Here is a 72,089-nt window from a genome sequence, read left to right as displayed (position 1 = left end):
TAGTTAATTGGTAGTTTAATTAGCCATTAATAGATTAATTAGGTAATAAATCTATTAATTAGATAATTAACATAATTTAAAAGGAATGTTTTGGGGGTTACCTCTTGCGGAGAAGATGGATGAAATAGGTCTTGAATAAATACCTATTTTGGGCACTTTTGACTTGATTGTGGGATGATTTTCCACTACTCGCGCGTGGGAATTCCAATGCTCCTCAAGGGTAATTTTGTCTTTTTTGCCCAAAAATCTATGTGTCGTCTCTTGATTATTTTTGGCTCCACAAGAACCTAATTTCTCTTTTTTTTTCTTTTTTTTTTAACAAAAAAAACATGTTAAAACATTTTTCGACACAATCAAAAGGTGAGTACTCACTAGTGAGTATCCAGTATTATCCTTTAATTAATTTGTAACGTCGATTATAATTTTTGTTGCCATAAGTCACCTATGGATGCAAAATAAATTTGTATTAAGCCTGTTTGAATGATATCGTTGCAGTCTTTTGAAGGATAGCGTTGGAAGCAAATTCAATATTTTTAGACGAACTTAAATTATTGGACAAAGCTAGTCTCTAAGTCGCACATTGTGGGAAAAAAGAAGGTAATAAATGAACTCAATTTTTATTTCAAGTGGAAAAATACAATAAAATGTGTAATACGAGCGGTATTTGTCTAATTTTCTTATTTATAAATTTTTTGTCCTTGGAGATTATAGAAAACTTAGACACTTATTTAAATGAGAGTGTGTGGGACAAATCTTGCCATAAAAATACAAAAAAAATGCTTAAATTATTTACGTGAATGATGCGATCCAAGTGCTATCTGTCCTCCTCATATACGAACCTTACTTTCAATTCTCAGCAGTTGACTTCACCTTTATATTTTGGTCTGCATGTGTTTTGGTTTAGTCGCGTTTTGACTTTATTTGTCGACACTCGACAGCTCAAATATACCAAAGTAGCAGTTATCTATTATGTGGTATATATGGCAAGCTCATGTTGAATATGCATTGGATTTTATTAGAAAATATATTCTCGAGCAAACTTTATGATGTGCAATAATTCTCAATATTTTATCACAAAAGCAAGCTTTCCACGTAGATAATTAAGGTGAAATTGTTCAGACTCGAGCTTTTTTTGCGAACCCTTTGGGTTGATTTTTTTTTATATAGACTTTTACTTTTCTTTGGGCTCCCTTTGTAACAAAAAATAGAAATAAACTTTAATAAAGATTAATTACAGAAATATATGGAAACTGTTAGCATGTATAGGGGAAGGAAGAATTTGGAAGATATAAATTAAACATTTCATGAAGTTACAGAGAAGACAATACTTGGCTGACCTCCTTAACCACATGGGGTTAAGTAAGAAAAGGAAGTTCATGATGCGATAGCGTCAAAAATTGACAACTTTTGTCAGAAGAAATTTCATTTTAAATACAAAACTTATTGGTTGGTCGGAAAGGTTGCTACCTAGCTAGCTAGTTGCTGTATATTCAACAATTTGACTAATTTTTTGCAATTTGCTTAATTTCTGTTATTTGAAAAGGCAGAAATATATTTTTATATAACAGCAGTACAGCACTAGATGCAAAGAACAAAATGATTAACGCCGCTGATGAGCTTGCAAAGTGGATAACTTTTTTTCTCATTTCATCACGTGGTTGTTTTGTTTATTACAAAGTTGGGTTGCACTTTTTAGAAAGAATAGATAAAGACCCGCCCAAATAATGGATATGCTTGGTAACACATGGATCCTTGCGTAGATCACTCGCCTCAGAGAGAATGAAATACAAAGGCCACCACTCTATATTTTTTTTTATTTTTACATAATTAAGGACAACTAATTGTATATACTTTAAAGATTAAGTTCAATTATTATGTAATTGACAAAAATGAAAATATTTTAACCAAGACTTGGAAACTTGCAAGAGCCTTCTTCCTAGTTACTAGTACAAATATAGCACGCGTGTCCATTCATTCGCTCCATCTTCTTGTCTAGTATTCGCTGAGCGAGTGAGAGTGATAGGGAACATTTGTTCAAACTCCCCATAACAAGGATATGGGTTACCCCTACTACTCTCCACCACCACCTTCACCTCCTCTACCATGCGCTCCACCACCACCACCACCACCTCCTCCTCTGCCATGTAACCCCGTAAGCTCACCACCACCACCATCCCCCCATCACCACCACCACCACCACCATCCAAAAGCACCACCGAAACATAACCAAGTCTATCCTCCGCCACCACCGTCACCAACACCACCACCGCCTCACCAACACCATGACTATCCGAAGCCACCACCTCAGTCACCTCCTCCCCCACCCCATCATCACCATGTTTACCCTAAGCCACCACCACCATCACCGTCTCCACCACCACCACATCACCATGACTATCCAAAACCTCCACCACCTGAGCACCACCATGACCATCCTAAACTACCATCTCCTTCTCCACCACCACCACACCACCATGACTATCCTAAGCCACCATCTCCTTCTCCTCCACCACCACATCGCCATGACTACCCTAAACCACCATCTCCCTCTCCTCCACCACCACACCACCATGACAATCCAAAGCCTCCACCACCTGAGCACCACCATGACTATCCTAAACCACCATCTCCTTCTCCACCACCACCACACCACCATGATTATCCTAAACCACCATGTTCTTCTCCTCCACCACCACACCACCATGACTACCCTAAACCACCATCTCCCTCTCCTCCACCACCACACCACCATGACTATCCTAAACCTCCAACTTATTCACCACCTCATCCACTACCACCTTCAGTTCCAGCACAGCCCCCAACGAAGCATGAGGCACCACCACCTCACTCACATGTCTATCCACCAAAGCCTTCTTGTGGTGCTCCACCACCTGAACATGTACATCCACCAAAGCCCAGCCAACCTCCAGTACTCCCTCCGAAGCCATACCCACCAAAAGCATCACCACCAAAGCCGTACCCGCCAAAAGCATCGCCGCCAAAGCCTTCTTATGGTGCTTCACCACCTGAACATGTACATCCACCAAAGCCTTCTTATGGTGCTCCACCACCTGAACACGTACACCCACCAAAGCCCAGCCAACCTCCAGTACACCCTCCGAAGCCATACCCACCAAAAGCATCACCACCAAAACCGCACCCGCCAAAAGCATCGCCACCAAAGCCCGGCCAACCTCCAGTACACCCTCCGATGCCATACCCACCAAAGGCATCACCACCAAAGCCATACCCGCCAAAAGCATCGCCACCAAAGCCCAGCCAACCTCCAGTACACCCTCCGAAGCCATACCCACCAAAAGCATCACCACCAAAGCCCTACCCGCCAAAAGCATCACCACCAAAGACTAGTCAGCCTCCTGTAGTACAACCCCCAAAGCCATACCCACCAAAAGCATCTCCACCAAAGCCATACCCTCCCAAATCGTCACCACCAAAAGGCAGTCACCCACCAAAGGCGGCACCACCAAAACCTCCAAAGGGCGCGACACCACCTGCATTCCCTCCCGGTTATTACACTCCACCTACTTATTACGGCAACCCTCCTCCTCCTAACGCTGTACCACCCTCATTCGAAATCGTTGCACCGCCTCCTGGGAAAAACCACACCACCGTTATCGCCGTGTGCGTTTCCCTGGGTGGTGCATTCTTCCTTGCGTTCCTCTTGGTCGGTCTCTTTTGTTTTGCCAAGAAGAAGAAGAAGAAAGTGATGGTTCCTGCACCTATTCCTTGTGTTGAGGAAGAAGAAGAACGTGTCCAAGTAGCAGCAGTTGGAGGAGGAGGATATGGTGCTGAGCCAACACCAGTTGCAGTTCCCGTAGAGCAACATGAATACGGTGGTGGTGGTGCAGCTGAGATCGGGCCTTCTTATGCTCCTCCTAGTCATCGTCCAAGTTACTAATAAAGCCACGTCATTTTCGGTTGCATTCTTCTACGTTGGTGTGACTGCATTATCCTTTAGGGTTTGTATAATAAACTTTGATCAAGTTCAAGATTTTAATTTCTTCATTATTTTTTGGATTTTATTCATTCGTGTTGTGTGCCTGTACGTGTGTACGTGAAGCATCAAAGAAGAGAAATACACAGTGGCCAGCTAATAAAGAGCTCGGGTTGTACTATGAAGGGAAAGCCCAAATGTGTTCGTGATGTAAAGTACTTTTGTGAACCGTAATAAGAATGTTCATCAATTATCACGGCGAGTCAGTGACAGACAATAACTGCATGATCTATATATTGCTTTCACAAATAATACTTTTACTATTTATTTGTACTCTATATTTTAAAAATGTTATTCATATTATATATTTGCACTATTTTTCTAATAAAGATAGGACCCAGATGCATTTTGCGGATCCTACCTCTATTAAGAGATAATAAAATTAAATGATAAGCGTAGCATTTATTAATTGAATATGTTATATTTGCTCACAATTAACTTCGCACTATTCATATATAGAGCATTACACCTTCAATTACTTTCAACTACTAGGATGCCATTGGAACATCTCAAGTGAATCAAGCACTTTCACGTGCGAGTAGCACTATCATGTGCAAATAGTGGATTAGCTTTTCATTTCAACTCACAGTGTTCTGAATTCAATTTTCTTTTTCTTTTTTTTTCTGGATTCAAACTTTAATGTATCTTACAATATAGGAATATATTTTGCAATAATCAAGCACTTTTTTTTGTGTTTTACATACCTTTTTCACATAGCACTTCTTAATTAGTTTAATGCATCATCATATATTGACATTCCAAATATAAAAGTTTTTGTTTTTAGTATACTTTATATCTTTTTCTTTCTTTTTTTAACAAATGTATCGTATCTACAATAAGGGGATGTGGGAGTAGACTAAGCCTCACACTATATCAGCCATAATAATGTGATTCAATTTCGCCTTCAATGAGAATCAAACCTACTTTATTATATATCACATTTTTTTTGTTTAACAAACGATAGTATCCACATTAAGGAGATTGGGACAGTGGACTAAGCCTCATACTGTGCAAGCCATAATAATAAAGTACAACTTTGTCTTTGACAAAAATCAAATCTCAAACCTCTTACTTATATCACATTTAGGGTGTGTTTGCTAATGCCCGAAATATTTCTAGAGAACTGCAATTTTACTGCATTCAGCAAAGCCCGAAGTATAACCGCTTTTTGAGAAAAAATTGAGCGGTGGATGTTTCCATGGAAACCCTTTCAATTGATCGTAAGAACTAAAGAAGTGTGCTTTAGTTTTTTTTTATATATTTGTCATTTTTCTTTAATAAAAAAAAAATAAATAAAAAACTTTAGTTTAACAAAATACTTCTAACGAATACTTCCTAGTTGGCCTATAAGAATAGCATAAAATAAGATTGTGAGTAACCTCAGAGAACAAGTAACCTCATAGAACAAGACTATAAACAATAAATTAATTACTTTGAATGTATTGTGCTTCATGTAATTTTAGTCAAAGACGAGCACTTCGCTCGTACTGATTAATATCAAGACAAGAGATTGACATCATAATTGACGTAGAATTTTTGTGGTAGATTATCCTGCAATTCGGTTGAAGGTCCTTTTCTTTTGAAAAAACAATTGCGTCAAAGGTTTATATACACACACAATGATATACTAGTTTAACTTGCGGAAGAGGAAAATGCCAACACATTGTCCTGATCGGCTAAATCAACCTACTGCCACTTAAATTCAAAGGTTGCAAGCAGGATACTGAAAATGAGTAAAATATGGAAAAAGAAAAAATAACAAAAAGGATAATGCCTGCACGGATAGATAACTAAATGTCCGTCAGAATCTGGCAAAAGATCATGTGTAGAAAGTCTAAGGCTCTTTTTATAATATATTGTTTACCATCAATAATCATCAGGGAGATAATTTTTCAGAATTTGGATCCCATCCGAATCCAATTGTGGGGATCACTAGTTAGAAAAAACAACTTGAGCAACGAACAATAATTCGTCGCACAAGACACACTTGCGCGACAGAAAACAACATTCGTTGCGCAAAATAGAAAGGATACTTAGCGTGAAGAATACTTAGCACGACAGATAATAGTTGTCGTTGCTTAAAGTTAGCAAGAAAACGCGGAGTAATTTTATTTGGTGCGAAATACTTGAGTGATGAAAATGGGCATTTGCGCGACCAATGGTTCGTCACGCAAATTCCAGTCAATTTTGACCATTTAATGCAGGTGAATAAGAGGAATTATCACCACATTTAATACAGATGTTTGCGCGACAAAACATTCGTCATGCAAAGATCCTAACTTTGCTATAAATAGGCGCTTCTGCTGTCCTTATTCTTCACAATTTTGTTCGTGCTGAGATGGTGGATAAAAACAACGATGAGAGTGTGCGTGATGCCAACCCACATGATTTGAGGGAGCATTTTGAGTTTGCTCATGTGATTGATGTAGCTATGGGAAATAATTGTCCCACTACTGAGTGGGGTTCTTAGAAAGATGTGCCCAGGAATGTGAAGAAGGCTATGATGGATGAACTATTAGTAAGTATATTGTTAATGGATCAATAATTAAGGTTGTGAGATTTTTAGTTATATGTTGGAATTAATTATTTGCATATATGTGTAACAGTGTAAGTATGTTTGTGATGATGAGCTGAAAGAACAATTGATGAAGTTGCTAGAGGTTGTGTTGGAGGGAGGTTACAATCGGTGGCGTTATGAAGTCTTGCAGAGTGGACAAGGATCATCTAAATAGTAGTTTAAAATTTATGTTTTGTATGACAATATTTAAATTTAAGGTTTTTATTTTTATTTTTATAATTTATGTATTTGGGCTTAATTAGGTTTCAATTCTTGTTGAGTTTTTTTTATTGAGACCTAATGTAAGCACCGTAGCTATCCTCGGTTCATATGTGTTTTTTATAAATAAGATTTTGTTGACTTTATATTAAATTTAATTAATAAATTTATGTTATGTGGATTAGTATTAATATTTAAATTAATTATAATTTCTATTTGGGATAGTAAATTAGTTTTGTTAATTAATTTAATGTTTAATTAGGTTTGAGTTTTTAAATTTATAATAAAATAAAAATTTATAATACATATAAATCAAACATAAAAAATTAAAAAAAAAATTAAAAAATATGCAATGCGTGACAATACAAATTTTCGTCGCCCAATTTGTTGAAAAGAATAAATTGTAAAGTAAAGGAAATAAAAAGAATGGTAAACTTGTGTGACAAACGACTTCTTTTTGTCGCCCAAATATCATTTGCGGGACAAAAATATTGTTTGTCGCGCAATTTGTTGAAAAGAATAAATTGTAAAGTAAAGGAAATAAAATTAAAAAATGGTAAACTTGCGCGACGAATGACTCTTATTTTGTCGCACAAATAGTATTTGCATGACGAAGACTTTGTTCGTTGCGCAAAATCATTCGTCCAAAAGTGAAGTTTTTAATCTGGATTCAGCCATGTGCAAAGGCAAACTGCAAAAAAAATTGCAGATTGTGCCTCTGCACTCATCCCTTCGATTTTGAGCAATCCAGCATCCGTCATTTTCATTTTCTCTCCACTTCATCATCTAATACTCCCTCCATCTTCTTCTCTAGGTTGATCGAGCTATCTCGGTATGTCTGGTAAGTGTTTTTTGTCATTATTGTAAAAGTATTAATGTAAATTCGTACTAACACCATTAATTTCGTTGTCTATAGGGATATTGTGTGTGATTAGCGATTGGTGGCGAACAATTGAGAAGGTATTTTCTTCGTTTTATTTTTTTTAAATATAAAATTAATTAAATTATGTCGAACTTAGTTTGTTATGTTTATATTGTGTTGTGAAATTATATTTATATTATGTTGTTAAATTTGTATGTGACGTACAAATATGTGTTGTGATGTACAGAGTTAATTGAAATTAACTTCGTACTTGTTTTTAATTTTTAGTAAAACTTAGTTTCCCGTTCGAGGATTAGTTGGATTTCGCGCATGGATACGAAAGCATGACTGCAGCCCAATTAATTCTTGAATTGTCCCATTATTTGGACAGTTTGGGAATGCACATTTATGATGCGTAGTTTATGGTTGCAAGATTAGGTTTCGGTTGTGGAGATTTCGATGTCATCTCCATACATTATTTGGGCGGTACATATGTATTTTATATCTATGTCGTACACCTGAAGAATTGTATTGAGATGCTGCCGAAATTCATCCACGTCGAAATCTAATCTGATGTAGCCGTAAATTAAGTGACATGACTATGCATTCCCAAATAAGATAGGGCCTTTACTGTAGGCATAAGGTGACATTATGATTTTGTATGAAGTTGTTGTGATTATTGTATTGTGATTGTGGTTCAAGGAATTATGGACAGGAGGTGGATACGGAACCCGAATAGATGCACAAACAAATACTTGGATGGAATCGAGGATTTTATTGACTTTGCACGTACACACAACCCGAGTGCAACTAGAATCCGGTGTCCTTGTAGGAGGTGTAACAACACATTAAGGCAAACAATTGAAAATGTTTGATTTTATTTAGTAAGGAATGGAATGATTGAGACATAAAATACTTGGAACCATCATGGGGAATAATTAGATAATGCTTCGTCTTCAAACACCACAAGAGTGGACATTGTAGAACCGATTGTGGATCCTAATGAACAAGTCATGGATATTATAAATGATGATTTTCCATTTGGATCGACAAACACCAATCAGGAAGGGGAAGATGACGTGCCTACACCAATGGAAAGTGCAGAGTTTGAACAATATGAAAAACTATTAAAAAATACCAAGCAAGAGTTATACCCGGGGTGCAAGAGCTTTTCCATTCTCACGGCCACGGAAAAATAAAGTATTGTATGTCAAACCAGTGTTTCGATTACTTTGTGGGGGTTTTGAAGAAAATGCTTCTGAAGGATAATTGTTTGCCAAAAGACCATAGACACAGGCAAAAGGTGTTGAATGGTCTTGGATTGCGTTATGAAAAAATTCACGCTTGCAAAAAAAATTGTATTCTACTCTACAAAGAGTATAAAACATTAGATAAATGCCCTATATGCAATGAGTCGAGGTTCAAAATGACATCTCATAATAGAATGACTAAGATCCCACAAAAAGTCATGTGTTATCTGCCCCTGAAACCTAGGTTGCAGCGATTATATATGTCGACACATATTGCCACAGACATGAGATGGAATAAGGAAAAACGGGTAGACGGTGATGTGATGCGGCATCTTATAGATGGGGAGGCATTGAAAGAGCTTGTTCGAACGTTCCCCGAGTTTGCTGCTGATCCCTGGAATGTTAGATTGGGACTTACCACTGACGGATTTAATTCGTTCGGGGTTATAAACCAACACAACAGCATTTGGCCAATTTTCGTATTCCCATATAATTTGCTGTCTTGGAAATGCATGATGATGACTCTTTTGATAATTGAGGATCCTAGCATGTCAATCGATGTTTACTTAAGGCCGTTGGTTGATGAGCTAAAAGATTTATGGACAAACAGTGTACGCACATACGATAAGTCCACTAAGAAGATGTTCACTTTATGGGTAGCATTTATGTGGACTGTGAATGATTTTCCCGCATATGCAATGGTTTCTGGGTGGAGCACTATGGGTTATATGGCATGCCCTGTATGTAAGGATGATGTAACATCTGGTTAGCACATTGGAAAAGTTTGTTACCTTGATCATCAGGGATGGTTGCCGTGGGACCACGAGTGGTGGAAAAAGGATAAAGAGTTTGACAGGAACACAGAGCATCACCACAGACCTAGAGAATGGTTTAGTGATCAAATTTTGGAACAGCATAACCATTTGGATTTTGCTCTGTTCAGGAAAACAGTGAGTTGGAGCAGACCTTCTACACATATAAATTGCATGCACAAGCCTATGTTTTTTGAGCTCCCATATTGGTCGAAACTAAAATTGAGACACAACCTCGACATTATGCATGTTGAGAAAAATGTCTTTGACACATTGGTGGGCACGATTCTGGATATCGAGGGCAAGACAAAGGACACGATCAAAGCTCGTCTTGATTTGGAAAGAATGGGCATACATAGGGGTTTATGGATGAATAAGCAAAGTGAGAAAGCCATAAGGGATCTTGAATTTTTTTTCCATGAAACCGAATGACAAAAAAGAGTTTTTAAAGATTGTATCGTCTGTAAAGTTTCCCGATGGGTATGCCTCTAATATCGCGCGTTGTGTGAATGTTGACGGGGGTAAATTTGCTAGACTAAAGAGCCATGATTGCCATGTGTTTATGAAGTGCCTACTTCTTGTGGGTATTCGACACCTATTGTAGGAAGATGTAGTCAAGCCAATCATGTTGTTGTCCAGATTTTTTTCCCAACTGACGGTAAGAACGTTGCGAAAGACGAACATTAATTAGATGCTCCATGACATTGTCCAAGTCATATGCAAGTTTGAGATGATATTCCCTCCAACTTTTTTCACAAGCATGATCCACTTGATGGTTTACTTGCCCGAAGAGCCATTGTTTGCGGTTCCTGTCAACTATCGCTGGATGTATCAAATAGAAAGGTATATAATCCTCATCATTTGTTTATACATCATTAGCCCATACTTGCTAATTTGTATCTTATCGTTTTATTTTGGCAGACTTCTTGGGAAGCTGAAAAAAAATGTACATAATAGGGCGAAGCCCGAAGGATCAATTATAGAGGCTTGGGTTCAATATGAGTCGCTTCCTTTCTATGGAATATATTTAAAGATGTGGAGACGGCTTTCAATCATCCTCATCGCAATAATGATGAGGGTGTAAGAAAGGAGAAACTTTCTATTTTGGCCCAAAGCACACGACCCTTTGGAGATCCTATACGAGGAGAGTCGTTTTCCAGAAATAACATAGAAGTAACGCATTGGTTCGTACTAAACAATTGTGATGAGATAATGAAATATTTAGATGAGCATGAAGAGATGATGAAGCGAGAACATCCATCACATTTGTATGCCAAGAAACACCAAGAATTGTTTCCACAGTGGTTTCTCGAATATGTAAGTTATAAGTGTTTTGTATTTGACATATATATTGTAGTATTTAATTTTCTCAAACTAACATGTGAATGTTTTTGTATAATATTAGGTGAATAAATTGAAAGCATCAAATTCCCCCACTTACAGTGAAGAGTTATATAACTTGGCCTTTGGCCCAATTCACACTGAATTGTTCTCGGGTTACTATGTTAACGACGTCAAGTTTTTGGGGACTGCACGAGATGACAAGTTGTGTACGCAAAACATCGATGTCCATGTCCAGGTGGAGGCGAAAGTATGGACATTGATTTCTATTGCAAACTAACAACTGTCGTGCAATTGCTTTACAAATACCGATACCAAGTAATCATGTTTAAGTGTCAATGGTTTGATACAAACCCAAATAGGCAGGGAAGTGTTAAAATCGACCATGGCTTACTATTTGTGAACATTAACAGAACTTGGTATGATGATGACCATTACATTTTGGCAAACATGGCAAAACATATTGTGTATCTAGATGACCCTAAAGTAGGGATAAGTTAGAAAGTTGTTCAGAAGATGGATCAGAGGAACGTGTATGCTATACCAAAACAAGACCCAACTTACTATGATGTCGACAATGTCGCTTACCAACGTTTAGAATCTTCAATGGAAAATGATGCGGAAACACTTCGAGATACAAATCTTATCCAAGAACCGTTTTCAAATACAGTTCGGTGATCTTCCGCGATACAATGTTGCACTGGGCCCGAACGATGACGGTGACGTAGTTATGGAGGAAGAGGATTGGGAGATCGAAAGTGATGATAATGACGATAGCGAAAGTTATTATAGTTCAGATGATGAATAGTGCAAACTTGCCATGAAAATAATTTCATGAAAATTTGAATTTATTGTGCTACGAATATCTAATTTTCGTCGCGCAATAACCTCAGGATTAAACTGAAATCGCAAACACTTTCTCACTTATCCCTCACCTTTCCTCTCTGTAAACTCTCCCTCCGACGACCATCTCCCTTAGCTTTCCCTCGCACTGTCTCTTCCTCCTCTTGCAACCTTCTCTCTTCCTCCTCTAGCACCCTCTCTCTCTTCCTCCATCGACAACCTTCTCTCTTCTTCCTCCGACAATCCTATCTCTTCCTCCTCTGACAACGCTCTCCCTCTAAGGTAAATTTCAATTTACTTAACTCTTGTCAAATTAGGAATTAGGGTTCCACAATTAGGGTTCTAATATTTTGAATAATTGCTTTGATTTGATAATTATTTTGATTTGATGATTACTTTCAATTAGGGTTCAAGAACTAGGGTTTTAATCTGCTTTTGGGTGGTTTTTTTTTTTTTTTTGTTTTTTTGGAGAATCTCATTTGGGTTTCCTTATTTTTTTCGTTTAGTCTCTACTTTATGGTGCTTTTCTTATTTTTATTTTACCACTGTAATTTTAAAGGATTTTAGGTAATGAATTTGGTTGAGAATCTCATCTAGGCTTGTAGTTTCTTCTGGGTTGCCTAGTTTTGAGGATGACTAATCCACTTTCTAAATTTTATTTACTTTTAACTTTGATTTCTGGGAAACTAAAATCAAAATGCAGTTATGGTTGTATAGTTAGAATCGATTATGAGTGTTTGCACCACATCAATCAATTCCACTGTGTAACCAATTGAACTTAGGGTTGTTTTAACTAAAGGCTTGTATTATATTCTGTACATAACAGTTCTGAGAAGATCAGCTTAAACGCTTTCTCCTAATTATAACAGTAGAGCAATTTTTTTAGGCATTACTGTGGATACAAATTTCCGCCTCCTTCTTCTTGGACAAAATTACACCTACAAAATAATTAACACCTTAGGGTCAAGGCCAAGAGCCTCACGCGCTCACGATGATTGTGGGGGGGGGGGGGCTTTGGCTGAAGAACCTCCGATGCCAAAGTTAGAATTTAGACTGAAAAGTGTTTATAGAGTTTTTGGAGTTTTGGAAGAGTGTGGGCTTAGGTGTTTAGAGAAAAATGGGTAGTATTTATAGGGCATGGCTGGTCCCCTTTGGAGAAAAAGGTGACCGGCCTTTGGGATTAATTAGGTAATAATTAATGGATTAATTAGGTAATTAATCCATTAATTAGCCAATTAACACATTTTTGGAATATATATTTTGGAGGTTATGAAATAATTACCTTGTGGAAAATATAGGATAAGGATGGATGAAATAACTTTGAATTTGTTACCTATTTTGGGCACTTTTGACTTGATTGTGGAATGTTTGTCCACTACTCGCGCGTAGGAATTTCGGTGCTCCTCAAGGGAAATTTTGTCCTTTTTGCCCAAAAATCTACGTGTTGCCTCTTAATTATTTTTGGCTCCACAAATGCCCCCACACCTGTTGGGCTGCTCGTAGGAAAGGGCAGCAAGTGTAGAGATCTTCTTGCTTTAGGAAACGTAGGATTGTTTCCTATTTTGATGTTGATTCTCTCTTTAATAGGAAATTAGATCCTTCTAGAAAAGGGAAATAAATTTCTCTCATAGCCTATTTAAGTCCACTTTAAATGGGTTATTAAATCAACTTTGGAAAACGATTTATTCTACTCTACAAGAGAGAGAGAGAGCTTAGAGGATATTTTTCCCCCCTCCTCTAAAAATCTTCTACATCTTGCCCGTGCAAATGATCATCTTTCGTTACTTTCTTTGTCTTCTTTGCGCCGCACCGAGGTAAGAAAAAACATAATTTTCCTTGTTTTCTCCTTGGATAGTGTTATAGCGGGGCAACCGTCGGGGTAGTGTAGCACATTAGCTGGCAGGGGCCAGGAGTCGGCTTGGCATGGGCTAAGGATGTTTTGTGGCAGGGACGACTACTTGGGCTGCTCGGCTTGGCTAGAGCCAAGGGCAGCTTACGCGGCTGAGGCTGTGGATTGACGCGCTGGGGCACAATGCTAGGCGAGCCGCATAACTTATGTCCTTTGGGCTCTTGGACTTGACGGGGGCCAGACCGGCGATTGAGAGAAATGAGGAGGTCGAGGGCCTTATAGGCTGTTGGAATGCTGGGCATGCAAGCCTCCTACCTATTGGTCTGGGAGAAAAAATGAGGAAAAAACTAGTATGGGTTGAGTTCCATTGATGAGTATTGTAAATAACATTGGTTGCTTAGTTCTCTTCGTCGGGAGAAATGTAGGTTGCTCCCGAGAAAGAAGGTAAATAAGATTAAGGCGGATACTTTGGCTGGTCTGATAGCTGTCGTGCAACTTACTGTGAATGAAGGTAGAAAAAAGAGATCTTCCTCGTCTGCTCAAGAAATGCTAGTTAAGAAAAAATTGAAGACTTCTTCCCTTGCTTGTGAGGGTCCACCTGCTGTCGAGAGGCCTGTGATTGACATGATTTCTTCCAATGGGAAAAAAAAATGAGGCTGCTAGATCTGAGCCTGTGGCGCCTGCTTTGTCAAGAATGGCTAATTCAATTGCTAATAGTATTGCTCAGTGTATAGGTCTTGTCATGCCCCTAGTGTTGAAGTTTGTGCTAAGACGTTTGTTGGGAGCTAAGTTCAGTTCTTCTTCGGAAATGCTTGCTATTATGAAGAGCGATAAGGTAAACTCTGCTGCTAAAGTGGCGCTAAGGCACACTACTTCTGCTGCTGAGACTGATTTACCTGTTGGGAATGAGGGGATTGCTCGTATAGGCAGTTGTGAGAAATCCACTAAGCCTGCTTCTGGGGAGGCTGCTGAGATCTGTGTACTCTTGAAACTAGATATGCTTGAAGACATGGATGCTTATGCCAAGTTTGTTGATGGCGTTAGAAAGGTTTGTTTGCCTAAGTTCCTTTGTGAAACATACGACCCAATATAAAAGAACTGCTCTGTTTGCTATGATAAATATATAGCAAGACTGCCAAGGAGGTGGTGAAGACTATGGCAGCTAAAGCTTATTCCTCAGCCGAGGAGATCAAGAGGTTAGATTCTGAGTTCGTTTCACTGCTTATGCAAAGGATGAAGAATTGATTGCTGCTTATAATCAAGTGATCCACTTCAAGAGAATCGTCGATAGGCTTGAACCCCAAGTGTTGGAACTTTAAGCTGTACTGAAGATCAACAAAAGTCTGAAAAATGAAGTGGATGAACTGCAACGCGTCCATGTTGATCTGCTCAAGGAGAATGAGCAGCTGAAGGGTAAAACGGATGGGCTTGAGGTTTCGAGACATTTTCTATTTCTCTAGAAGACTTGTTTGCTTTTACTTTTGTGGCTTCCATTGGTGAAGTAGTTGAAGAAGTTGGTGCCCAGGCTAGGGCAGCTGGGGGTGAAGCGCTAGATGATGCTGCTACTAAGAGCGTCACAGCTGCTGAAAGTGTGGCGACCAAGTAGTTGTGGGATGTCCAAGCTGCTGAAGTGTAGTCTTGCAGGTAGCCTTTGTTTTTCCTTGTAGCTCTTGTTTTTCTTGAACTCCTTCGGCCTTTGCTAGTTGTTTATAAACATACTTCATTCACTTTTCTTCATCTTCGCTTCTTTTGTTGATGCCCTAACCTTTAAACTTTATAAACCAGTGGCAAGCATGCTACTTTTCTGTAAGCAGATAGGCCCGCGTAGCCTATGCAGTCGTAGATGTTGGAGTAGAACTTTGCAAAGTTGTTAGCTATAGGGTTGGCAGCCAGATGCCTTACTTATAGAAACAGACAAGTCCGTCTAACCATTAAGCTGTTAACCTTGGCTTTCTCCAATTTTGTAGGTTGCGTAGTAAGTATCATAACATTTTAGGACTTGTTGTAAGTTGTTCCGCGCTTGGCAAAGGTGAAGCTGATCGACTACGTAGCATGTTGGCAATAGATGAAGCTTCATATATGCAAGCTAGCTTGTTTAACCTTTCAATAAGAATGTGCAGTTGTATAAGTCTAGCGTGGCTTTACTACTTGAAGGGCAAACAGTTTTAGGGTTCTAGGGCAGCCGTTCATTGGATGTACTGCATAATGTGCCCCCTTCGTCTCTAAGGCTCAATTCTCCACGAATTAGGCCAAGAGACCCAAAATCCTTCAGTTAGCTAAGCCTTGAAAAAGACCATTGTGTCTACTTCTAGGAATCCTGGCATAAGCCATCGTGCATCTAGTTATACTAGGGCAGCCAGGCTTATCCACGTTTTGGATATTTAGAGTGTAGAGTGTATCCTCTCGTCTTGGAGTGCTGACCCATGTGGGTGTCGGGGAATTGGTTTACCCTCTAGCACTAGAGATCATAGTTGGTCCTACGAGGGGCGCAATTCCTACAATGAGTCCCTAAGAAGAGTGCGGTCTTCTTTTGAAGTGCAAGAGTTATCAGTTATTGTAAGCATATAGCCAAGCCAAGTTGTGATTACTTCTGAATTCCTCATTGAAAAATGAGTGAAACGAACAAGAACTTAGCTGTAAGGTAGGAACTGCATAACAACTAGATAGTCCCCATCGAGCTGCTTGAGTCTTCGAGCTTTGATATAATGAGAAGTCACACATGGTACTTCCTCAGATTGTAGGCACACCACTGCTTTTCGATCTTTTTGTCGTTTCATGGTGTCAAAGGTGTAATTACTCTTGCCGCCTACTTTGCTTTGTACGGACCTTCCTAAATGAGATTCATCTTTTTGGAGCTTTCTCTGTGGGCAATGATGAAGGCTTTTCTTAAGACTAGATCTTCGGGCTGGAACTGCCGGATCTTGGCCTTTTTGTTGTAGTTGGAAATGAGTTGCTGCTGGTAGGCTGCAATGTGGGTAATGGTCTACTCTCGCTTTTCCTCTTCCAAATCTAAGTTTGTGGCCATCTCCTTATTGTTCTGCTCAATGCTTTGTAGTAGAGCGGTGATACTTGACTTGATGACTTTGGGATACATGATTGCTTCTGAGCCAAATGCCAAAGAGAAAGGAGTTTCACTAGTTGTTTGTCTTTTGGTGGTGCGATATGCCCATAGACATCTGGGGAGTTCGTCTGGCCATTTTCCCTTCTTGTTGGTGAGGGATTTCTTGAGGCGGTCGAGGATCATCTTGTTAGATGCTTCGGCCCGCCTATTGCCTAAAGGATATCTCGGCGTGGACATGTGCTGCTCGATACCATACTTTTGGAAGAACTTCGCCATACCTTTGCCCAGGAATTACAGGCCATTGTCAGTGACGATGGACTGTGGGATGCCAAATCGGCAAATGATGTTTCTCCATATAAAGTGCTTTGTGTCCGTTTGAGTTGTGGTCGTCTTGGGCTCTACTTCTACCCATTTGGTAAAGTAGTCGGTTGCCACGATCATCATGCATCTGCCCCCAGTAGCAAGTGACATAAGTCCTACCAGGTTGATTGCCCATTGCATGAACGGCCAAAGACTCATATGCGGGTGTAGCTCGCTGGCAAGTAGTGCTGGTATCGGCTTGTAGTGCTGGCAACAGTCGCACTTTTGTACTAACTTCTTAGCATCTTGGTGCATGGTAGGGAGTATAGAGCAAGGGTCGGCTAGGGCCGTGTGACTCGCAGCAGGAGGTAGTGCTCAACTGCCAATACATGTTGCTCCTATGTAGAATCTTTTGGGGCGACGAGGATAAAACTTGCTTTCGAGTGTGTTCGTCTGCCCTTAGCATGTCTTTTAAGCTAAGTTGTTATGTTCGTCAGAAAACTTTGCATCCGCGAGGGTCTACGCCTTTATCGTCGCGTGTTTGGATTAGGCGGAATAATGCGTCGTGAGGATGAATGCGTACGTTTGAAGGTAAAACTTGAGCTTTCGGGTTGCAACAATTATCGCCAAAGTTAACTTTTGAATTTCTGATAGCATCGATGAGAGCTTTTGAACTGTGGAATAAAGGTAGTCGGGCCCCCAACTCTTCTCGTATGATGGTAGAGCTTATTGTTGCTTTAGATATCGTCAAACATGTGAATCAGTCTTCCTCTGCTTCCGGTTTGGATAATAGGGAGGTGATGTCGGGTACTTCTTCAAGTCCTCGAATGTGCATTGGCATGCCTCATCCCAAAGTGCATACTTCTCTATTAGAGTGAAAGAGTGCTAAAGTTAGATCTTCTTTCATGATCAATTTTTCGAATAACAGGTGGCAAATATCTTGCAGATGAGATCGTCGTTGTTTCGATAGAGGATCATTTTACTTCGGTAGTGCTTTAAGTGTATCTCCGGGTCTTCATCCCATTTGAAAAATATGAAATGTGGCATGCTGAACTCGAATAGAGGCTTTGCCTGCTCAATCTCGTCCATGAAGGGTAACCTACTTATGTTAGTCATGTTCCATCATAGTGCCCTGTCGGTGACCTCGTTGCGTTGGAAATCACACAATCGCTTGGTCAAGAATCTTTCTACTTCTTCCTAAATTTACCTTTATTGAGGTAGCAGAGCTATCGGCTGCCCCCAGTTGTGACTTGCTATTCTAGGCTGCTTTTCCATGTATTTGGCTCGTCTATGCCGCAGATGCGGTGCGTGTGGTGCGTTCCTAGTAGGCGAGCAAGTTCTTCGCAGGCTTCCGGTTGAACTTGAGCCGAATTGAGTGACTGCTTCTTTCCATCCATCATGCTGCCTACTCCGATGTGAGGTGGAAAATGCTCCTTACGGGCTTAGCCACTAATGAACACTTCGTTTGGAAAGTTGCTCATGTTAACTATCGAAGTGTGACCCTAATAGTGAATGTATACTATTCTATAGGCCTAGTCAAGAGTGCACGCTCTTCCACGTGCTAAGACGGGAGTATACGCTATCTCGGGGGCCCAATCAGGAGTGTACTCTGCCCAAACGCTTGGTTCGTGGCTGGTCAAGAGGTTGCTTGCCGGGACTCTGCTGCAAAGGTTCTTTGTCTGCCCTTGTTCTACTTCAGGGCACCTCGTTTGGGGCACGTTGCATCTATATGCGCTGCAAGAGCTGGTTCACCAAGGTCACTTGCTATGCGAGGGCGCTCGTCAACTCTATGACTTGTCGAGACAAGTGTTGTTCTCCGATGACCATCTTCCTTAACTCTCCATCGCAATATCTCTTCCTCCTCTAGCAGCCCTCTCTCTTCCTTCAGCACCCCCCCTTTGTCTTTTTCCTCCAACAACCCTATCTTTTCCTCCTCCGACAGCGCTCTCCCTTTGAGGTAAATTTCAATTTACTTAACTCTAGTCAAATTAGGAAATAGGGTTCTACAATTAGCGTTCTAATGTTATGAATAATTTCTTTGATTTGATGATTGCTTTCAATTAGGGTTCTAGAACTAGGGTTCTAATCTGCTTTTGGGTGGTTTTTTTTTTTTTTTTTTTTGAGAATCTCATTTAGGTTTCCTTATTTTTTTGTTTAGTCTCTACTTTATGGTGCTTTTCTTAGTTTTGTTTGACCACTGTAATTTTGAAGGATTTTAGGTAATGAATTTGGTTGATAATCTCATTTAGGTTTGTAGTTTCTTCTGGGTTGCCTAGTTTTGAGGATGACTAATCCACTTTCTAAATTTTATTTACTTTTAACTTTGATTTCTGGGAAACTAAAATCAAAATGCAGTTATGGTTATATAGTTAGAATCGATTATGAGTGTTTGCACCACATCAATCAATTCCACTGTGTAACCAATTGAGCTTAGGGTTAGTTTTAACTAAAAGCCTGTATTACATTCTGTAGGAGTAACAGTTCTGAGAAGATCAGCTTAAACGCTTTCTCCTAATTATAACAGTAGAGCAATTTTTTTAGGCATTACTGTGGATGCAGATTTCCGCCTCCTTCTTCTTGGACAAAATTGCACCTATAAAACAATTAACACCTTAGGGTCAAGGCCAAGAGCCTTACGCTCCCACAATGAAAGGGGATGGGCAAGTGTTTAGAATTTAGAGAGAAAAGTGTTTAGAGAGTTTTTGGAGTTTCGCAAGAGTGTGGACTTAGGATTTTAGAGAAAAATGGGTAGTATTTATAGGGCATAGCCGGTCCCCTTTGGAGAAAAGGTGGCCGGCCTTTGGGATGCATTTTATGTGCATTTTATGGTTTAATGTGTGAGTTATTTGGCAATTAATGGATTAATTAGGTAATTAATCCATTAATTAGCCAATTAACACATTTTTGGAATGGATATTTTGGAGGTTATGAAATAATTACATTGTGGAAAATATAGGATGAGGATGGATGAAATAACTATGAATTTGTTACCTATTTTGGGCACTTTTGACTTATTGTGGAATGTTTGTCCACTGCTCGTGCGTAGGAATTATGGTGCTCCTCAAGGGTAATTTTGTCCTTTTTGCCCAAAAATCTACGTGTCGCCTCTTGATTATTTTTTGCTCCACAATTACTACAAGAAGAGTTCATTTTCTCATGATTTACTTTCGCTTTTAAATGTTTCTTTATGGTGCCTATATAACTTATTTTTGGATTGTTGGAATAACATTTGAACTAGTAAATGTTGCAATTCTGCATACAGACATTGCTTTTGCTTCATTAATCAATAGTTGGTAATTATTACACTTATGGTTAACCTCTATAATTTTCACTTTCCAGTAATATGTATGTTAGTCTGCAGGAAAAGTTTTATCCATACTCGGTGTTTTTGATTGGAAACATAATATTCCTAGCATCATATATTTGTTATTAGGCCATAACTTGTTGATACTAGCTGGGGTGTTTTGACTGATATGATTGTGAAGTTTTATGCTATTCGATATTATGTTAAATAGTTATATATCACACTTTTCAAACCTCATATTTTTTTACATGTGAAAATCTGTCTCTACGGAAAAATGTTACGCAACCATCAATTGTTTGTGTGTTTGTTAACCTGTGTTTGGGGGCTTCGGCCTTGGCGACTTTGTTATACGTCTGCCTCGACAATCCTTTTCCTTTCGGGGAAAAGATTTGTTTTATTCGATCATCGAATGTGCTCTGCAACTTCTTAATATTGTTAATGAACTTTGCATCCCTCTGCCCTATGCGAGGTATGCTTCTTATGATATGAAATAATATTCAGTTGGGTTTAAATGTGTTTTCGATTTTGTATATGCTTAGTAAATTTCCATGTGAATACACACACCAACCATTTCAAAGCATGGAATTGACGTGAGAATTTTCAGGTTTGAACTTATAGTGCATAAGATGCAGGTCTTAGACTCTTGTTGGAATAATTGGATATGTTTGTGTTTATGTTTCGAGGCCTACATAAGGCAGCTGCAGCCCAAGTCAATTGGCTCTAAGTACCGTATATATTTTTGTTTTCTTGTTGTCTAATTGAATGGGGGAATGCATATAGGTAAGTGGATTGGTTTTTTGTTTCTCCTTTAATGAAATACATATAGGTAATGGATTGCTTTTTTGTTTCTCCTTGAATGAAATGCATATAGGAAAGTGGATTGGTTTTTATTCCTCGTTTAATGAAAGGCATATAGGTGTAGATGCTTTTATGGTTTAATTGTCTATTTTATGTTTAACGATATATATATGGTTCAAATGCTTGATTTAGTTATGCGTGGGGTTTGTGTGAATGACATGCCACATAATTTGGTATGTGATGGGATTCATGGTTACTGACTGAATTTTTTTTTCTTTTCTTTTCTAATTGTGCAGATGTCAAACCTTATTAGAAGTCATAAGGCGGTGACAACAGCACCTCGTTCGCCTCCCCTGGCTCATCCGTCAGCTACCACTGCTCCTGCACAAATGGACCACTTACCGGTTGGTCCCGGGGTCTTCCAGGTGCCCACGTCATCAGCCTCATCAGTGGCGCTACCTGTTAGCTCTAGGCATGGTCACCGCCGCCCCCGCACGCCCAACATACCATCAACATCCACTACTGATGTGTTGAGGTCACATCAAGGAAAACATTTCCTTGAACTCTAGCTGCTTTGGAGCAAAATGTGGGCGTAAAGTAGAACCTGCCATTCCAATTTTTGTACTAATCTTTGTTCAAATCTAATGTTTGTTCATTGAGAAAATATTTATTTGTTTGTCATATACAAATAAATAAATATTTTGTTCAAATCTAGAGTTTCTTTTTAATACAAATAGCACTGCTTTGGGTTTTGGTAAAATTTTTGTTCAATTTTTCTACTTAATTCCGAGTTTTACTAGTTTAAGTTTGTTTAAAAATTTGACCTCTAGCTGCTTTAAGTTCGATCTTTAGTTATTTAGGTAAGTGGAAAGAAAATGTGTAAAGCGGACGTATCATTGTGCTTTTCAAATGCATAAGCTTCCTTGAACTGAAAGTAATTGTTGTTCACCCAAGGACCTTGTCGCCAGCTGAAGATGGCGAAGATCACCTAAGTGAACAACAGCCGTATCAGTATCGAATACAACGAGCGACATTTGGCTGCACCAACGGCGGAGTAGCATAGTGCATTGGGCCACGACATTGGTCACGTTGTTCGGACCTATTGCCCTATGAAATGGAAGTCTTGGAAGATGATGAAAGACGAGGTGAGGACGTAGGTGCACTCACAGTTGGCGGTAAGTATCCTACCTTTTAATTGTTTTTCCTTCAAATTTTATATATTTATATTACTTAATGTATGTAATTAATTTGTCACATTGCAGACGAACTACAATTTAAAGGACATCAACGATGAGTTATTGGCGTACGTTAATCCCCACACTTAGCTTTTGCTAGTCCTCGAGCAAAACAAAACAAACAAAACAAACAAAAAAAACAACCTAAACCTTCCAACAATTGCCTTAGGAATTTCTAATGCAACATGACATGTTAAAAATCACTATTCCCATAGATTTTTAGCCATCCTTACCCTCGAGCTTATACTTAACCATAGTCATCACTCACTAGCTTGCATGTAATCAATTAAAACAACATTTTGAATGTAGTAACATGCCTTAGAGAAGTCCCTCAATTCCTCACCAGATATACTCTTTATTTTCACACAGATTTTTTGACTACACTCCCTACACTAGGTATATGTGAGAAGATTGATATAAGCATATAGACTAATACTCACGTATGTTATAACAAAGAAGGCACTTTCTGGAATTATTAACATGTATATGATCTCATGAATGGAATGCCACTACTTAGACGCGAGAACCAGGGATACCATATGCTCATACCAATTTTAAACTCCACATATTGAAACACATAACAATCAAGATCGAAGTCTAGGGTTGTAACGGGGCTAAGGTATTGGCTAACAAAGAAAGGTTAAGGATAAACAAAAGTTTTTAAAGCAATAGTAAGCAAAGTAATGAAATAAACACTTAGAATTCACTTTTGAATGCAGAAATCAACTTTGAACACCTATGAGAGATTCACGCATCACATAGGGCTAGATTAAAACTTTTGGACCCTTTCTTCAACAACCAATACTTGTGAGTTCATTCTCACTTATTTTCAACTCTTTTTCTTTCTTTTCTTCAACTTTTTCTTCTTTTTTCTTCCTTTTTCACGGTTTTTTTTTTCGTGCCCTTTTCTTTTTTCTTTGGCACACTAAACGTACATCTTCATAAGTTTCCATCGAAAATCCTTCCCCCACACTTGTTTTTCTGCAAATTGTAGATCAAAAGGGGTTCCCTCTAAGTCATGCTCTACTATTCTTTAAGAACAAGGGTATGGATAGTCCTATTCTAAGCTAGGTAAGGATAGTGTGGCTAACAAAGAAAATAGGCTAACTAAGGCTCAAAAGGGTTAAACCTACAATACATATGCAAAGGGTAAGGCTTTTAGTCTCTAGTTTAAACTAAACAACTTCATCTTGTTATATGTTATGCACTCAATTTTATGCTTTAAATGAAATGGGCATGAGTTCTAGTAATTGGAATTATAGTGATGAAACGCATTCTAAGTAGCAACCAAGCAAAGAAATAATGAGATCATGCAACGACTTTAGAAAACAAAAACTCATAGATTAATAACTCTCCAAATAAAGTTTAGGCTAAAGTCTTTCAGGGTTGTAGCGTTAGTTTGAGTTCCTTCCTTCAAGCATGTTACAAAAACTGATTTTTTTTTCCCTTTTGTGATTACAAGTGAATTCATAAATGACAACTACAACTATGCATAAACCAAAGAGCATATCAAACGTCCATCCATGTTTGTAACTTTCTTTAATAGTCATGTAATTAAAAACCAAATCCTCATCATTGTGTTGGAAGGTATCCTAAAACACAACACCCAAAAACAAAAACGACTCTAAAAACAACTCTTTTGGGGTTTTTCAAACATTATTTTTTGATTTTTTTTCAAATTATCTGATTTTTTGTTATAGGACACATTAAAACACTTCAAACACACTAAAAACACTTAAAAACAGTGAGTAACAACTTTAGAAATGATAGGTGATAAAATCACACAAATTTTCATGAAAAATGCTTTGTTTACCATCCCACACTTAAACCAAACATTGTCCTCAATGTTTCAAACAAAGACTCACACACAAACAATCAAACAATACAACTAACAAACATGACAATCATGGCAAAGTGTTTGGGCCCAAAATATTATTGCTGGGCCGAGCAGCAGGATGTGCTCGGCCCAAGGAGATGATAAATACTATGGGCCGAATAATAGGGCCCGGGCCAGCTAACAGGGTCGGCCAAATCCTATCATAAGTAGTCCAGATAAATAGAAAGGTCGAGGGAGTCCTGATGCAACTAGGATTCTCGACCAGCAAGGAATGAAGTCCCGAAAAGAAGGAAAATTCAGAATCCCAGTAGGAGTAGGTTTGTTCGAGGAAGAAGCGAAATGGGACAAGGACTCCTAATCCAAATCGGAGTCGGTTTCAAGGAATGGGGCACTATAAATACAAGAAATCATGCAAACAGAAAGGACCTCAAATCAGCATACAATTGCCCTGCGCAAAACCTCTCAACACCTTGAGATTTTTCCTGCCGACACACCTTCAGTTTGGATAAACAGCACTGTGGAAGCGCCCGGCGAGCATCTTCAGTTTGGATAAACAGCACTGCTGCCGCAGAATCAGCCGACCGAGAAGCATCTTCAGTTTGGATAAACAGCACTGCGTCGAGGTTGACCGATTATCTATCCAAGTCTCGGTCGAGAAAGGTTTTCGAACCTTTGTTGGCAGAGGTCACCTTGCTAGCCTTCTCGGCATAGTTAGGTGTTACGAGTTACATTGCTCGGCGTACTGGTCGCCGAGTGGTTTTATGATTGGATACTCACAAGTGAGTTTCAGGGTTCGGCATTCCGACGGCCGAACTACGTTTACCATCAAGACATACATCACGTTCGAGTACCTGTGCCCATACACCTTGGTCTTGATTCGACGTGCTTATACTCTCACGAATATAATCACAGTGACCGAATCGGGCTCGGACGATTTGTGAACTCCGCAGAATTAGCAGCCTTGTCTTCAGGCTGTAGAACCCAGAGACCGAGAGTGTTCCTTCCTCGGTCGCAATCGCAAGTTAAAGAAGTCAGTGACGCGCTCAAAGCTACATCAACAAATTTTACTCCTCGGCCAGGCTCGGCCGACGAGTTGGCACGCCCCGCATTCGACCGAAGGACGTAGTTAGGTTATTAGTTACTCGGCCTGCACGCCACGTAGGTTTTGTAATTTTTAGGGTCAACATTTTGGCACGCCCAGTGGGACCATTTGTGCTAAACCTTCGGAGTTCATGACCATTGAGACACGGTCTACGAAGCAGAAAATAATCATGGGAAAGTCAACAACTGACTTGCCAGTGCAAGGCCTTGGGCAGGATTTGCATTCTACAAAAAATCCGATCATAATTGCGCCGCCCGAGGCCACAAGTGTAACACGCCGAGAGAATGAAGTCTGTCTCGGCGGGCAACCTTACAACCCCACAGTCCCGAATCAAACAGCTGGAATGTTCATGGAAGGGATTGTAGAAGATTGTGATGACGATGGTGGAGAAGGTTCTGATCCACCAACTAGGACATTCCTTCGGAGACGACTGGATGAACAATATCGTCAGGTCGAGCAGTCGATTGGTCAGAAGATGAATGATTTGCTAGATGCAATACGTAGTAACAGCGATACACAGACCAGAATGCTTGAACTACTGGTCAGTAAAGCTTTCGAAGATGGCCAGGTCGGCCAACCTTGGCAGCTCCCGACGAATGTGCCTATACCAGCCGAGAGAGGGTCCGCTCGGCCGCAACCAGTCCCCTTAGAAAGAAGAGGACCAGGAAATAGAGCCGAGGGACCAAGCCAGGGAGAAGAAGTCGCCTCCATAAACGTGACCGAAGTCTAGAGAATGATTGATTCGGCCCTAAAAAAAGGGCCGAAGTTTCCAAAATTCATTCACCCATACCCGGCTTATGTGGAAAGGTTTGAATACCCACGAGGATTTAAGATCCCCGATTTCAGCCTCTTCGCCGGGGAATCATCTTTATCCTCACTAGAACATATGGCTCGGTTCACAACGCAGTGTGGGGACGTCAATAGTGATTTCTACAAACTACGGCTGTTTAACTTTTCACTGACAGGCTCAGCTTTCGCCTGGTACATTAATCTTCCACCCAACTCCGTGCAGAGTTGGGAAGAGATGGTCGAAAAGTTCCATGAACAATTCTATCGGCCAGGGATGGAGATATCCGTATCATCGTTGGCCAGGATGGCTCAAGCATCTGACGAATCTCCAATGGAATACCTAACAAGGTTTAAATCGGCCAGGAATTGGTGCCGAGTGCCACTCCCCGAAGTGGAATTCGTCAGGATCGCCCTCAACGGTTTAGACGTGGAGTACAAAAAGAAGTTCCTAGGGGCAAATATTCGAGATATGTACGAACTTGCTCAACACGTCGAACAATATGATTATCTGCTCCGAGAAGAAAAGATATCAAAGTCACCATCCCGAGGGACGTTGTATAAGAACCCCACGGTTGGCTATGCATCGGCCGAAAGTGAAGAACCTCAGTATGCTAGTGTGGATGCGGCCGAGATAGTAATAGACAAACCCTATGTTTGCAAGGCTTTGGCGCAAGTAAATACCAAAGACGCTAAAACCCGTTTGGCCGCCGAGGAAACGAGTAAGTCATCAAAAGTATACACTTTTGATATCACCAAAGCTGATGCAATTTTCGATCAATTATTGGCAGCAAAAATCATCAAGCTTCGGCCGGGACATACTATCCCTAAGGCCGATGAATTAAAAGGAAAGATATACTGCAAGTATCATAATTCTAATAAGCATGCAACCAATAATTGTGTTGTGTTCCGGGACACAATTCAAAGTTGGATCGAAAAAGGAAAGTTGAAATTTCCGGAAAAGATGGCGGTCGATGTTAATCCTTTCCCTTCAACAACGATTGGTATGGTGGATGTTCACCTTCCCCGAAACAAAGGGAAGGCCGAATATGTCCCGGTGCAGCATATCCGTCAACGGAATGGTCGAACAAGACTAAAGCTTGATATATTTTCAAATGCACCACCAACGGAACCATCGGTGCGACCCGCCGATGAGCCGATGACGAGGTCAAATTTCGACGAAATTTGTGGATCGAAGGTTTTATGTGACCATTGTAAAACACCAGTTGAGCCTGGGAAGAAATCTTCAACACCACCAACGGCCCCTACGGCGTCATCAGAGGGATTAGGTCCACGACGTCAAGTGTTCGATCGACTCGGCCCACAAGAAAAGCCGAAAGAACAGACCTCGGTCAGGCGGCGTCTTAACTTCGACGCACCATTCTATAATGAGGATTATTATTCGCGCAATACCAACAGTTCGGGCTCGCCAGCTGATCGCAAAACTTTCAAGCCACCTAGGACATCGGATCAACGCTGGTACAGTTACAACTCTCCAACTGGTTTCTATACGGCGCTATCTAAATCTCAAAAACGTCGCCGTCAACGGATAGATTGCATGGCTCGGCGACGAGAAGCGCAGGCTAGCCCGGCCAACCAATGGCAACCAAAAAAGGCCGTAGAAGATATTAGCGAACGGCCAACCCCGACTATCATGACTCAGTTAGCCGAAGGGAAGAAAGTAGTGGATGCTGATTTCGAAACCACCATTGAGGAGGCTGAGAAACGTATTAAGATCCTTCTCCGGCCTGGGGAAACGAGAGCTCGTCTAGAGTACTTTACACAAGAGGCCGAAAGGAAACTTTCTCCGTTACCACCGCGCGAGCCGTTTATCAAAATACGGCGCAACTTACACCCTCCATTCCTCGGTGCATCCATGGAATACATGCGAGAATTTCATAAGAAATACTCCGCAAATGACTTGTACGGACTCCCCAAGGCATGTCAGGAAGCCCTCGACTTAGCGCTAACTTGTCCTGATGCCGAGCAAATTATCCAGAAAACTTCTGATCCAGCCATTAAAGCTAGGTTTCAACATATACGAGAGGCTCGGGTCCTTGGTTTTGAAGTCGATCCTTATACCGATATTGACGCCGCCGAATTACCCTTTTCGCTTGAAGACCTTCAGCATTTACGCTATCATTTCGAAGTCTTCTCGGCTGTATCGCTCTTCGGCCTCACGGCCGACGAGGAAAAACGGATAGCACGATTGGATACCTATCTAGACACGAGGAACGCCCGTATTGCATATGAAGAACGAGCCCGTGTAACAAAGGACCAACGTGAATCTTCGGCAGTCCACATCGTCGAAGGAAATGGCTCACCCGCACTTGATTTGGTTCCCACGTCTCGGATACCGGCTCTTACCGAGGAACTCAAAAGTTTGATCGAGGATTTTTCGACGACTGCTACAGAGGATAGTTCTCCGGAAGACGACAACCATGACCCAATGGGCCCCTCGGTCCTCGAACATATGGAGATTAGTATGGTACACGTTCTACCAGCTGAATTCCAACCGAGTACCCACCAGTCAGGTTTCTTGGACGGGGACGTAGTTGCCGAGGAAGCCACACAAGTAGATTTCGTCGCAAACGACGACGACCGGGAAAACCAAAGCGGAGATAACCTCAAGGCAGCTTTAGCCGAGCTATTTCCCCGCTCCTCCTCGGTTAATCTCCAACACCTGAAGCCGTTGTACGTCACGGCTCACATCGAAGGATTTCCCATTTCTAAAGTATTTGTCGACTGTGGAGCCACAGTCAACATTATGCCAATATCCGTCATGAAGGCTTTACGCCGTTCTGATAATGAACTCATTCCGTTAGGGATCACTATGAGCAGCTTTGTTGGTGACAAATCTCAGACCAAAGGGGTGCTCCCGTTGGAAGTTAGCATTGCCGGTCGTCAACACATGACGGCATTCTTTGTCATTGATTCCAAGACGGATTATAACGCATTACTTGGCCGCGACTGGATCCACCAAACCAGTTGCATTCCTTCATCATTATACCAAGTCCTCATCTTTTGGGATGGCAAATCGGTCGTAGTTCACCCAGCCGATAACCAACCATTTGAAACCAACATGATTCAGGCTCGCTATTATGATGATCACGTCGGCTACATCACCCTCCAAGGCCTCAACGAGGATGGGCGGCCGACGAGAATTTCGGTACAAAAAGTGATTGAGGTCGGCGCCGAGACTGTCCAACAGGATTCGGCGAGACTTGGCTTGGCGAACTTGGTTATCAATATCGATGATTGAGCACACCACACAAGAACGCCGTCAGGCCGCGGTTTCATCTACAATGGAACGTCTGCTGGCCCATTGGTACGCCATTACCAAGCAACCACATTCTGGCATCAATTTAATCGAATTTCTGGCCGAAGCAGATAACGGCCCTGTTCTATCTTTCGATAAAGTTCAGGCTGCGCCGGCCAAACTCGAAGACCATCGACCTCAGGTCAAGGACCCGTTAGAGGAAGTTAACGTAGGCACGACCGAGGATCCTCGAACATTGTTTATTAGTGCGTTACTCCCACCGTCCATGAAGGTCGAACTCCGTAAGCTACTCCACGAATTTAAAGATTGCTTTGCATGGAGCTATCATGAAATGCCAGGCCTCGATCGAAACCTTGTCGAGCATGAGCTACGCATCAAGGAGGGGTGTAGGCCTTTTCGACAGCCTCATCGCCGATTTTCGAACGAAGTACAACTCGGCATTAAGGAAGAATTGGTTCGGCTTCTGAAAGCCGGGTTTATTAGGACCGCTCGGTATGTCGAATGGTTGGCCAATATCGTCCCCTTGTTAAAGAAAAACGGTGCCCTTCGCATTTGCATCGATTTCCGTAATCTAAATCTGGCTACTCCCAAGGACGAATATACGATGCTGATTTCAGATTTATTAATTGATGCCGCAGCCAATCATGAACTGCTATCTTTTATGAACGGTCATGCGGGTTACAACCAGATTTTCATTGCCGAAGCTGACGTCCACAAGACGGCTTTCCGTTGCCCGGGGGCACTTGGTACTTATGAATGGGTAGTCATGCCTTTCGGCCTCAAGAATGCCGGCGCCACATACCAACGCGCCATGAATATGATCTTCCACGACTTAATAGGTACAATCGTCGAAGTTTATATCGATGATGTGGTCGTAAAATCCAAGCATCGTCAAACACACCTGGACGACCTGAGGCAAGCGTTCCTTCGCATGCGCAAAAACAACCTCAAGATGAACCCGGCCAAGTGTGCTTTCGGTGTTTCGGCCAGTAATTTCCTAGGTTTTTTGGTGCACCATCGCGGCATCGAGGTCGATGAAAATAAAGCCCGCGCGATCATTAGCGCCCCACCTCCGACGACAAAGAAACAGCTCCAGTCGTTACTCGGGCAAATAAATTTCCTCCGACGTTTCATCGCCAATTCGGCCGGTAAAATGAAAGCATTCTCTACGCTCCTTAAATTGAAGGAGAATGACCGATTTGAATGGCGCGAAGAGCATCAAACTGCGTTTACGCAAATCAAGGTGGCCCTTTCCACTCCGCCCGTGCTCGTTCCACCTTGTCGCAACAAATCCCTTAAATTATACATTTCGGCAGCCGCCGAATCCATTGGTTGCCTCCTCGCGCAAGATAATAATGTCGGACGCGAACAAGCTATCTTTTACCTTAGCCGAAACTTGAATTCACCAGAACTTAATTATTCCCCTGTCGAAAAACTTTGCTTAGCGTTGTTTTTTGCCGGATCCAAGCTTCGGCATTACATGCTCCCCACAGTCACGCAGGTCATCGCCCAAACCGACGTAATTCGCTACATGCTGACTCGGCCTATGGTCAAAGGCCGAATTGGGAAATGGACACTCGCCTTATCCGAGTTCAGCCTTCAGTATGTACCACAAAAGGCCGTCAAGGGGCAAGCCCTCGCCGACTTCCTGGCACAACACCCATCCCCTTATGGTTTTGAGGGGGGCGACGTCGACATCAGTTTCGTCACCACACGTGATAACCATTGGACTATGCATTTTGATGGTTCCAGTACTTCGACCTCGGCAGGTGTCGGTATCGCAATTCAGTCGCCTGATCAATGTCGATGGTATTTTTCTCTCAAGTTAGATTTCATCTGCACCAATAATCAGGCCGAGTATGAAGCCCTCATTATCGGCCTCCATGTTTTACACGATCTGCGGGCCCCCCGCGTTCTTGTCCTTGGTGATTCCAAACTTGTGATTAACCAACTGAACGGCGTGTTTCATTGCATAAGTTGTACTTTAGCTCCCTATCACATGGTCGCCACCTACCTGGCCGAGTCGTTCAAACGAATCACATTTGAACACATTTCACGTATCCACAATACTGATGCCGACGAACTCGCCCAGATTGCCTCCGGAGCACAACTCATGGGGGGCAAACTAGGTCGAATTGTGGGAATTGCGAACACTGGTCAACGCTCGTACCCCGTTTTGATTAATCAGCAAACTCTCCAGCGCGCGCACGTAATACGTACAAGGGTAATGTCGCTTTCATCCCTAATAGAACGAGGAGATCCCATAGAAGTATGTGTCGTCGAAGTAGAACCAGATGATTGGAGAAAGACGATGTTACGGTACCTCGATAACCCCAATGGGAAACACGACCGAAGAACGAAGGTGCTCGCGACAAATTACGTGTCGTATCAAAATGAATTATATCGCAAGGGCGAGGATGGTTTACTACTGTTGTGCCTCGGCCCACACGAGGCTGCTCAAGCAATGGCCGAGGTACATGAAGGAATTTGCGGGGCACACCAATCTGGACGAAAGATGCGCTGGTTGCTCCGACGACACGGTTATTTTTGGCCCAATATATTAAAGGATTGCATCGAATATGCACGGAGATGCGTATCATGCCAGATTCATGGACCCGTGCAGAGAGCTCCGGCCGAATTACTACACTCGGTTACTAAACCATGGTCGTTCAGGGGTTGGGCAATGGATGTAATTGGCAAAATCACGCCATCATCGGGGGCAGCGAAACACGCGTGGATAATTGTAGCAACTGACTATTTCACTAAGTGGGTCGAGGCCAGGTCATACGCCGAATTAACGGCTAAAGAGGTATGCAACTTCGTAGAGGAGAATATTGTGACCAGATTCGGCGTGCCAGAAACCATCATAACTGATAATGGCACTATATTCACGGCGGATAGGTTTAGGGAATACGTGGCAAGTTTGAATATCCGACTCGAGCAATCTACGCCGTACTACCCACAGGCAAACGGACAGGCCGAGGCAAGCAACAAAGTGTTGATCGGCATCCTTGAAAAAATGGTAAAAGAGAAACCTGGTTTGTGGCATTTGAAGTTAAGTGAAGCATTATGGGCATACCGAACTTCACCCCGGTCGGCCACTGGAACCACTCCTTACGCGTTAACTTATGGACACGATGCTATGTTACCGGTCGAGTTGAGTATAAGCTCGTTACGAGTAATTGAGCAGAGTGATTTATGCAGTATTGAATACAGTCAAGCGATGCGGCAAGAGTTGGAAGACTTAGAAGAAAGTCGAATCGACGCGGGTAACTTATTGGTTGCACAAAAGAAAATTGCCGAGCGAGCGTATAACCAGCGTGTGAGACAAAAAACGTTCGGCGAAGGAGAATTGGTTTGGCAAACTGTGTTGCCTGTTGGGATTAAAGATCCCAAATTTGGTAAGTGGTCGCCAAATTGGGAAGGGCCATTCATCGTTCACAAAGTCCTCGGCAAGGGGGCATATCATCTAAGAGATCGGACGGGTTCAGTTCATAAGTTGCCGATTAATGGAAAGTTTTTAAAAAAGTATTATCCAATTACATGGGAAATGCAAGAGTAAGACCATTGTATTAATAGCAAGACAACCATTGTATTAATAGCAAAACGACCATTGTATTGATAACAAAAATCATTACAAGAGAACAAATACAATGATTAAATTCCTAAGGGGTTGAGGGGAGGAAAGTCTCAAGGGCAGCTTTCAGCTCCAGCCACTTCGCCTCGCTCAAAATTATCTCAGCCTGCCGCGTCTTCTTGTTGCACTGCAGTTGCTGGATATGCCGTGCGCCGGCAGCGAAGGCCGTCAGCCGAGCCTTGTTAGCCTCAAAATCCTTCTCAAGCTCGGAAGCAGCAGCCGACCTTTGGCGTTGAAGGTCAGAAATCTAGCGCTGGAGGTCAGAGATCTGGCGATCAAACTCGGTCAGCTTTGTTTTCTTTGCCTTGAAAGCCTCCATCTCTACTCGGCCAGCCTCATACGCGACCTTGGCCACCTTCAAATCGTCCTCGGCCTGTAGGGCACGCTCGAAGATAAGAAAGTGTTGCCGAGTCCGCTCCAGGAGGTCGGTTAGAAAAGAGATGCCCTCCAGGCTCAGGTGACCACCGCTGGCGAGGTCATTGAGACACTCTCCAACAGAGTCAAGGCCCTTGCACCGGAGATCTTGGGAGGCAGTCAGAGACAAAACTTCGTGCAGCTTCACGAAGACTTCAGCCTCGGGCACAGCGCCCGCTGGTTCGGCGGGAACAGCAGAAGAGCCGGCCTCACCGGTTGTGCTCTGAAGAAGAGCGTCGAGCTCCACTTCCCACAACGGCTGCACATAAAAAGAGAACTTTGTGAAGGAAAGTAGACATCATGATATAGTGCATAAAGAAACAGGGAATTGTTTTAGACCTGCCGAAAGGAGACTTCGGCCATGCCCTCTGGGTCATTGCTCGAACCCAGGGAACTTAATGGCCGAGCCCAGTGCCTTAGACCGCTACGCAATTCACGCGGCCGATGGAGGTCATCTACATTTGATGGCCACGACGGCGGCCAGGAAATATAGACAGAGCCCCTCGGCGCATAAAATTGCCGGTGAAATGAATGTTCGGGCACCTGACATTTAATAGCTTTAAATACCATGTAAAAAAAAAATCAACACAACAAAAAGCGAGACTTACAAAGGCCGAAAAGACTTCCTGTGGAGGAATGGGAGGATCTTCGTCCTGCGGGTGGATCGGCGTTTCAGCCATGGCCTCAGGATCGACAATAGGTCTCTTGCCACGATCCGCCGCAATAGGACGTGGTCGAGCGGTCGCCTCGACTACCGGAGGAGGATGGACGGGAGGAGAGTTGACTAGTCGACGACGGCGTTGCAGCGGGACTTCGTCACTCTCGCTCTCGACATCCTGAACAAAAAGAGAACATTTAGCGTTACAACTAGAAACCTTAAGAAACCAAGTAGAAGCAGAATTATACCTCCAAAACGATCGTTGGAGTCGAGGGTGCCTCGGCAGGCGCAGCCGACTTCCCCATTTCAGGTGCCACGACCGGCTCCGAAGCTGGAGCGGGTGCGACGATTGGATCGGCCGGGGAGACGGCTGGAGGATTCGAGGTTGGAGGTGCCGCGGCAACCGGCACAGATGGAGAGCCGGCAGGAGCAGGCGTCCCAGTAGTGTCACTGGGGACGACATGAATTTCCCGGTCGCCCTTCTTCGCCAATTTCTTGACGTGTTTAGAAGGGCGAGGGGCCTCCTCCGCAAGCTCGGCCTCTCGGTGGGGGCGCTTGGAAGGGACCATCCGCTCGGTGACAAGGGTTGTATTCTTGGGCACCAGCTTCGTCGCCTTTGCCACCGCAGCGACCACTTCGACCGTCCTTGACCCACGACCCCCTGAAGAGCAAAGTAATTAATAACAAAGATAACAGATAAAACAAAGAGGAAAAAAGCGGAAATACTACCTTGGGCCGACTCCTTAGGTTGAGTCGAGGATGCTGATCTGGGACGATCGCCGAAGATCTTCCTCACCAGATCTTCGGCCGGGGCGCCGAAGAAGTCCCCGGTATATTCCTCGCACCAGTCCCCGAAGGTGTCGGTTCCCAAAGATTCAGGAATCGTCGGCCGAAGCCGAAATTTCCTGCACTTCTCTTGGAACTCCTGGTCCGACGTCTTGCATTCCCTTTCAGAGGAACCAGTAAGACGTCCCCGACTTAGGAGAGACCGAGAGGCGAGCAGGGGGACTGGGCAGCCTTGAAGATAGCCGAGCTGCCGGGCGAGGAAGTGGGGGTGATAGACCTCCCAGCCGGCTCGGCGGGCATCGCAACCCAAAGGAAGGTCGCGGGCCAGAACAAACGACCCCCAGCACCGACGGATGTCCGCATCCTCGAACTCGGCCCATGCTGCCGTGGGAAGCCTGAGCGAGGAAGGGTATTCCTGGCGCCGGCACACCAGGAACTCATCATCCGAGAGGACGTCGAGGCTGAGGAAGTGTTTAAAGACCTCATCGGCTCGGTGAAGTGGTGCCGGTCGAGAAGCCAGTTGAAGGCCGAGGGCGGCCGTTCGTTCAAAGGCAGGAACCTCCGGTCGAAGGGTGGAGAAGTAGACCTGCAACCAGAGTTGGAACACCCAGAGGGGTCCGTTCTGGTGCGGGTCAATTTTGCCAATGGTCGCCTCAGCCAAGCAATGGTAGAGGTTGGCGAGTATGGCTGGACTGAGCGCCAGCAAGCGACCATTAGCCAGTGCCTGGGCCATCGGCATGTTCTCCACCAGGCACTTGTTTGACCTGGTACAACAGATGAACTTGTTATACCAGTAGAAGAGGAAGGCCTCGTGCTCTCCCTTCCTAAAGCCTTCCTCGCCTCGGCCGGCGAAATGGAGGATGAGCGTGTTGTAGTTAAAGAAGTTCTTGTGGAGCTTCTGAACTTCTTCCCTTGAAGGCTCCCGATCGCCCCGGCTTAGCGTCTCGACGACCCTTTCGTCGAATAGTGCCTTCAGGTCAAGAGGAGAAGGGTATCCGGAAAGGGCGGCGTCAATAGGAAGGCCGGCCGGGGAAGTCCCAAGTATGGCCGAAATGTCGAGGATAGTGGGGTCGAGGGGGCAGAAAGACAGGACCATGGTGTTGGTGCCCGAACACCATAAACTCAGGGCCGCCATGAGCAACTCCTTATCCGTGACAATCTCCATGTTTGACAGAATAATGGCATCATAGATACCGAGAGCCTTCCATTCCTTAGAGAAGAAGGTGCTCATTCGGTCGACCCAGGCAGCCCAAGCCGTAGTAGTCGAGGGCCAGGCTCCCTGAGGCCGCGCCAGAGTCCATTTCGACCAGTCGAACCCCTGCAGCAGGGGCGTTAAGCACTGCTCCTTGAGCAGGTTAGTGACAGACGACGGCACTGCGTCTCTGAAGAGGGGACCCAGAATTTGGTGGGTGGTGGCCATGTCTTCTTCAAATCGTAGCGTCTTGACGGCGCTCCGATCGATGAAATCCTTGCACTTGTTGATCTCATCAGAGAACTTTGAAATGAAGGAGGCCATTTGTGGAGAAGAGATGTTTCTGAAAAAAGAAGGTATTGCAGAAGAAAGAACTGGAAGGTTTGATTGGAACGAACAAGGATGAGGAAATTGAGATTTTAGAATTTCTGAAAGCGTAAAAGGCGAATGGCAGAAATATGGGTATTTATAGGCCTTTCAGGATGAATATCAAACGTCTGGGATTCGAAAAGCACTGGTTCAAATTGGGGGGAAATTTAACCGGGAAAGGCTCAATCATTTCGGATATTTTGGGAACCTGCGAAGAGGGGATCGAGGAGTCGAAAATCCAGGACGCACGATTGCGTGCGACGCCAGTTTTAAGGCATTAATGAAGATAAGACGTTCCAGTTAGTGCACGGTTTCGAGGCCCACGATTGAAAGTTTTAAGAGCGGTGGAGAATCGACACGTGGCCACGCTTTGGGGGCAACGAGGAAAGTGCAATCATGCCTCATAAATACGCAGGAATAACGGTCATTAAGTAAAGTTCAAAAAAGCAATAAACGTTTTCGCTTCTTCAAGGTCGAGGCCCGACCAAGAGTTAACAGTCGGCGACCTCAGAAGCGAGGGGGCAATGTTTGGGCCCAAAATATTATTGCTGGGCCGAGCAGCAGGATGTGCTCGGCCCAAGGAGATGATAAATAATATGGGCCGAATAATAGGGCCCGGGCCAGCTAACAGGATCGGCCAAATCCTATCATAAGTAGTCCAGATAAATAGAAAGGTCGAGGGAGTCCTGGTGCAACTAGGATTCTCGACCAGCAAGGAATGAAGTCCCGAAAAGAAGGAAAATTCAGAATCCCAGTAGGAGTAGGTTTGTTCGAGGAAGAAGCGAAATGGGACAAGGACTCCCAATCCAAATCGGAGTCGGTTTCAAGGAATGGGGCACTATAAATTCAAGAAATCATGCAAACAGAAAGGACCTTCAAATCAGCATACAATTGCCCTGCGCAAAACCTTTCAACACCTTGAGATTTTTTCCTTTTCTTTTCCTGCCGACACACCTTCAGTTTGGATAAACAGCACTGTGGAAGCGCCCGGCGAGCATCTTCAGTTTGGATAAACAGCACTGCTGCCGCAGAATCAGCCGACCGAGAAGCATCTTCAGTTTGGATAAACAGCACTGCGTCGAGGTCGACCGATTATCTATCCAAGTCTCGGTCGAGAAAGGTTTTCGAACCTTTGTTGGCAGAGGTCACCTTGCTAGCCTTCTCGGCATAGTTAGGTGTTACGAGTTACATTGCTCGGCGTACTGGTCGCCGAGTGGTTTTATGATTGGATACTCACAAGTGAGTTTCAGGGTTCGGCATTCCGACGGCCGAACTACGTTTACCATCAAGACATACATCACGTTCGAGTACCTGTGCCCATACACCTTGGTCTCGATTCGACGTGCTTATACTCTCACGAATATAATCACAGTGACCGAATCGGGCTCGGACGATTTGTGAACTCCGCAGAATTAGCAGCCTTGTCTTCAGGCTGTAGAACCCAGAGACCGAGAGTGTTCCTTCCTCAGTCGCAATCGCAAGTTAAAGAAGTCAGTGACGCGCTCAAAGCTACATCAACAAATTTTACTCCTCGGCCAGGCTCGGCCGACGAGTTGGCACGCCCCACATTCGACCGAAGGACGTAGTTAGCTTATTAGTTACTCGGCCTGCGCGCCACGTAGGTTTTGTAATTTTTAGGGTCAACACAAAGTAAAAGCAATAAAGAGTAGGGTTTAGGAATGCAAATCTGGTTGTGGAGTTGGAGATTCCTAGGTCTTCTTTATTTGAATGCATGGGTTGCCTCCCAAGAAGCACTTGCTTTAACGTCTTCCAGCCGGACGATACCTCATTTTAAGCTCCCTTAGGTCCCATGGCATGGAATTGATCTTTGAATGAAAGGTGATACTTGAAATGATCCGGTAATGGTTTAAATTCTAGAGTGGGTGCCTGAATCATTAACAACATATTAGTATAAAACAAAATTGAAATTCGGTGAGGTGGCTTACTTGTGTGCTCCGACATGAACTCAAGAATAAACAACCCTTCGAAATTTGTAGGACTAGAAAATTCAGCCAGATTTGGTGTTTTGAGAGTTATGACTTGTCCCGTGTCATAAAATCCAACTTCTTTGGGAATTGTTGTCTCACGTATATCCTCTTTGATGAATTCTAGACATTCCCCAGCCACTTCTTTCTCTTGAATCATTCTTCTTGTTGTACAAAGTTCTTTGGACAATTCAACACATTCTGGAACTTGATTTCTTTGCACCTTTGGAAGGGCTTCGAAAATGTCTTTTTCACTCTCTTCTTCCTTGGAAATCATGAACCTGCACGAAATAGGGACATTTGGTGGAACGGGGTTAGGAATAATTGAATTTGGAACAACCTTACCTGAATTAGATGGCGTAGAAGCCTTAGAAGGCTGCGGCAAGGGTGGTGCTACCTTTACCGTGGCTTTGGCATCCTCCTCTTCCTCGAGCAAAAACTTTTCATCCACGTTCTGGCTGTGTTTAGACGTTTTTGGGTCATCTCCAACCTCTATACTACTTCCCAAGGTGATAGCTTCAATGATTTCAAAATCTCCCATTGAATTTACAATAGTTCAGTGGGAAAGTTCACTTTGTTCTTGAATTTGCCCCATGAATTATGCGATCTGCCCCATTTGCTTCTTCAATTCGTCCACCTTTTTAGCTTGATTTTGTAAATCTTGAGTTAAAGAAGTTAGTATTGGAAGAATTTTATCATAATCCAATGATAAACCTGAATTTGGTTGAGATTGTTGAGGGGGAGGCTGTGGTAGCTGCATAGGGCTTGAATAAAAATCCTCAGATGGCTGCCAATATCCTTCATGTTGAACTTGTCGAGATTCCCACCACATAGAGTTTGAATTATCACTCTAATCTGAATTATACATGTTGAAGAACAGATTGTTTCCTGATTGATTATGATCTCGATAACCCCAGGTATTAACATTCTCCCAACCTCTTTGTGGACATTGATTTGCTTGATATTCTTGCCTATAAGAAGCACCAAATGTAGGGACACTTTGCATTGTGGACCCTTCAGCATACTGTGACAACTGAGAAGTCAGATTCGCTATTTGAGCTTGAAGATTAGCAGTTGCCATGTCTTGCTTCTCTAGTACCTGAAATCAAAGAAATAAAACTAAATCAAATATCAAAAGAAAAATAAACAAACAAACAGAGGGATTAGCAATTTTACTAATCCTCGGCAACGGCGCCAAAATTTGATGTGATATATTCTAACACACAAATTAAACCCTATAATTGTAGTATGTGTAAGTAGGGATCGTTCTAGGCCGGGGATTAGAAGGGATGCTAATCTACTCAAATTAAACTCTAAAACACTAAACTAGACTCAAAAACAGAAAACTAGACTCTAACAACTCAAAATAAGCTAAATTGACTCAAAACACACAAACTAAGTTAAATTGACTCAAAACAGGACCTAAGGAGTAATTTGGACGAATTTTAACTTAGGTTGACTCAAAACACTAAAACAAGCAAATTAAAACAGATTCTAACTAATTTGCCACAACAAAGTAAATGGGGATTGGATTTTGGATGAAATTAAGGTAAAAACAAGCAGATTGTAAGCTTAAACTAAGCTGCACAAAATTGGGGTGAATGGATAGGTGATAAGCTAGCTAGAGGGTCCTTCTCCACACATGACACATATGCAACACAAATCAATTTCCAATTATTATCCCAATAAAACATGAACCTCAACGCCCCAGATTAACCATGGACAGCACTAATTAACCCTCATATTTTCCTTAAGTCATTGAATTGGATGGAATACGCATCGGTAACCAAATAATTCTTCAATAGTTCCCTACATGAACAGCATAATAGAGATACAATCAAAGATCATTAAGCTTTGTGAAAATCATAAGCATTGACAAGGCATTCATAACTATGAAAAACATGATACTCCTGCCAAGAATTTACTTAACACGAACGTGACTAGCAAACTCCAATACTTATGAATATAAGTTCATAATGATTACATGAAACTCCCTTATATTCTAGCATCAAATTCATGCATGCAAACTAAGTAGGCCTCCTTAATCAACATACAAGAATAAGTTATCTATCAAACAGAATCAATCCATTCAAATCTGATTCCACCACCAATCTAATGCCAGCCTCTATAACATCACGTACGATAATCGTCTTCATCCCTTGTCTAACAGCCTCTGCCTTCGCCATAATTGCAGCCGCATACCATTCCTCACCCACCCCTCCCGCAATCTTCTAAATCCCAGCAAATCTTGTAACACCCATCTAATCCCCCCCCCCCACCGTCATGTCATTCCTCCAAGCAGCATCACAATTCAACTTTAACTCTCCAAAGATGGGCATCCTCCATTGGTTACCGTTCCCCACCCATTCCTACCATTGATCTACCTTTTAACCTTGAATCCTTGCTATTTCGTTGCTCTCCTTCCTCCACTACTGTAGCCACCCAAAACTCCACAACTTGCTATTGCCACAATTCAACAACAATATGTGGAAGTATTTGATTCCCTGTAAAGACAGCCTCATTGCTACACTTCCATATTCACCATAACCCAAAAGCCACATGATGCATTATCAATTCTGCATCATTCTCCTTCTCTATTCGCTCCACTAATCTCTGACATCCTTCCAAAAATTCCATTGCCCCCATATCCATCATATTAATTTGCAACGACGTCCCAAACTAGAATGCACGACCACATTCACACCCAAAAAAGAGGTGAGCCTCAGTTTGATCAGGCATACCACAAAGCTTACACTTATTCACTACCCGGATCTATTGGCGCTCCAAATTATGCCTTACCGCCAACGCTTTTCAACATGCCTTCCAAATAAAGAACCGAATTTTATTCGGCACCAAGAGAGACCACATGTTCTTCCATGTCCCTCCCAACGCTCCCGTGGAGCTCGACATTCCCCCTCATTTGCGGCCAAACTCCCCATTTTTCATCATGTTTATAGCTACATGGTATCCCGACCACACCGAATATATCTCGTTCTTTGTGTAGTGCCCTATTCTTTTATCCTTGCAACCATTTCTACTAATCGGAATAATTAAAATCAAATCCAAGTCCTCTGATAGCACCAAAGCTGCAATCTCCATTTTCTAGTGCTTCCTATCTATAGTGATTAAATCACACACCTTCACATTAGAAGCCCCTCTGCAACATCGGTTTGAACGAATGAGGCTTAGGAATCCATGGATCACTAGCGATCCTAATAGATTCACCGTTGCCTACCCTCCAACGAAGCCCATGGTTCAGGACTTATCTCCCCAATAAAATACTTTTCCACCCCCATGATGATTTATTTTGTTTATTTGCCTCCATGAGTGAAGAGTGAGGAAAATACTTATCCCTTAGCACCACACCAAGCACCAATTCTAGATTATTTAACACCCGCCAACTAATTTTAGCAAGCATAGCCAAATTAAATCTAATAAGGTCACGAAACCCCAATCCTCCCAGCTTCTTACTTGCGGTCATGTTATCCTACGCCACCCAATGACACCTTTTAGTCTTAGCTTGTCCTTTCCACCAAAATTGAGCAAGAACTCATTCTATTTCCTTACAAGTACCCACTGGCAATTTAAAACATGCCATAGCATGATTCGGGCTCGCCATGGCAACTAATATATTCAAAATTTCCTTCCCTGCCGACGAAAAAAATTGTTCGACCCAACCATTAATGTGGCTCTCAACCCCTCGAAGAACTGATTCAAACACCGCCTTCTTAGAATGCCCAAAATCAGCTTGAATCCCCCAAATATTTGCCAAATTCATCTCTAGCCTGAATGTTCATTCGCATCACAATTCGTTTTTTTTTTTTGCTTCTTCTGACAACCCTTCCTAAAGAATATAGAACTTTTCTCCAGGTTAATAATCTGGCCAGACGCCTTACCACAGTCATCCAAGATATTAACCACCTGTACTGTCTCCGTTTATTCTGCTTTACAGAAGACCACCGAATCATCTGCAAAAAAATAGGTAAGTAATAGGCGCTGCAGCCGGTGCCACCCATACCCCACTAATTCAGCCCTCCATCTCATGCTTTCGAATATATGATGAAAGAACTTCAGCATATAGGAGAAATAAGAAAGAGGACATTGGATCACCCTGCCTTAAGCCCCTCTCTGGTCGGAAGTAACTTGATGGTACACCATTCACCATAACACTATATAACACCGTAGAAATGCATTCACGAATCCAATCACAAAATTTGGGATGAAACCCCAAATTATCCATAACCTCAATCAGAAAATCCCATTCCAGACGGTCATAAGCTCTTGCCATATCCAGCTTAATCACCATCCTACCGTCCTCCCCGTCGACACCTTGCTTTAAGAATGCAAAATTTTGTGTACTACTAGAGTGTTGTCATGAATATGCCATCCCGATACAAAAGCCAACTGGTTAAGACCAATAACCTGATCCATCATCGTTTTTAATCTCATCATCAAGACCTTTGCAATGATCTTGTATACCACATTACATAAAGAAATAGGCCTCAACTCCATCATCCTTCGTGGAACCTTCACCTTAGGGATTAATACAATATGTGTATCGTTAATCTTCTGTAACAACTGCCCAGATTGATGAAAGGCTTGCAACATTCGGATGGTATCTCCATCCACCACCTCCCAATGATCTTGGAAGAAACCAACCATAAACCCATCAGGTTCAAGAGACGTAGTAGCTGGAATCTGAAACACTGTTTCACGGATTCCTCAATTGAGAACGGCCGGATAAGCTCATCATTATCCCTGATCATTCACCTTCGTCCCCACACAAGCTGCCACCTCCCTTCACTGCTGAGAAGCACTGAACTTAAATAGAGAGATAAAATAATTAACAGTAATGTCTTGCATACATATTGAATCCTTCTGCCATGCTTCGGTACTATCTTTCAGCCCCTGAATTCGATTATTCCTCCTTAATTGTACCATTTGAGCATGAAAGAATTTGGTATTTTTATCCCCTTCTTGAAGCCATGTATTCCTTGATTTCACCTTCCAGTAATACTCTTCCTCTTTAATTGCCACCGCCAACTCTTTTTCATTCGCCTTAATGTGCTCATGCCGAACATGCGGATCCAGTATCCCCTTCCTGATATCTTCCTGAAGCTCCTTTATCCTTCATTAGGAATTCAGTCTTATAGTCTTCTTCCACAACTTAAGACAGTATCGAGTCCCCTTCAATTTCTCACTTACTTTAAACGCCAAAGATCCTTCCACTGGTTCCCTCTATGCTTTCGTAATAATCTCCTGACACTCTGGATTCTTTCCCTATCTAGAATCATAGAGAAAACACCGCGGTACTTTCGAAATTGTATCATCAGAGGAAAGAATTAGCATAGAATGATCCAAACCCTCCAATACCACATGACTATTCTTCACCCGCGGAAATATGTCCATCCATCCTGATGTCGCCACCCCTATATCCAGCCTTTGTTGAATCAACCTATCATCCTATTTGTTCCTCTATGTAAAGGGGTATCCTTCAAAGCCCAAATCAAGCAGCTCGTTGTCTGCCAGGAATTCCCGAAAACCCTTCGTACTCGCCAAAGATCTGTAATTCCTTCTTCATTTTCCTCATCATCCACAATATTGTTAAAATCACCAATCACTATCTATTTCCCCTGTGAGTTACTAATCCTCTTACTAAGCTCACTCTATTGAGCTCTTCTCCTTTTCTTATCCGTACTTGCATATACTGCTAGCATCCTCCAATCCGAATGGATCGGATCGCCACCAAAGCCCAACTCAATCAAGAAGCTATTCCACACAACACTAGAGATATCCACCTCATCTTTCCAAAAAAGACATAAGCCCCTTCCAATACCTTTTGGTTCCACCGGTTGCATAAGGTCCATCCGTAACAACTTAAGTAAATACTTGTAGCGATCATTTTTATTCTATGTCTCCAATAAGATCACTACCTTGGGGTTATGAAGCCGCACTTGCTCCACCAAGGCATCAATTGTCAAGGAACCCCCAATTCCTTGATAGTCTCAGCATAATGTTTTCATGGCGATCGTGAAGACCCCTCACGGCTAGTCTCATCCACCACAGAAAAAATAGGAGCTCACTCATGCCGGATACTACTATCATCCTCCTCCGTCCCCTCCACTTCCTTTTCTACCTCCTCTATCCTTATATTTTGTCTCTTGCTCTCCCCACACACGGCAGCAATAATAAGACCCAACTCAAAAGGGTTCGAGCCTTGGGTCCCACTAGGAACAGCTCATGCCAAGCCTCTAATAACCTCTTCCCTTACTTGCTACACCCTAATATAATCTCTCATTGATTTCCCTCAACCACCTGTCCATCTTCTTCCATACTTATTAGATCATTCAAGTCCACCTACAAGCCCCTCTGACTCCTTGCTGCACCTTTAGCCATACCCCCACCAGTTCAACAAAGTCAACCAATACAACAATCACGGCTCCCGACGCTATTACCTCTCCACGTCCAATAAGCCCCGCATCAAAAGCTTTTTCCCTTGCCTTTCGAGCCGCCTCTTCCTCTATTTGTCGTTGAGCCATGAAAACCATTCTCCTCCCTCTTTCCTATCCACCGTTACTGCCATTTTTATTTTGTTTTTCCGATGATGAGGCAGTATCGTCCAAGTCCCCTCCAAACATATGCCTTGTTCGTCTACCCTTCTGCCCAACGCAATCCCTTGCAATCCGTGTCCCCACCACCTCATGCATCCCCTATCGGTTCACGTCACCACCTCGCCGTGACTCTATTGCTCTCCCACTTCCTTCCCCCATATTATGGCTTTTGGATCTTTGTGATGGTGATCTAATCTCATTACCCTGCAAATCAACATGAGCCTCCAAACCTTCATACGGCAGTGTGTCCTCTAAGCCTCGGAGTTCTTCTACCCCATCCATACCTTGCTACCCACACAACCCATGTACTGTACACGCCCTACTCACATGTCCAAGCTTCCCATAATAAAAACAATAATTAGGCAAACCTTCATATTGAAATTGAACCCACATAAGTCTTTCATCCCGGAACGTAACCATCATACCCTGCGTCAATGGTCCCCGTAAATTGAATCGAATACGAACTTGCAAAAACCTGCCAATACATTCCCGGCTCGCCGATTTATCCACTATTAACACCGTGCCAATCTTTCCCCCAATTGTCATAGCCACTGCAATTGTCATACTTAATGGTGGCACCTTATGAATCTGAATCCACATATCTCCCAATGATAAAGCATTCCACCGTGCCTCCTTTCTATTTGTGCAATCACCCCCTATCACAAAGTCATCCCGAAACGTCCAAGGGAATTCAGAATCTAGAACCCGCTGCATATCCCTCTTGGCCATGAACTTGATCAAGAACCTCCGATCACCAATGTCCCTAATCGAAACCCCTTCCTTCCCTTGCCACAATGACGTGAATCGATCAATGAACGCCTCCCCATGCACTGTTCTCTCGATCAAAACCTCTGCCAATAGCATATAATGAAAGCCGATCAATGCCTCTTCCACATCCTTTCTGCCAATCACGACTCCATCCTTCTCCCTATCAGTAAGGTGAAGCTTGTCTCCTAAGGTCTGCCCTAACTCCTCCATAACGTCTTTCATATCCGATTCCTCCATAAAAGCCCAAGGTATCTCACCCACCCTCTGCAATAACGTCTTCCCACTCGTTAAGCACACCAGCAGCCCCTGTGACAAACAATGCAAGCCTGCTGTCACTTCCTTAGGGTTTCGTGTGCAAATCATCAAAACTCTAAGCTTTGACTTTCTCAGACCAAAACCTCCTTGCGAGGACTAGAAATCCAGACTATTAGGAAGGGCCTTTAAGCCATACAAAAGAAGCTAAATAAAATAATTGAAATCTTATTGAATGGGAGAAAAATTAAAGGTATATTATAAGAACAAAACTTGTTTATGAGCTTTGATAAATAAAAGATTAATATGTTAGATTCGAACAAAAAATTTTCAGTTAAGTCTTAAAATTATATCTTGTTCTAGACTTTATAGGTCTTCTTTTATATTAATTGACAAAGAAAAAGGTATGGTTTTTACATGGTAAAACCTAAGACTAATATTAAAAGAAATGTTGGCTTGGTTTTTGTATGGTAACACAGAAGGCAAATTATGACAACAACAAAATGGGGGTTGGTTCTTATATGGTTAAAAAAGAAGACAAATTATAAGGTTTTTAAGATTTTGGTACTCGATACACGGCAGCAAGTGTCGACCCCAAGACCAGTGGTAACTGCAAACCCCCAATAACCAACGAGCCACATGATCATTATTGTATAATACGTATAAAATGGAATTTCAGGATAGGTCCAGGCCTCTATTGGCCTCTATGTGGCTCTGCCACTGTTCTTATGGTGTGACCCGACAATGACCTAAATAGTTATCGTGTCGATCCGAAATTATTATTTTGGTGTTGTTTAAATGTCGTGTTAATGAGACATGTAAAAAATTGTCAAGTCTAGTAAAAATAGCTTTCTTCTATTGAAAATTGGTTTTCATTTGTGTCATTGTGTGTAACTATCAAAGTTGGAAAGAGACTTCGTATTTGATTAATTAATTTGGGATAATGGACATGTGGACGTTTCTAACTTCTTGGGAAATAAAGATTGGTTTGCAGCCTTTATTTATTAGAACTGTGAGCACTTGAGATGATATCAACCCAAATATTAAAACTTGGAGAATAGGATCTAGCATCAGTCATATGATAAAATAATACACAATCAATATATAAGGAAGTTTCCATCCATAATAAACCAAGATTTTTTGAGAGAAAACCCAACATTTACGGATAGATGGTTAAGTGGAGACATCACGGGTGATGTTGATGGTGGACCATGTTGAGATTATAAGGTTTATAAAAAAATAAAATAAAATAAAATAAATAAAAAAAAAAAAGAATCAATGGAATAAGAACATGGAGAAGTGCAAAGGAGATGTGTGAATAGGTTAATGCTAGAAAGATCAAAAATTTTAATCAAATTTAATCATATGACATGGTTGTTGATGGTTGGATTAATACTTAAATGTTGATTAACGTGTTTATTTCTACCTAAAAAGTTAATCTACCTAAAATTACTTGTGTAAATATATATATATATCGTTCCCCCATTTTATATTACAAGCTAGAACTTTTTAATTGAATGATATAATGACTCCACCTTATTACCAATAAAAGGAATTATAATTATTGCACTTAAGAATGTTCTTGTCCCTCCTCTTTGAAAAAAAGGGACCTATAGTACGCGGTCCATTTCCTAGAGGTGATAGTTGGTAAAATCCACGTACAATTTGTTGATAATTGCGGTCCGGTGCATTAAAATACAATGGGCTAGCAATAATGTTAAAAATATATATATATCATATGATTAATTTAAGGACAAAGGTTATTATTTAAAATCATCTCATTAAATGTTATACGTCTAAACAATAACCCCAAGAAATATGTAATTAAGAGAGTGTATTCTAAAGAAGTTAGATTCATGAAATCTATCTTCCATACACATATTGTAAACGTTTCTGATCATAGGATTTGCCGACTGGTAATTGACAATCTGGAGAGATAAATGCATACTATGTCTTTTCTCGAGAGAGTGACTATTCTCAAGTTATTGGTGTGAAACACACCAATATAAGTATGTAGGTGCTCAATAGAGAGTGAATCCACTGAACATGATCAAACAGGAGTTCTCATACTCATGTCATATGAGAACTCAATAGTTGGGATAATGCAAAGTAGTCTTTTGACATGAGGCATCACAGTCGTCTTGTGGTTAGGTCTTTAATTTTTTTACTATGTTAAAGGCACTCCGATGAGAGAGGGTGTCCACGATATCGTTGAGGTTAAGCTACCTAATCATGGAGGCATTTGAGTGTACAACAATGGACCTTTAACATTCAACCCGTTGAGGGAAATACTCTATGATATGATTTAGAATCTTTGGTTAGAGTGTGAATAAAATTTAGAAAGTACATTCCAATTCGCATTCAAGGTAATCATATAGACAAGAGAATCACATTGGATTATAGACATGAATAAATTATCAACCAAACAAGGTTCTCCATCTTCTGCTTAGCTTTTGTAGCCATGACATACTACAGAGTGTATCTCGTGGTTGGTGGAAACCCTAAAGATTAATAATCATTAAATGGAGAATTGAAAGATGGTTTGAATTCATAATTGCTTAATAAGATTTCCAATAGCTGATTGCCTCGCTAACTAGAACATAATGCCTCTCATCCCGTGTAAGGTAATGATTGAAGAATAAACGGAGTTAAGTAAGGACAATTAAGTGGTTTAATTGTTTAATTGTTTCATCGTTTTAGACCTTGAGTTATTATTAGGCCTCAAGATCCAATGGGCTTCGAATCATCAAGCCCATTAAGTTAAGTTGTGTGACAACTTGAATCACAAAAAGACACAAAGGCCCACTAACTTGCTTAATGGAAGTGACTATACAACGGGATTAATAGCTTTGAGGTCATTAGGGTTTCTTTAAGGAAAGAGAAAACACAAAGCTCCCTCTCTTTCTTTTGGTTGCCGGCCACACAGGAGGAGGAACACTAGCATCTTCTTCCTCCCATGTTAGTCATCTTCTTCCAAAATCATTCTTGGAGACTTCCTAGTTTGGTGGCTTTGGAGAATCCATTCAAGCATCCATATCCAAGAATTCAAGGACCTAAAATGACGAAGATGAAGGCTATGGAGTCCAAATCAAAGAGAGATTTGAAAACTCACTTGGGCGATTATCTTTTGCTTATGGATTGAGGATCTATAAACGTATAACAAATCTCCACTTTCTTTGTTGAATTTGAGTTGAGTCTTTGGTTCACAACTACTAGGCTTTGAATTTCACAAGTTGAGTTTTATTTTTTAGTGCATACAAACATGCTTTTGCTATTTAATTATTAAATGCATGTATGTATGTTGCTCCACGAACTTAATTTTATCAAATGTTCCTTCACAAACAAACTCAGAGCAGATACTGACTTGAAGCGATGCATGGCTACCTTTCAACGTTTTGTATATGCACTATACGCATCCCAACGGTAGAGATGTGAAGTGGTATTTTTAGATATGACTGGCCACCTATTTGTGTTACGCCTGATTTATGTAAATGGTCAATAATGCATCGACTGATTGTGTCACGCCTAGTGACTAGTCCTTTTCTTTTCATGTATTTTCTTATATTATTTTTTTTCCTTTTTTCTTTTCTTGTTTCCTTATCTCATTGAATGCATAGCCAATAAGGTTTGGCTATATTAAATATGGTATATGAAAGATGACATCGACCCGCACTACTGCAACGTGAGCTTTGATCAATTTTGTATTGAAATTGGAATTAGATTGCAAAATTTTGGAATGGCAATGCATGCCCGGTGAAGATAACTGTCTGGACCATCTGGACGTAATTTGTAGACAATACACAATAGCTCGAAGATAGAATACACCACTATATACTATAAAACGAATTGTCATTAAGCGAGGGTCAAATGCTAGGATGCATGGACACGGACACGCATACGTCGATACGACACGATACGACACGGGGACACGTCAAATTTCTAAAAATGAAGACACGATACGTCAAGGATACGGCAATTAAAAATATATATAAATAAATAAATATATCTAAAATATTATAAAATAAACATTCAAATTTATTACTCAAGTTTAAATTTATTTCAATAAACTCCTAACAGTTAGAAAGATAGTCCATCCAACAAGCAATTAGTCTTCAAACTTGAAAAATTAAAAAGAAAATCCAAACGAATTTTTAAAAAAAAGCAAAGTCTCATTCAACTTCCACATTCATGATGTCTCCTCCAGTAACTAAAGTAGTCTCCAATGACGGTTCATCAAGTGAAAGGTTAGCTATTTCAAGCATCCCGACACTTTCTTCACCCAAGTTTTCAAAGCCATCTCCTCCAACATCCCACAATTGAGTAATACCTTCCTTGTAGGTTGAGCTATTCCTTGATAAAAGACGAAGATTATTATGCACAAATACCAAATCCTCAGCTCTTTGTGGTGTAATCTTGTTCCTTCTTAAAGAGTGAATAAAACTATAAGTGCTCCAATTTCTTTCACAACAAGAGGAGGAACAAGGTTGTCCAAGTAGCTTCAACGCTATGGATTGGAGACTAGGTGTAGAAGCTCCATGGACAATCCACCACATCACTAGTTCCAAATGAAATCGATCATTCATAGAATCAATAGCTCCAAAGTCATTCAAGCACATAGAGAAAGAGGCATACTCCACATTGATATTTCTTCTAATTTCCTCATTGGAAAAGTATCTCTCAAAGCACTTTTTCCTTTCAATTGTAAGTTCAACATCTCGGTGTGGAGCAAGACGACTAGGGTCTTCTTGGAGTCATTCTGAACTATAATACCTAAAATAAAAGAAATAACAGTTTAAAAATGTACTCATAAAGCTAAAAATTAATCTAGAAGAATTTATAAGTAAGTTAGCAAAATCATTACCTTGGATTTAATGAATGTGCCAAACAATGAAGTGGTGTGCTACTTTTAGTCCATCGCTCCAATCAAATGCGATACACCGCATCAAAAAAGCTGTTTTTTTCATGTAATGCCTTGCGCTCATTCCTGTATATAGCAGCTTTCACCTTTTCAATCATAGCATCCCACCACTCATACATAAGTGAAGACAAGGTTTATCTGTGTCAGCCATTCTAATAACCTCATATATTGGAGCTGTAAAGAAAAGAATATAATCAATCTTCTCCCAAAAATTCTCATCCAATATCTTTTGCTTCACCATCATTGCTTTAACCAAATCATCTTCTTTGTACAAAGCCCAATTCGGGCTAATCACCATTTGTTGTAAACCTTCCTTTATTTCCTTCAATCTTCTAAGCATCACAAGTGTGGAAGCAAATCTGAAAATTTTAAAAATTAGGACAACTTATAATTAAATAAGGAAAAAAAAAAAAAAAGTGGAGAAAACAAACCTTGTTTCGGCAATGGAAAGTAACTTTAGTTTGCAATGTTCATTAAACATGGACAATCTCATGCTATGGTTCATAATAAAACTTTTTATGGACCAAGCATCACTAGCAATAGTTGAAATCCAATTGCAGTCATCATAGGAAACTTCTGCTTGTTTCAGAGTACATATACTCTTTAAAGCAAGATTAAGAGTGTGAACAACACAGGGTGTCCAAAAGATATGGGGATAATGGGCCTCAATAAGTAACCCAGCAGCTTTACAAACAGGGGCATTATCAGTGATCACTTGAACAACATTTTCATGACCAATTTCTTTAATAGCTTATGTAAGAAAGTTGGCAATACAATGCTTGTCTTTGTATTCACCTTCACAATTAATTGCTCTCAAGAACATTGGCCCACTTTCACAAGCTGGCATAATATTAATAAGTGGTCTCCTTTGAGCATTTGTCCACCCATCACTGCAAACACTTACACCTTTAGTGCTCCATGTGCGCTTGATTGGTTGGAGGCACCACTCAATGTGACTCTTCTCTTGTTGCAGAAGAGTAGTTCTCCGTGCGTTGTAACCTGGTGGAACATACCCTGGAAGTGTAGAAGCACGAACATATGAGTTCCGATAGTGTGGATTTCTTGCAAGGTTAAATGATAAGCCACCTGTATAAAACATCCTTGCAACTTCGGCATCACATTGATCTCGAGCCTCCTTGTTAAAAACTTTACTGAGAGGCCCACTTATTCCCTTTCTCTTCTTTGGATCAAGATTTGCTTCAGGTAGATCATAACAGAATGAACCAGTATTGGGCAACGAAACATGTTTAGGAGCAGAACTCTTCAACTTGTATTCACACTCTCGAACTAACTTATTCATTTCCGCAAGAGTTTCATCAGTAACCTTGTTGCAAGGCGCGATCCCATTTCCAGACATTTTTAACAAATGAAACTTGACCCTAGAGTAGGATCCTTTATAAGTTTTTTGACAATAATTGCACTCAAATTTAGTATTTCCTCCTCCTCTATTTCCCACTTTTTCGAGCTTTTTGACATACTTCCACAGCGGAGCATTATAATTTTCAACAATCTCATCCAGATTAGCATTATCATTCACATGATTATCAGGGTGATTCATTTTCCTAAATTAACAAACATATAAACAATAAAAGTCAATTCATCGTATAATCGTATAGACAAAGACTAATACATGAAAAATTTATATTAACTTAAGAAATAAAAAATGCATCATGAAAGCATATACATAAAATATTATAATCTAAATATCTAGAACACTGTATTCCCAATTTACATAACAAATTAAGCTAAATATCATGAAAGTACAATAATATCTAGAACAATGTATTATAATCTAAATATCATGAAAGGCTATTCCAATAGAAAATTGTTGGCGTAAGGATATATGGAGGCCCTTTTTATTATATTATATACAAAAAGCAAAAGAATATAAGCAACTTCTCCCAATAATAATATTAATATATTATATACAAAAAGCAAAGGCCCTTTTTCCAATCTACACTCATTGAATCAGTCAAAGCAAAAGCCTTTTAACTTCGAAATTAAAAACAGGAAAGCAAGCTTTCCTTTCAGCTGCAGAGATGGGTTCTGCTTCTAGGAATCAGATTGAGCTTCAAAATTAACATAGTGAAAACGAAGTCGAAAGCTCTTAGTAGCAGTTGCAGACGGAGACTATGAAGACGACGGAGCAGTTGGACGGAGACGACGGAGCAGTTGCAGACGACAAGTCTGATTTCTGAATTCTGATTTCTGAATTCTGATTTATGAGGTTCAAGTGAAGAAAAATAGGTAAATCATTATTTTATACCCAAACAATCATTTCAGTTTAGCTAATTGGAATCAATCACGATTCTGTGCGGATTTCTTGATTTATTTATTTTTTTTTCTTCTAATTATCCTCTGATTTAGTTGGATTATCCTCTGATTTAGTTGGATTATCCTCTGATTTAGTTGAAAACGTATTCGAAAAGTGTGATACGCGTATCTCGACAGTATGATACGCGTATCTCATCAATAAATAATGTATCCCTTCATTTCGATACGTATCGGGCTCGTATCCACACGTATCCTATGCATATCCGTATCCCTGCGTGTCAGATACGAGATACGCTGGCTGTTACCCGTGTCCATGCATCATAGGTCAAATGTAGTCGGAAATGCATTTTGCTGCTGGAAAACTTTTTTTCAAGGAGAAAATGCCCTTGTTAGGTTGTCAGAAATGCTTCCATTGCAATTGTGTTTTTCCAACTAGCGGCAGGTAGACGTAGCCAATTCTTACAAGTGAACCACTTAAATCTTGTCGTTTTCATAATAGCTTTACCCTTGAACCCGTCAAGAGTTGACCGTACTAGTCCTTGGTTGACCTCCCGGTTTTTAACATTAACTACATGTATTGATCAAACCCCTGTATTATCAGTTAGTACGGAGTGAGAAACCATAGGTTGCTTGGTAAAGCTCCATGATATTAGATTTGGACCATAAAAAATAAATACTCTAGAATTGAATTGACGAAGTATTTGTATAGTTGACCTAGTTACAAGCATCAGAGATAGAGAGCTGGAGAATGGTGACTGGACTCGAGGAAGAATGAAAAACAAAACCCAAGTAAATATAGCGTTTGATATATCATAAAATACGTTTGACTACAATGAGATTAGTTGCACAAATTTGGATATGAACTGGAGTAATTGTAAAAGAAATATCGGAACGAGTGGGACTCATCTTGGTGTAAAACAAAGGAACAGCTTGACTTTAAATGAAACATGATGTAAAACAAAGGAACTGAAGCTTTGAACCCATGCTTGAGGGACCTGCATGAGACCACAAATGGCCTTATGAAACTTGAAGCGAGTGGGATGGGAAGTGTCAACATTACTGTGAGGTTGAGCCATGTACACGTCTTCACTAAATCGTGGACAACTTCATGTAAGAAAACATTTTTAACATCAAGTTATGAGAGCCCACCCAATGTTGGGCTAACCAATATTAACTTTCGAAGTTTTGGATCATAAAGGTGGAAACCCAGTACCAAGCCCTAACTACCTTCACGATGATGAGAGATTTTTCAGTGTGCGTGGAACACGGATACGTATGATGTATATCATTATACAAGTAGAATGACCCTTGAATAAAAAAAACTTTCCTCAATTTGTATAATAATATATTGTGTACCGTCCTATGTTCTAGACATAATAAAAAATGGAAGAGGATCCACTACTACATTTTACTATTTGCGTGACGAACAAAAGTTGGTCGCGCAAAGTGCATTTTCGTCGCACAAACTTCAGCACGACAGAAACTTCATCTCACAAAGATCGTGAAGAAAGACACAACGCGACGGTTTACCCTTCGTCGCACAAAATGTTTAGGAACGAATGTTTTCATCGCACAAAATACTAGGATACATACGTGGGACAACCATTGTTCATCTCTCTAAACTTTGCGCGATGACAATTGATTATTGCGCAACGAAACCCTGTTTGTCGCTTGAGTTTTGTGGAACGAAGGATTTTGTCGCGCAAAAATAAATTTTTTTTTTTTTTAATTTAATTTTACGTTTTTTTTTTTTAATTTTGTAATAAAAATAAATTTGGTAATAAAATTAAATTGCAATTAAGAAATGTAATGAAGAGAAAAATAATATATTTAAAAGTAATATAAATATATGTACTATGTTCGAGAAAAATGTTTAAAAAGTAAGGAAGTAAAAAACTAAGAAAATAATGCGGCATAATCTACATGGTCGTCTTGCAAAGGCGGTTGGAAAGTCTCGAGGTTGTCGATAGGGGCAGAGGTCGAAAGGTAGAGGTGTGGCCATGCTCGGGTTGGAGGGGCTTAGAGGTCGATGGGGGATGTAAATCTAAAAGACAAATGTCGAACTGACTGAGGGCCTGTACAAGCTGTGACATCTGGCTCCTATACGAGGTGAGTTCAGTCCTAAGGTCGGCCACCTCTGCTGTTAAAGCTGTCATTTGACTGTTTAACTGCGATGATGAAGGGGCTCTAGTTTCCCACCGCCGGGCATTCCCCATCCCCCTACAATATGTCCCTGGCCTCCGTCGGAGAGTTTGATCCAAGATCTTTCTAAGGATCTGAAACCCCGCATCCTTTGGGGGATCCACAGACTCCAACGGAGTATCGGGAGGAAGTTGGGAGGCGGACTCCTAGAGAACCAATTGCCTCTTCTCCATCATCGTCGCTTGTGTAATATAACATAAAATATTAATTAAAACATTCATATAACAACCATGAAACTTGAATGCGCAAGATAATATTTAAAATTAAAGAATACTTACATGAAGGGACTTGGCCAACTCATCCCCAGGTTGAACATAAACTTCGCTAAAGACATCGATCTCCAGGAATTTTGAACCCCCCTTGAATAGAACAAGAGAAGAAAAATGTTAGTACGAAAAAAAAAAATTCATATTAATGACATATTAAAAATTGAATATAAAAAAATTTTATTATTACATGCCACCGCACCTCCATCCTATATGAGAAGGCCCTTGAACCGGAATGATGGAGAAGAGTCTTCTTGTCCCTGTTGCTCTTGTTAGCTTTCGCCTTCTTCTGTTATACAAAAAAATAAATGTATTAGTTCAATTGAAATGAAATATAAAAAAAAATCAATAAACATTAGTAAAAAACGTATAATAATTTTAAACTTAATATAAAAAAATACCACATAGCCAGGCTCCTGAAAATGACCGCAAAACGACACCCAATTATCCTCCCAACCCTCAAACTCCTTCGGGCAACCCTCCTCAAGAGTGACATGCGGATCATCAAATGTTTTAAAATATTGGTGCAGGTCGCTCTTCCACTGCTTGTATCGTTTAGCGAAGAGCCTGTTAACTGATAGGAGCATATTTATGCGACTTAGTTAGCTTGTTTTCTTGCATTTACATAGTTAGTTTCCATTTATTATAGTGTTTCAAGCTATTTTCGTGTGTTTATAGGTTTAAATAACAAAGTTGGCAAGAAAGTGCAATTTGGAGCATTTTAGAGCAATTTTGGGCTTGGTATGGATAACACATGCATGGAGTAAGGTGAATGGACGGATTTGAAGATCAAGAGAGGCTAAGAATGTGCTTAATATCTGGAGAAACAAATTTAGAAGCATTGAAGATAAGGAATCAGCTACAAAGAAGGAACGTTATCCAAACAACCTTATCTTATCTAAACCTTATCCAACCTTATCTTATCTTATCCTATCTTAATCTTTTCCTACCTTAATTCTAGCTGCAAAGAGGACTCCTTTTCACATTAAATCACCTAAATATCAGGTTCTAGAACCCTATTTTCATGCCCTAAGTTTATGCCACATGTAACCCTTCTAGAAGTTTTAGAATTTGCCACAAGGACCATTCCTTGTCCTCCCTGGAATTTGATTGAAAGTGACCTTGTTCTTTGGTGAATTAGAGTCCTAATTCCTCTCCTTTTCAGCCCAATTTCGTGCCTCCCCTCTCCCTATAAATACATGATGTTGTAGCACTCATTCAACACCACCCTTTACCCCAATTTCACACCACACCATCTACCATACCTGGAGCCGTGCTTGCCATTCAAGACGTTGGATTGTTGGAGCGTTTCTAGGTGTATTCTATTTTTTGTTCTCAATGTTTAAATTTAATTATCTTTGCTTTGCGAACATGAGGAACTAAATTCGTTTTAGTTAGAGGTGAATTCAAAGCCATGAACATATGCTTAACAAGAAGGTCATGGTTGATGTGACTCTTGAAATTTATCTCCAAGATATTTGGAGGATGGCGAGCTTATTCCCGTTGGTAAGGTTCTACTTTACCTCTCAGCAATGCAATCGTGCAGCCCATTCAGTGGCTGCGTACGTCGTTAAGCATAGCAGGAGATTTGGCTGGGATAAGTTGGGTCCAAAATTTCTTTTTAATATTTTAGCAGAGAATGCAAATGTAATTGTTCGTTTTTAATCAATAAAACTCTATCTTTCAAAAATAAAAAATAAAAAAAATAAAGTTTGAATTTCTAGCTTCGCCACTGAATAAGAATCCGTTAATAACATGTCCTTAATAGGTTTACACGAGGGTGACACGCTGGTAACCCATTTCAACACGTTAAGAAAAATGTTATTTAATTATTTTAATTTTTTAAACTACTAAAAAAACTTACTATAAAATGCAATAGTCATAGTGTATATGCATATATTGTATATCAAATATGTATTATTGTATTATTATTCTATATAAATTAAAAAAAAATAAGTTTTATTTATTTATTTATTTTTATAGTATAAGATAGGCAAAGATTGAGAGTAAAAAATTATAAAACACATTAAAGTTAAATATATCAAGTAATTTAAAAATACCAAACACATTAAAAAATTATAATAATTAATTTATAAGTGCGAAAAAATGTAAAAAAAAATGGGCAGACACTCGTGATCGCATCCTTTAAAATTTGAGGATGGGTATACAAACCCTCATGAATAGTATTTAAAGGGAGTTCAAAATAAATAAAATTCGTAATCATTAATGTACAAGTCTGAAAAATGTGAAAGCATATATAAACTCTCATCATTGCATCCTCAACCTTGAAGCGCAACTCCCTTCATTTTGTATATCCTTGAAAATTTGGTATTTTGTAGTATTGTACTAATGTTTTTTTCATTACGCTCTTATTTTGGGGTATGTCATACTTGAAAGACAAATGTTTTTTTTTTATTTTTTTAATGTTTTGAAGTAACAATTATGTGGCAATATGGTATGCATATACTAATTTAGTATTATGTTTTTCATTTTCATTATTTATTGATTTAAAATATATTTTCTTTAACAAATAACAGGTCGGGTCATATTACCTGATAATATTAATTGGTCAATTTCGGGTCGGGTCATATTACCCGTTTACTTTAATGAGTGTTACATGACACGACCCGTTAAGATATCAGATATATCACGAAAACAACACGAACACGGAAAACTTGACAAAAATGCCAAGTTTTCTAATTTTTACTATATTTTCCATACAATATTTGTACAACATCTATAATATAAATGGAACCTACATGTGTTGGTAGGTTCTACTTTTATTAGAAATGTGATACAAACGTGGTATAAAAAAATTTAATAAGTATAGCCTTACTCATTTTCAATAGGACAAATTCAAGATGATTATGTATATGCCATTGACTATTCACTATTCTCATCGACTTGATGGGCACCTACTCTACCCTTGATATAAACATTGCTCGACTCCCTTCCTTTTGTCACACTCTTTGTATCACTATCCGTTTCTCCATTATTTCACTCCCACACAGCCGGATCATTTCCTGCCCTTTACTGCCTACAACACTAACGTCACCGAGAAAAACATATTCACTAATACCAGGCCAGTCCTGAAATTTCGGCGTTTCAGCGTTCCGGCATTTGTGTGAGGGCCTGACGTAGATGTAAATGGAAACCGATCATATTGAAAAACGTAACGCTGTCATGAAAAAGCTCCTCCTCGTTATAAGCTGCACACTATTATCCATAGGCACATGCGGAGGTCCATTGGTAATGCGCCTGTACTTCATCCATGGAGGCAAACATATCTGGCTTTCGAGCTGGCTCCAAACCGGCGGCTGGCCAATCATCTTCATCCCCATAGCCATCGGTTATTACCACCGCCGCAAGACTGAAGGCCCATCAACCAAACTCTTCTTCATGAAACTCCCACTCTTTATGGCCTCCGCAGTCATCGGCGTCCTCACCGGCCTAGACGACTACCTTTATGCCTACGGCGTGGCCCGACTTCCTGTCTCCACGTCAGCCCTAATCATCGCTGGCCAGCTAGCCTTCACTGCCCTTTTTGCCTTTATTCTTGTAAAGCAGAAGTTCACCTCATTCTCCATAAACGCTGTCGTGTTGTTGACTATGGGCGCGGCTGTTTTGGGGTTGAACATCAGCTCTGATCGGCCAGAGGGGGAATCGAATAAGGAGTATATTGCCGGGTTTTTTATGACGGTGGCGGCAGCTTCTTTGTATGGATTTGTGTTGCCGTTGATAGAGTTGACATACAAGAGGGCCAAGCAGACCGTTACATATGCTTTGGTTCTGGAGATTCAATCGGTTATGTGTTTGTTTGCTACTCTTTTCTGCACTCTGGGAATGCTTATCAACAACGACTTCAAGGTTAGTTGTATTTGGCCTCTCCTTAGTTATCATCATCCAATCAATTATAGTTATCTGAGATTCTACTTCAATTAATTGTTAATGAGTTTTCATGCTTGTAATAATGTTAATTTCACGTGATGATCTGAACTTTTGTAAGTCACATTTTAAATATTATTTTTATAAAAAAAATTAGGTAAATCTGAACCAATTTAGTCATATAACCTATTATTCAATAATAAACAAACTACGTTCTTCACTTTAATTAACAACAAAATCATGAAAATGTTAATCGAAAAACGATTCTTAATTTGGATGATTTTTTTTTGCAAAACTCATCTTTATAGTATTTCCTAGAAAGAGACATAAAAAGGTAGCAACACATGATAATTAGTAAATATCATTAAAATAGCAACACTCATTTGCCAATGTGAGAAGGGAAATGATCTATCCTCGTATAGCCAAAGATCAAATGGTATACCTACATGTATATTTTTTACTTAATTTAGTAAGTGGAACGAGTACAACAAATTTATAAAGTGACTTATACAATTGTGAGGAATATATCCTCAGTCATCAGTCTTCACAAAAGGACTAGAGAGCCATAATAGTGGAGAAATATGCTAGCTAGATATACTAAAACTCGAATACTTCATGCTTTGAATCAATCTAACGTTATTATACCAACTACCAACTAATGGGAGTGACTTTATTCTACCTTTTTTGTTCATATATATGTATTGATGTTGCACAAGATACCATATATTTTCACAAACTGTATCAGTACTATACGGTACGTCCATAGGTTTATTCTTCATCCCTTCTAAATTAAAGTTCCGAGATCCCGAAATGAAATATTTCAATATTGAAATAGTAGTAATATCATAGAAAAACCATACCTTCTAGTACTGCTGCTATTTTTTTTGCCATTTTTGTAGTTGCTAGAACTATGTGGTAAAGAGTGTAGAGGTTCGAGTCCTCTTCAAGGCATTATTGAACATTGAACGTGCTCACTAACTTGTAATAAGTTCGGCTTTGTTATTTTTAATTATTTCATCATTATTTATAAAAGATTTTTGTTGGACATGGTATCTTACTTACGTTTTTGTACATTTTAATCTCATGATGTGTTTCAAAAATAAATTAATAAAGGGATAAATACGTTTTTGTACATTTAAAATTTTAACCATTGTATGTTCTCCCCTTTGGTAGATTATTTTTTGTTAGATAAGTTGGTAGAATAGTATGCTCCTTACTATGCATTTAAGTTAGAAATCAGAACGCTCCTTACTATGCATTTAAGTTAGAAATCAGAACATACTCCTAGTGATTTAGCTAGATGATTTAGTGTGGAAAATGATTCGTATATAAAAAGGATATTCTTCGGTAAATAGTCAAATTTATTTACAACTTTTTCAGGTTATTCCAAGAGAAGCAAGAAAATTCGATCTTGGGGAAACCAGATATTATTTGGTGCTGGTATTGAGTGCTACAGTTTGGCAAGCTTTCTTTCTGGGAGCCATAGGAATCATCTTCTGCGCCTCATCTTTGCTTTCTGGAATTGTGATTGCTGTTTTACTCCCCATAACTGAGATCCTAGCAGTTATTTTTTACCATGAAAAATTCCAACCAGAAAAGGGAGTTTCTCTTGCACTCTCTGCGTGGGGATTTGTCTCGTACTTCTATGGTGAGATAAAACAAAACAAGCAAAAGGAAAAGGAAAAGGAAAAAGAAAAGGAAATGGAAATGGAAATGGAAATGGAAACCGAAATTGCGGAGAAAAAGAAAGACACACCAGAAACATCACAAGTTCCTCTACTGGAGCCCTAGCTAGTCAGTAGTCACCAACCGTAGTTGGACGGCAACACGAATACTATCATTTTTGCTGTGACATAAATTCTAGCACATGTGTGATTGTGCAAATTATTAATAAATTGTATTTAGGATATTAGAAGATTGTATCCCTTTATGTTTGTAGTATTTGCAAGGCAAGAAATCCTCATTAATTTACTATAAATAAAGGCACAATGCATAGGAATAATACATAACTCCTGAAGTCTTTCTTCATCTCTCTCTTTGACGCACCCTTTTAGTAAAATAGGCCACAACATGTTATCAGCACGCTCATGTCGTTGCGCTAAGGAACTGAAAGTTTTTCTGCTACAAACCCATTCACAAGATTCATCATCGCAATCCCGGGTCTTCTAAAACACGGTCTAAATTGTCGATATTTGTAATTGCATGCAACATTCACCATTGAACATGAACCCTAATTTTTTATTATCGAATTATATATTGTGAATAATTTTTTTATTATTGAATTATATATTGTAAAGTCAAAATTGTTGTTTGACTTTCCTTGTCAAATCTTGTAAATTGTACCAGACTCTAGATAGTTTTAGGGTTAAAGTGCTTACTTTTGGGATCTTGCTACTGAAAATATTCTCTCAAGAGCTTAACTTCTCACATCAAAGGTTTGTTCATTCGTATGCATTTCATGCCATTATTTCCAGTTTATTTTGTCTAGTGAATGTGTCTAGTCAAAACTTCTCATTGCTTTCACGTGAGTTGGGCACACATTTTAAGACAACCCACATGGGTCATCTAACAACTTTTTCCTGAAAATGGATTTTCAATCCTAGATCTTTCCAAATTGCTTATGCACATAACACGTGGCTTTTTTGATCCCCTTTCTTGTCTAAAACATCAAGCCCTCTTTAAAAACTCAATCTAGGGTTTCATTTCAATTTGGCTAGGAGAATTGCATTTCCAGAAAATAGTGTGTTTTAGCTTTGAGCTGCCTCTTTTGTTCTTCATCAGAAACCCTAGCCACAAAATCATATTCATGCACTAAACACCCAAATCGTTGTGTATTAGGGTAGCATTGTCTTTGTGATTTTGTTTTAAGTTTGTGGTCAAAATTTTCCAAGTTTCATATCTTTAAACTGACCTCTTTTTGGATTCATATCAGTTTCATCTTTCAAGTGTTTGACTAGTGAAATTGATTGGACATTAATCAAGATTTGCATCAACTTCATCACAACATCATCTGCATAAGTTGATTTGGTTTTGGTGCCATAAGATGAAGAGCTCAAAAAGAGTTGTCACTTCGTGAAGACCAAAGGAATATGAGAAAAATGAAGGGAGGCACAAACTTATAAACCACAACTGAAGGTTTAACTGACGAACCACTCCGTCGGGTAAACTCATCCATGCGTCGGTTAATATTTTGGTCAAGGGAACAGTTTCAACATGTGGCAAATGAAAATTTGACCACCTCGGGAAAAAATTCCCGACAAATACCTCCGTCGGGTAAATATTCTTATCACGACGAGACACATCTTTGTCGACTAAACAATTTCCTGCCTGGCGCCAAATGTTTATCAGACGAATATTTTTTTGCCTGCGAACTGTGTTCGTCGTGTAAGACCGCCCATGTCGGAGACTTCTTTTGTCCTACCACTGCCAATGTCCGTCGTGTAAGTAAGATTTGCCCGACCAAATTTTGTCCGTCGCCGGAAAATTCGTAGGTGAACATCAAATTTCTGGTAGTGAAAATTATTAGTGGGGTTTAAAGCTTTTTTGCCACAAGTCCAATATGTCTAACAAAGGGAAACGTTTGTGCCTCTCAATTTAATTCCTTTTTATATATTTTAGTTAGAAAATATTTTCTAGTTTAATTATCTAATTATGCCATTGCAAGTCCTCAAATAAAAAATAATTCGCATAAAGAAAATTAGAAAATTCTAATTTGATAACATTGCACCTTAAGAAACACTCAAATTTCAAGTCAAAGGAAAAGTAACACGACCTCTGCAGAAAATAATCAGAAGAAAAAATATTCAAATTTGAAATTCTCAAATCTGGAAGTTGAAAGCTTAAGAAACTACATCCCACGAGGAGAGAAAGAGATTGATAACTTACCCGACGTTGACGTTGGGGGTGGTCGGAGTTGGCCAAGTTTGATGGGAAGAAGTGGAGGAGCTGCTAGAGAGAACTCAAGAGTGGCGTTTTAGTTTTTCGAGAAAAGGAAAACTCCAGAGAAGAAGAAGCAGAGTGACACCCGTCCCCTTCCCTTTTTACGATAATCCACACATGTAAATTCATTGTGCTACACAAAAAAGAAGCCGAACATGGGCAACAATTGAAAGGCAGTTTTGTCAAAAGACTGTTAATGGACAGTATTTTTCAACTGAGGTTTAGTATAGGTATAATATATCCCATCTTTTCCATTTTCAGAACGAAAATAACCCTCACATACAAGATAGAGCTAGCACTACACATCTTCCAAATTACATCGATGGTGCTTTACAGCTAGATATGCGTTCTAATGGTTAATTCGAGGACAAAGCGTTCTAATGCATGGTTCTTTGTTTCATATGACTTGTATTTCTTTGTGCCTGATTTACTTTCTTTTCTTGTGACTAAAAGGATCCTTCCACTGCTGTTCAAGGGCTTGCGTGTATATATAGATGGTTTATTGTAATAAATAAATCATCACATTTACATAATTTTACATGGTATTACTATTAGAACAAGGGAATTGTTATTAGCATTCCAAAAATCTCATTCTACACTCCAAACTTTTTGTATTAGGAAAGAAAAAAACACTTGTAAGGAGTGTAGAATGAGATTTTTGGAGTGCCAATAATACTTCCCTAGAACAAAGAAGAAAATTATCTCTTAAATTTAGCAACAGATAGATAAACATTAACAATTCAGTATTAATAAAATTAAATACGTATTTATTTTTCACTAGTGACGTATTTGTTTGAAGTAGTTTGAAAAGATTCAGAATAATTAAGGCACAGATGTGACAAGAGAGGCAATAGAGGACCGGGTTGGCCCCTTTCCGACAGATAGAGATAACACTGATTTACTGGATACAGGAGACTTTCCATTACAGTGGGAACTAGCCAGTCAGGCATTGTCCACTGATAAGCTAGCAACGGAAGCTTTTCAATGTATGGAAGTGTGCAAAGATATAGCTAGACGAGGTGATCTAATAGGTTCCTCTTGTACCGTATTTTGGTTGAAGTAGAGATGCTGCACATTGCCTTAATTGCTAACATTAATCGTTGCATGAGAATAACATGCATCCATAACAAATTGCAGAGACTTTGGATATTCATTAATCTCGTCCAACTTAATATTACAACATACCACCACATAAAAAGGTGGCTTTCATAATAGATATTGATTTGAGCTAGAGTAATTGTTTAACACTTTAACTTCTGATATAAACTTTTCTATTTGAATTTAATGAAATTCTTACTTTGGGAAAAAGCATATTACAATATACCACCACTTAAAATTCCCTTTGAGAACACCGTTTTAATGTCCTTGATTTAATTTAAGGACACAAAAGAAGACTATAAAACGTGTCCCTTAAGAGCAAGCCCAGCGTGGGGTTTTGCTCGGGGGAAGGTGGACGGAACAAGGGCCCGAGGGCTAGGGGATCAGCTCTAGCGTGGGCCCGTGGGGGATTGCCAGTCTAAGAACCCGAGGGCCATGTGACGTCAGCCTAGCGTCAGGCAATATTAATTTTTTTGTGTGAGGCGAGTGCATCCCACTCGCGCGTGGGGGCGCGTCGCCGACACAAAATCAGAAAGAAAAAAAAAAAAAAAAAAAAAAAAAAAAGGTTGTCAGTTACCGTTGGGAAGCCACGTGGCTTCCCACGGTCCGTTAGATCTCAACGGTTACTTAATTTCGACTATTAGATCTGAGATCAACGGTGGATATTAAAATGCTTTTTAAATAAAAAAATAAAAGAAAAAATAGTTTTAAAATTAAGAAAAGTTACCATTGTGACATGTGGCACAATCTGGAGTGTTGGAATTCAAATTTTTTTATATCCAACTGCAGAGATTAATTAATTGAATAAAAATTTAAAAAAAATTGTAAAAAATTCAAAAAAATTCAAAAAAAAAAATCTGAAAAATCTGAAAAAAAAATTGTTTTTACTTTTCTATAAATACCTTCTCATTATCATCTACCTTACACAACAATTTCATATTTTCTCAACTACTTTCAATCACATTCCTTTCTTTGTCTCAAAGTTTGAATCCATTTTTTTTCAACAAAATGACCACTGGTGCATGTACGAATTGGTCGCTTATTGAAGATGTTGCGTTTTGTACTAGCTGGGTTGAAGTTACTCATAGTTCGCTTACGGGTAATGAGATGCAGTTGCGAGAGATGTGGAGTCTTATTCATATCAATTTTCTTTAGACAATTGGTGGGAAAAGAACCAAAGAATCGATGTCCAGTCGTTGGAGATTACTTAGCCAATCGTTTAGTACGTGGAGAGACGCCTTGGCACAAGCTAGTAGTAATATTCGAAGTGCGGAAAATTACTCGGATCAAGTAACAATATATTATTTATTTGATACCCAAATTTACATTATAATTATTTGTTTGTATTATTTATTTACATAATTTATTATTTATTGTTTGTATTATTTATTTGTTACGTACAAAATGTCACATCCCAGCCCGGGACGGATCACTTCCCGGCCCCGCTCTACCACCATAGCACGATATTGTCCGCTTTGGGCCCCGACCACGCCCTCACGGTTTTGTTTTTGAGAACTTACGAGCAACTTCCCAGTGGGTCACCCATCATGGGATTGCTCTAGCCCCCTTCTCGCTTAACTTCGGAGTTCCCATTGGAACCCGAAGCCAGTGAGCTCCCAAAAGGCCTCGTGCTAGGTAGGGATGGCAATATATTTTTAAGGATCACTCCCCTGGGCGATGTGGGATGTCACAATCCACCCTCCTTAGGGGCCCGACGTCCTCGTCGGCACACAGGCGAGCAGGATTAGGCGATCACTTCCCGGGCCCGCTCCACCATCGTAGCACGATATTGTCCGCTTTGGGCCCCGACCACGCCCTCACGGTTTTGTTTTTGGGAACTCACGAGCAACTTCCCAGTGGGTCACCCATCATGGGATTGCTCTAGCCCCTTTCTCGCTTAACTTCAGAGTTCCTACGGAACCCGAAGCCCGTGAGCTCCCAAAAGGCGTCGTGCTAGGTAGGGATGAGAATATACATTTAAGGATCACTCCCCTAGGCGATGTGGGATGTCACAATCCATCCCTCTTAGGGGCCCGAAGTCCTCGTCAGCACACTCGCAACCAGGGTTAGGCTCTGATACCAAATTGTCACATCCCGGCTCGGGGGGGACCACTTCCCAGGCCCGCTCCACCACCGTAGCATGATATTGTCCGCTTTGGGCTTACCATTCCCTCACGGTTTTGTTTTTGGGAACTCACGAGCACTTCCCAGCGGGTCACCCATCATGGGATTGCTCTAGCCCCATTCTCGCTTAACTTCGGAGTTCCTACGGAACCCGAAGCCAGTGAGCTCCCAAAAGGCCTCGTGCTAGGTAGGGATGAGAATATACATTTAAGGATCACTCCCCTAGGCAATGTGGGATGTCACACAAAATTTATTATTTATTGTTTGTATTATTTATTTGTTATTTATTATTTATTATTTGTATTATTTATTTGTTACCTACATAATTTATTATTTATTATTTGTATTATTTATTTGTTACCTACTTACATTATAATTATGTTGTTTGTATTATTTATTTGTTACTTATTTGCATTATAATTATTTATTTGTTACTTATTTTTATTGTGTAGGAACTTCAAGCACAAGCTTGGTACGCTGCCAAAACCAAAAGCAAAAATAAATCATTCAACCGGTGGGAATGTTGGAATATTGTCAAAGATTGTCCTAAATTTAGAGTTGTGCCAGTCGGTCCAGAAGTGCACATGAACAGCACCCCTCTACACTCTACACCCGATGATGTTCATGAAGATGATGCAGAAGAAGTGCCCGAAACGCCCCTCCCTAAACAAGCGTCGGGTTCGACCCGTTATCCAATTAGGCCTCAAGGTAAGAAGGCTTCAAAGAGAAAAGGGAGTGCTTCCAAGAATGATTATGCAAAGTTCATGGATGAACTTACTCGCCAAGGTGAATTGACTTTGGCGAGGGAATTGGCGAAAGATGAGGCTGATAAGGCTAGAGAGAAAGTAAAAGCAACAGCTATTGAGAGAGAATTTCATGCTAATGAGAGAGAAAGAGAGCTACTTAGGCAAGAAAGGGAACATGTTAGAGAAGAAAGACGGGCTCAACAAGATCGTGAGATTATGAACATGTCTTTAGAAGGGAAGTCTCCAAATTCTAAATTTTTTTGGAAGTCAGAGAAAGCGGACGTGGTGCGAAGGAGGCGTGCAAGAGAAACGATAGCAAGCCAAGGTGGTTCTAGCACCGCAAGAGAAGATCATCCTAGCACCACAAATTGGTTAAGTGATGATGAATAGAGTACTTTTTGTAATCGGAGCCCATAATTTTCCAATCACTTTGGGTTGTAATTTATTATTTATGTTGTTTCCAATTTATTGAATATTTATTCAAATTAATTTGGTAAGTTATTTATACTAAGAGAATATTTATAAGAGAATATTTATTGAAATGACAAAAACACACCAAATAAAATTACATAAGCATACGGAATAATTAAAAACTCACTAAAAAAAAATTACATAAACATACCAAATAATAAAACACACCAAATAAAATAACATAAACATACCAAATTCAAAAAAACACACTAAATGAACTTAATTATCTTCAGCTTGTTTCAATGCCCACTGGTGCTCTATCAAGTCAATTTGTCGGGCATTGTGCATGTCTGGCATTTGAAATGCAGTATATCGTTGAATGAGCCTTTCATTGTAATGTCCATCCCTTTGTAATGGCTCATGTTGCACGGGCTCATCGGTGGCGTCATGAGCACAATATATACGTGTTCTTGAATTGTTCATCGGGTCTGGCTCATATTCATCAACAGCTTCATAATCGTACTCATCTTCCACAATCATGTTGTGAAGAATGATGCACGTCATCATTATGGATCGAAGCGACTCTACATCAAACAATCTGGCAGCACCCCTGATGATCGCCCAGCGAGCTTGGAGGATACCGAAACAACGCTCCACATCCTTCCTGCACCCCTCTTGACAGCTTGCAAAGTGTTTTTCCTTCGCACTCCTTGGACGCGACACTGTTTTGACAAATGTTGACCATCGCGGGTAAATGCCGTTAGCTAGGTAGTATGGCCCGTCATACATACGTCCATTGACCTCATACGTAACTTTTGGTGCCTTTCCTTGCAGGACATCGTTGAACACTGGGGATTGGGCAAGGACATTGATGTCATTTTGAGCTCCCGGGACCCCGAAAAAGGCGTGCCAAATCCATGTATCAAAAGATGTCACCGCCTCCAGAATGATACTTTTTGCTCATTTTCTGTCCCCGTAAGTGCCTTGCCATGCACTTGGACAGTTTTTCCACGTCCAGTGCATACAATCAATGCTTCCAATCATCCCAGGAAAGCCACGCATCTCCGCCTTCTTCAACAGCCGCTCCAAGTCCATGTGTGTAGGTTTGCGAAGGTACTCAGCGGTGTAGATAGATTCGATTGCTCCGCAAAACCTCATCAGGGACTCAAGAATGGTTGATTTCCCTATCCTCGTTATCTCATCCACTTGGTCTGCAGATGCTCCATATGCAAGCATCCACAAGGCAGCAGTAATTTTTTGCTCAGGCAATAGACCCATAGCACTAAAAGCATCTTTCTTTTGCACAAAATAAGAATCATGGTTGCAAACAGCAATCATGATTTTGTTGAACAAATGTCGTTCCATTTTAAAACGATGTATAAAGTAAGTATCAGGGAATGCACTATTAGGAACAAAATAATCATCCAAAAGTTCCATACCTCGTCGTTACCTGCTTCTATTAAGGTTTCCGGAACGGCTGGGCCTGCAGATCTGAGCCGTAGCTTGGATGACTCGACGGGAATGTGAGGTTCTGCCCATTCTTACTTCGTCATCTCTCCTTATACGCTCCTCATCCTCTTCCTTCTCATTGCTTTCCCCTGTTGATTGAACATTGCTTCTGATTGGTTAAACAATTCTTCCTCTTCCTGATTGAATTCCCACATCATCCTTGAGGAAGAAGAAGGCATTGTAAGAAAGAAGCAGAATCTATGAATAATGATACAGATTTTTGTGAAGAATGAAGCAGAAACTATGAATAATGATAGAGATCTTGAGAAAATTGGTGTGTGATTTGTGAGGATGAATGATGGATTATATAGAAGATTCAGAAAGGATTAGGTTGTACATAATGCCACGTGGCATGCTGTCATTCGTTAAAAATCTGATGGAAATCTATCCTCAAAGATTGTGAACAGATTATGACACGTGGCATGCCGTCATTCGTTAAAAATCTGATGGAAATCTATCCTCAAAGATTGTGAACAGATTATGACACGTGGCGCGACGTAATTGGTTAATAATCTTATCAGAAATCCATCACCATTAATTGTATTTTCGGATAATGACACGTGGCATAACGAGTACGATTAAAAAATTTATCGGAAATCCATCCCCAATAATTGTCTTTTCGGATTTTATGACAAGTGGCGTAACGACAACGATTAAAAATCTTATCCGAAATTACAAATAAAATTATTTTGTATTATTTAATAATACTTCGGATAATGACACGTGGCGCAACGAGAACGATTAAAAATCTTATCCGATATTACAATTAAAATTATTTTGTATTATTTTATAAATAAAAAAAATACTAATATTTTATTGCCTATTGCCAGGGCTATTGAAGTGTAACGGTGGAGATGCAAATGCTATTGCCAATGCTATTTACTGTTCATTAAGGACAGTTACTGTTCATTAGGTGGATTGAATAGTACATTGCCTGGGGGGAGGGCTCCAACGCTGGAGTTGCTCTAAGAGGTTGTCATGGAAGGTTCTACACGCATGATTATTTTAGTGCCTTTAAAAATTAAAAAAGGTGTCTTAGAAGGGCATAGAGGGTCCTCGAATCTTTTACGTGTCCTTGAAGTTTATACAAGACACTAAAATTGTGTCCTCGAATGCCATAAAACTTGTCATTAAAAATTGGATAGATTATATTTTCTTTTCTCGTGCAATTACAACCTCATATAATATTTTTAAAATATTTCAATTTCATACATTTACATATCTTTTATTTCAATGCCGTATTTTTGTTAACTAATCTGTTAACTTAACAGTTAACTGATAAGGGTTCACATTTTTAACGACGTGGCAAATAAAAAAAATAAAATAAATATTACAAAAAAATTTAATTTAAAAAGGCACAAAAAAAAAATGCCCTACTTCTCCGTGGACCTCCACCGCTTCCTTCGCTTCTCCAACTCAGCTGCTGGAATCAATCATACATCCAGCGCTCCCATTTCTGTACGAACCAACCCCGCAAATCAGCTACTCCTCCTCCCACTCCTCTCTGATTCAATTATACATCCTCCATTTGTGCTAAAGAAGCCCTGTCTTCGTACTCCTCTCGCATCGATCGAATCGCTCAACAAACCCGATCTGGTTTCTCTTTGACGACTTTTACAGCCGCCAGCTCCCTCCTCTTCTCTTCTCCGCCACTGAAACCCTAACCCCTTCGTCACCAACTTTCAGCTCTCCTGCCTCATGCGCTTGAATCTCCCGGCGGCAAATGGCGATACTGTTGAAGTATTAGAATTATTAGGACTCTTCCGTGTTTGTTGCTCAGTTAACTACTTATTTTGTTAATAATGCCCTGGTTTGTAGGGTAATCTGTTTGTTTGAATTGGTCTTAGACCCACTTACACGTTCTTAGGGTTTGTTGTGAACGTGAAGCTGATTTTTCTCTTTTCATTGTAACAGGCTTGTATAAAGCCTTTGCTTTTGCAATTCTATTAAATAAGCTTTTCAGCCTAAACTAGCAAACTAGCGCTGAGATCTAACATCTGGTATCAGAGCCTCTTAACTGAGGCCTGATTGAGTGAGATTAGTAAAAGAGAGAAAAGTCAGAGAATCATGGCGACAGAAAACAGCAGCTTTGTTCAGCCAGCAATTCCAAGGTTCGATGGTCATTATGATCATTGGGCCATGCTTATGGAGAACTTCCTCAGATCAAAGGAGTACTGGGGCCTGATAGAGAATGGGATTTCTGCAGCAGCAGAAGGGGTAGAGCCAACAGAGGCACAACGAAAGGTTAATGAAGACCAGAAACTGAAGGATTTGAAGGTCAAGAACTATCTATTTCAAGCTATAGATAGGACTATTATTGAGACCATACTCAATAAGGAGACTGCGAAGGCTATCTGGGATTTAATGAGACTGAAGTATCAAGGCTCTACCAAGGTGAAGCGTGCTCAGCTACAGGCCTTGAGGAGAGAGTTTGAGCTTCTTGGCATGAAGGAGGGTGAAAAAGTAGATGAGTATTTCGCCAGGACATTGACCGTCGCCAATAAGATGAAGGCGCATGGAGAAAGGATGGAGCAGACTGTGATCATTGAGAAAATTTTGAGGTCCATGACTCTCAAATTCAATTATGTCGTCTG

General features: G+C 40.5%; 1 protein-coding gene and 2 pseudogenes across 1 annotated transcript; 1 reads left to right on the top strand and 2 right to left on the bottom strand.

Annotated features, from left to right (window-relative positions):
• Positions 1 to 38,298: 38,298 nt before the first annotated feature.
• Positions 38,299 to 39,573, bottom strand: LOC148690422 (uncharacterized; annotated as a pseudogene).
• Positions 39,574 to 50,286: 10,713 nt separating this feature from the next.
• On the bottom strand, positions 50,287 to 52,930 carry LOC148690421 (uncharacterized; annotated as a pseudogene).
• Positions 52,931 to 58,742: 5,812 nt separating this feature from the next.
• Positions 58,743 to 61,696, top strand: LOC137714579 (purine permease 3-like). The gene is made up of 2 exons (XM_068453767.2): positions 58,743 to 59,650; positions 61,049 to 61,696. Exons 1-2 carry the CDS (start codon positions 58,931 to 58,933, stop codon positions 61,457 to 61,459), a joined length of 1,131 nt encoding a protein of 376 aa, XP_068309868.2. The 5' UTR covers positions 58,743 to 58,930; the 3' UTR covers positions 61,460 to 61,696.
• The last annotated feature ends 10,393 nt before the right edge of the window (positions 61,697 to 72,089 follow it).

The sequence above is a fragment of the Pyrus communis genome, chromosome 15, assembly GCF_041283825.1.
Source record: "Pyrus communis isolate YQ-2024b chromosome 15, ASM4128382v1, whole genome shotgun sequence".
Classification (NCBI taxonomy): domain Eukaryota; kingdom Viridiplantae; phylum Streptophyta; class Magnoliopsida; order Rosales; family Rosaceae; genus Pyrus; species Pyrus communis.
This window is presented reverse-complemented; position numbering and strand designations above follow the sequence as displayed.

Bases quoted from the DNA above. Each gene is read 5' to 3' on its own strand.
- LOC137714579 (XM_068453767.2), top strand. From the start codon at position 58,931: ATGGAAACCGATCATATTGAAAAACGTAACGCTGTCATGAAAAAGCTC. The intron at 59,651-61,048 runs GTTAGTTGTATT...CAACTTTTTCAG, and splicing joins TTATCAACAACGACTTCAAG to GTTATTCCAAGAGAAGCAAG.